Below are 72,089 nucleotides of genomic sequence, written 5' to 3'. Positions count from 1 at the left end.
TATTGTTGGCTTTCCTTTTATTGGGTTGAGATTCAGAGGATACATATCGCCTTTGCGCATGGATTTCAACATAACTTTCTTAGTTTTCTTCTCAATGATCTCTAAACCCTCGTCATCGAACGATACCTTTAATCCAGTTCCCTAGATATACGTCAGCAGGCGTGGGTATAGGAACCGTTTCAAATTCACGCGCCCAATACGAATTCTTATCCCATGAGTCATGTGGAATTCTTATCCAATTACTTTCTCTTCAATTTTGAAAATGCTTCAAAGTCAAGTACAAGCAACTACAAACGAGACTCATCCGTTTTGCTTCATGTTAAGCAACCTTCGCTCCTCCATAAGAAAGTGAACCACCATATCTATTACAACCGAAAGCACAAATATGAAAATTGCTATTAGTACCACAAACAAGAGTTTGGAAAATCATAAAGATCTTCGTGCAAGAGTGTGCCAAAGAAAAAGAAATAAAGCAAGATGTGTATGGGATATAAGTGATGTCTTTAAAGACATGAAACGAGTGATCCCGGGCACAAATCTCTTCCTTTAAAGACAAGAGAGACTAAGAAGTGTCTGTGTGATTTCCCGTTGAAATACGATCAAATGTTTGTTAAGAAACACTGAAAGGCATCTTTTCAAGTATAAGCTTTAGTGGGTCGTTTATCTTCAACCGAACTTCGATACTTAATATAAGACTGAAAGTAGGATGAAATACTTGTGAGACCGATTTGGCATGTTGAACAAGTAGGTTGGATACAATATAAAGTGACTAGGTAATTATGAGAAATCTCAAAAACAAAAATGTTTTCTAGGTAACAAGTAATAGTTTGAACATGTTAGCGTTCACCGTCAATTCACATAAGGTGTTGGATTTTGGGTCTTACTTAGCACGTGGTGAATGTATCTAAGATCATCAACACAGATGTTGTGTGACCATAAATCTCAGTGATAATTGTTGAGAGTCTTAAGGGTTACAATTGTGGAGCGAAACGTGATGGAGAAAAATGAGGTGGTTAAAGAGCTGAAAGTACCTCTGCTAATTAAGAATGACAAAGCAGAAAACTCTTAACTCACTGTGAGAAGAGTAAGGTAGCTCGTGACTTGAGTGAATTTAGCAAGCTGATTGGGAAGAAACAATGGTGTCGATTGAATCATTAAGGCTTCACTTAGAGACTAGGAGGCTTCGGTCTACATACAACAACATGCTTCTAGAGACACTTAACTAGTTCAAAGATAAGAGTGTTATACCTGCCCCAACTCCAATTGGAATTGAGATAACATATGTGATCGTCAAACCAAAAAAAAACGAAACGAAACACAAAAGAAAATATTTTTGAAGTTTTGTATTTTTCTGAAAAAGAATATGAACGGAAAATAAAATATTTTTGGAGTTTTTGGAATTTCTGAAAAAAAAAAAAAAAAAAGAAACTAAAATATATTTGGAGTTTTTGGAATGAAAATAAAAGAGAAATAAAAGGTAAGCGAAAAGTTAGACAATATATACAAAACATACAACCGAAACCAAACTTCATAAAGATGAAGCGAAATGGGCCGAGCGTTCCGTTCATTTCGGTTCCCGAAAATTTCAGAACCAAAATAGACCGAGCGTTCACTCTATTTCGCTTATCCAATTTTTAGTGACATGGAAGGGGTTTCGGTATCGACCCAACTTCCATCATTCCCAAGCCTTTTAGAATTTTACTAAAGCTTGCTTCTGGTAGGGCCTTAGTGAAGATGTCAGCCAGTTGATCTGAGGAACGAATGAAGTAAACTTCAACACTACCATGTTCCACATGGTCCTTTATGAAGTGATTTCTAAGTGCAATATGTTTAGTCTTGGAATGTTGCACTGGATTGTGACAAATTCGAATCGCACTTTAAGAGTCACAGTAGAGGGGAATCTTCTTCATTCTTAAGCTATAGTCTCTAAGTTGGCTTTGTATCCATATAACTTGTGATGTACACAGGATGCTGCAGCGATGTATTCAGCTTCGGCTGTGGAAAGGGATACACAAGTTTGTTTCTTTGATTGCTAGCTGACTATTTTACCATTCAGAAACTGGCACCCACCAGTTGTGCTCTTTCGGTCTAATCCACACCCACCAAGATAAGCCTCAGAAAAGGCTTGAACAAAGAAACCGAATTTAGCAGGATACCAGAGACCAAGAGACGAGGTTCGCTTCAAATACCGGAAGATGTTTTTCACTGCAACATATGAGGTTCTCTTTGGTTAGTTTGAAACCTGGCACAGTAACAGACAAAAAACATTATGTCCGGTCTATTAGTCGTTAGATACATTAGTGACCCTAACATTTGACGATAGAGAGTCATATCTACAGCCGGTTTCTCAAGAGATGGAGTCATCTTTGTTCCAAATGTCATTGGAAACTTTAATTTGGAATCTTTCATCATGCCGAACTTCACCAACAGAGTCTTCGTGTAAGATTCTTGATTAATGAAGACGCCTTCTGGTCCCTGTCTTATATTCAATCCAAGGAAAAAGTTAATCGGACCCATTGCTCTCATCTCAAATTTAGTCTCCATCAACTTCCTAAATTCAGCTGTTAAGCTAGGATTTGTGGAGTCGAAGATGATGTCATCGACAAAAATCTGAACTATCATTAAGTGTTCGTCCTCTTTCTTGCGAAAGAAGGTTAGGTCACCCGAACCTTGTTTGAATTTTGACATTTTGGGAAAACATGTTAGAGTTTCATATTAGGCTCTTGGGGGTTGCTTCAAATCATAAACTGCTTTATCCAGTATGTAGCAGTGATCAGGATACTTCTCGTTCACAAATCCGAGTGGTTGTTCAACATATACCGTTTCTTCTAGTTCTCCATTCAAGAAAGCACATTTTTCATCCATTTGGAAAACTTTGAAGATTTTATGTGCAGCATATGCCAGAAAGATTCTCACTGATTCCAACTTTGCTACAAGAGAGAAGGTCTCTTCATAATCTATTCCTTCTTCCTGACAATATCCTTTCACCACAAGCCTCAGTTTGTTGCGAATTACGTTGCCTTCATTATCTAACTTATTTCTAAAAACCTATTTTAAACCAACTGCAGATGCATCCTTTGGTGTGGGAATCAGCCTCCAAACACGATTTCGTTCAAACTCATGGAGTTGGTCTTGCATAGCTTGCACCCAATCAAAGTGATCAAGAGCAGGGTTTACTGTTTTTGGTTCAATTTTGGAGACAAACAAATTAAACATGCAGAATTCTACTTGAGAGAATAAAGCAGCTTGTTTCGCCTTCAGTTGAGAGCGTGTGAGAACTCCCTCAGACGATTCACCAGTGATTTGAGTTTTAAGATGATCCTTTGTCCATTTTATGAGAGGAGGGTAATTTGGGTTGTAGGCAGGATCCAATTCAGCATTAATTTCATCTTCAAGTTCTGATTGATCGACTTTGTCATTTGTATTTTCATTATCCCCCTCAAATGGCGAAGCATATCCCATATTTTGATCAGAATTATCCCCCTCGGTTGGACTTTCATGGGTTGATATTGGTGATCGATTACCCCATGGAAAGGCAATTCGGTTGTTTTTGGTGCATACGACCCCTCCCCTGGAATGTAGAGCTTTTTGTTAGAGGGTCAGTTGAAGCTGGACTTTCGCTTGATTCGTTAGGTATGCTTGGTGTCTGCTGGTTAACATGAGGTTCGCTTTCCATGTCTTTTGCAGCTTCGTCGATAATCTTCTTCAATTGGTCGCTTTTGTTATTTTCTTCTTTCGCTTCTGAGTGGACCGCGTTCTCTGGTTCATCAAAGAGCAGCATGTATTCTTCAAATAAATTGGAAATAGGAATCGAGACTTGACCTGATTCTTGAAAGATTTCCTTCGATGGACTTTTGCTTGTTTGAATCTTCTTCATGTAATTATCATCAAAAGTTACATAGTAGGTTTCCTCAATTTTCCATGAGCATTTATTCAGAACCCTATATCCCTTTGAAGTAAGCGAGTAACCAAGAAAGATCCCTTCGTCAGCTTTTACGCCGAACTTGTTTCAGTTATCTTTCGAGTTGAAAATAAAGCATCTTGAACCGAACACGTGGAAAAACTTCACATTAGGCTTGCGATTATTCAAAATCTCGTATGGTGTGATGGAAAATTGCTTGTTGAGGAAGGATCGGTTCTGAGTGTAACATGCAGCAGCTATTGCATCCGCCCAGAAGTACAATGGAAGAGAAGCGAAGGTCAGCATGGTTCAGGTTGCTTCACACAATGTATGGTTTCACCTTTCAACGATCCCATTCTTTTTTGGAGTGTAGGGAGTAGAGAAGTTGTGAGTTACTCCCTTTTCAGCCAGAAACTCTTCAAAGTCTTTATTTTTAAACTCTATACCATTATCGCTTATTATGTTTCTTACCACCTTTCGCTGCTGCAATTTCACTTGCTTGATAAAAACCTTCAGCTTGGGAGTCGCCTCTGATTTCTATTTAAGAAAGAAAACCCAGGTGAAGCGTGAAAAATCATCTATAATTACAAGTATAAACTTACTACCACTGATGCTTTCGATAGCCAAAGGGCCACATAGGTCGATGTGCAGTAGTTTAAGAGGTTCGATGATTTTTGTATTGATACGAGAAAGGTGACTCTTTCGGATTTTCTTGCCCATCTCGCTTGCTGCGTACAGATGTTCCTTGTCAGATTTGAGAATAGGAAGTCCACGCACGTGATCGCCAAGCACCAGTTTATTAATATCTTTGAAGTTCAGGTGCGAGAGTCTTCGGTGCCACAACCAACTTTCATCTGAGTTCGCCTTTGTCGGGAGGCATATTATTGGCTTTCCTTTTATTGGGTTGAGATTCAGAGGATACATATCGCCTTTGCGCATGGATTTCAACATAACTTTCTTAGTTTTCTTCTCAATGATCTCTAAACCCTCATCATCGAACGAAACCTTTAATCCAGTTCCCACAACTAGTTTAGAGACGCTAATTAGATTATGCTGTAATCCTTCCACGTAAGCTACTTTACGAATCAAAAATTCGCCGTTTGTAATCATCCCATATCCTTTGATCGTGCCATATGAGTTGTTTCCTTATTTTACACATCCAACATCCCTAAGGGATCGAAACTTAATAAGCTCTTCCTTCCTTCATGTCATGTGACGAGAGCAGCCACTGTTAATATACCATTCGTCGTCAAACTGCTCGTCACTTATAACCTGCAAAAATTAAGCAGATTTAGGAACTCAAAGTCTCTTGGGCCCTGGTGAGTCTTCATTATTAGAGACGAGCTTTCCCTTTCCTTTGATATCCTTCACCGGGTTTAGTTTTGGTTGCGAGTGAGGAGAATGGGATTTAGGACCGAAACATGACTTTCGGTTCTTGGCGCAGTAAGAGTTGGGACCGAAAATTCCTTTTCGGTTTGTCTGACTTCATGTATGGTAATGCTTGCATCAAAGAGATTTGTCCCTTTATTTGTCATTTGCTTTGGGATTGGACGCCTTTTTAGAGTGAACATAATTAGGGTTTTGGGACTGCCAAAACTGTTTTCTCTCTTTAAGATTTTTCTTGTATCTCATGTTCCTCTGCCTTTTCTGTTCAGTGAGTTGCTCTTGATTCTTGTGAATGTTCACTCTAGGTTTCGGTTTTTCTTCTTAAGCTTCGGTTGTAAGAGGATACACTGGATGCTTTCATCGGTTCGTTTGGTATCTCTTTCATGCCACTTGAGCTTGGTTTATCGAAACTTGAAGGATTATTGATAGGTTCAGCCATGTATCTTCCTTTGGCCCTCCATGCAGTTCGCTCCGATATCGACCAACTGTTTCATCTGCATTGTATATTAGAGGAGACCAAAAGAAATTATCGCATCCTTTAGCATTATCTTTATCTACCATGGATACAAATTCTGCCCTTTGTTTCTTTGTTACTCCTTTAACGGCATATACTTGGTTAGGCACTGTTTTCACCTTTTGATAGACAACTGCCTTTTCTTTGAGGATCTTTGATTTGTTCTTAGATAAGCGAGAGAACTCAACAGAATTTTTAGGAATGAGTGGTTTCGCTAACTCAGCTTTGCTCTTAATAAATTCTGAACAATCGACCTCGTCTTCTACTGAGATTTCGCTCATCTCCCTGTCGTCATCAAATTCAGAAGTGGTTTCTAAATTCATTTTATGTTCTGAACTTCATTTGGCATTTGATGAGTCAAACTTTTGTAAGGTCTTGGTCTTGATTTTTAATATTTCATTTTCGTCCAGTAAATTCCTAAGCATGCATTTATGTTCTTTGGACTCAACAAAAGTCTCAATTTTGTCTAGTCCATATTTGTAAGTTTCTGAAACCTCATCTGATGACACAATGGATTCACATTTAGCAATGACTTCATCTTCCTTAAATTCAAGGAAAGGAAAAATCATTTTGTGAATCTTCCTAACAATCTCACAGTCAAAATGCAACTGAGTGATGTTTGCATAAAAACGTTTAGCTATTAAACAAAAAATATTCCTTTGTTTCATAAACTTCAAATTGTCTCTCTGTAAATAAATAAGTTCATCCCTAGCCCTAACTAACTCTGTTTCCTTTTGCTCTATCCACATCCTTCTTTCCTCACTCTTGGAAGTCACCCTGCTGAGTTGATCAGTTAGGTTAGTATTCGCTAGGCGCGTTTGCATTAAACTACCACTTAAGTTAGAAAGCTTGAATTTTAATACGTTTAATTCTATTTTGTAGTTTGTAACAGGTATTTTATGCGATTCAAGGATAGATTGTACTTTTTGATCAACTGATCGCAATCACTGATCTTTCCACTCACAGGCTTGGCAGTGAAACATTTGTCTTCCTTAAGCTTCGGTTCCTCATGCTTACCTTCAGTTGTATATCCTCTCGTATGTGACACTCCAGCTATCACCATTAAGCATCTCCCAGAAGACTCAGTAACTCCTTCTCTCGCCACATAAGCTCTTCCATGCGATGGTCTGCATACCTCTTCATCTTCAGAGTCTGTAGACCAGACTTCTACTCCACCAAACTCATCATAAATAACAAGTTCCTACACAATTAAAGCATTCATAGAAACGTTAGTTGATTTCTTCTTCTTTATCTCCTCCAACTTTCACATGTGATAAGCTTCATCATTTTCATCATCCCTTTTCTCAGACATTTTTCTCAACATGCAATACATAGCAAAGTGGTTCTTGCCATGACAGTAGTTGCAGTCATATCCTGAATCTCCCACAATCTTGCTCTCCTTCTCATCGTAATTCTGAGTAGTGTTCTTGCTCTCCTCTTTCGTATTTTCAGAGCTATAGCTTCCCTGCCAGTTTCGGTTCTTGTTGACAGGGAACTTCTTACGAGCAAACTTCTTTGGGTTTGTAACCATCATTGCATATTCTTCATTAGTCAGATCACACTCTGATATATCAGATTCTTCCTCTTCATCTGCCACACTCTTGCTCTTAGAAACAAGAGCTAGAGAACCCACACTCGAAACTACCTTCGCTTCCTTAGTCACCACGCTTTCATGAGATTTGAGTATACCCATTAGTTTCGCCAGCGAGTAGGACTTAAATTGCTCATGTGCCTTCACATTCGAGACAATTACCATCCATTCGGGTCTTAAGCCATTCATGAATGTGACCTTTTGTTTGATCACCTTCCTTTCAATACCATGTTTCATCATCTTGCTAAGCAGATGGTTGAAACGATCGAATATATGAATTAGTTTCTCTTCATGTTTTTGTTCGAAAGCACCGAACTCAGAGAGCAACAGGGTTGGGAATGAGTGCTCTATATCCTCATCAGTTCATTATAATTCTTTCAACCTATCCCATATTTCTCTAGCAGTAGTGCATGAACTTACTAAACAGAAAGTATCGGCTTGCAAAGCGAATCTGATCATTCTCATGGCTTTAACATTGCATAACACCTTGTCTTTTCGTCTTGAGGGATCTTTTCTACGTCTATCAAGAGTTGATTGTACTTATTTTGAGTCTTGACAGTTCTATTCGTTCCAGAGTGAACAAACAGACCCAATGTTATCACCTCCCAGATAAGATAACCATTATCTTCAGATCCAATGATGTAGTCTTCGAAGTGGTGCGTCCACACTTCATAATCTTGAGTATAGAGAATGGGAATCCTGGTAGTTGATCCAATGTTGTTGGAGATGTTGATGGGATTGGATTGAGATTCATCGTGAGACATGATGAGCGTTTTCTAATATCTGCTAGAATCAGACTTGTAAAGATGAACTTAGGGTTTTATCAAACATAAGAGACACCATCGATTAGAAGATGACGGCTTCTATATATTCGATAAAAGAGGAAACCCTAACAGATTCTTCAAACAGAAGAGATGCGTATTAGCTACACAGTCTCCTGATTTGATACCATCCGATACCAATTGATGAGATTATTGCATTATTATACAGATAGATTCTAAACAGATAAACGAGAATGAAGCAATCAAAGAACACAATAATGGATCAAAAGATGTCGAATGATTAATATCTCACACTCTGTAGATGTGTGCTTAGGGTTACAATGCAAAAGCTATTAATGAGAACGTTTTTTAAGCTATACATGCATGCATAATATATAAGCAAACCCTAATTCTTAAACCACAGTTAGACAGGCCCAAACTGGGTAATCAAAACATTAACATTACGCCCATATGACGCAACACTCTAGTCCCATCAAGGAAGTTTGCTAGGGCTTGAGCTTTGATGCATGTATGCAGTCAGTAATCTATGCCATGCTCTCCTAGCTTGCTTGACCCATTTCTTCAGCCGTCTCGACTTTTCCGATCTTAGAAGGATTTGCTTCACCGGGAAGCTGGTTAGAACCTCAACCTTGTGAGCTTGGAAATAGTGTCGGAGGAATCTGAATGCATAAATTAATGTGAGGACTAATTTCTCTAGGCTTGGGTAATTGAGCTCCAGGCCCAACAATGCTCTGCTCAGTAAGTGTATCGACAGTTATTCTGATCCCTCTCGACTATCAGTACCGACAATATAGCCTTGTCAGATGTTTCCATGTACATTTGCAATGTCTCTCCTTGTAGGAAGCTTGCCATGTCCTGGAGCTATTGTAAGGCTTCTTCCAGGTGTTGTAGGATTCTATCGGCCTCTGCTGTCCATTTGAACTTGGTTTTGTCAACACATCCTTTTAGGGTATGGAAGAGTAGGAGGGCTTTTTCAACTGACTTTGAAGGGAACCTGCCAAGCATCGTTAATCTTCCATTGATCTCTTAGGCCACCTTTAGGTTGATGGGAGCCTTGGAGTCAAATAACTCATGCACCTTGGTTTGGTTTGGTGCGGTTCCTTCTTTGATTATTTGGCAACCTACGAACTGGCCCTCTTTTACTCCAAAGTTACACTTCCCTAGATTGAGTTTCATCTATGCTTGTTATAGGGTCCAGAAGGTTTACTCAGTGTCTCTAAGTAACGTTGCTTCATGACGGCTTTTGATAACTATATCGTCAATGTAAACCTCGGCGTTCCTGTCAGTTTAGTAGGTGAAGACTTTATCCATCATATGCCAATACGTTTCCCCATCAATTTTTTTAGCCCAAATCGCATTTTCTAGTAACAGAACGTGTCATGGTCGATGTGGCATGCTGTCTTTTCCTTGTCTTCCCTGTGCATTTGGACTTGGTGATAACCTTTATAACTGTTAAGGAAGCATTTGAGTTGGAAGCCTTCCAAGGACTCAACCTTCTGGTCTATCTCTGGGAGGGGATAATGATCTTTTGGGCAGGCAATGTTTAGATCAGAGTAATCGATGCAGATTCACCATGACCCTTTATGTTTCTTTACCATTACAAGATTAGCTATCCAGGTGAGAAAAATTGCTTCTCGGAGAATGTTTGCGCCTACCGAATTTGCGACTTCCTCATTGATTGCTTTGTTCCTATCTCCCGCTTGCTCCCTCTTTTATTTTATTAGGACGCTTCCCGGCATAATGTTCAGGCTATGTTTGATGACCTTGCGATCTACCCTTGTCATGCATGCGAGTTGCCAAGCAAATACATTGGAGAATTGCTTTAGGAGTGTGATTAGTCTGGTTTGGTTTCCTTCGATAGATTAGCACCCACCCGTATTGCTTGCTCCCTGTGACCCTGGTGGATCGCATGTTTTTCCATGCGGCAATCCTCCTTTGACTTTTTTAGGACCCAAAGTAACTATGGAGCTACAATGATGTAGTGGCAAACATGTGGGAGTGGGCTACTAGCGATAATTGCGGCTGAACCGGTATGTGTGTTGAACTTGATGGTACCGTGGATGGTTGACGGTACAGCCTGAAACTGGAAAAGCGTTGGTCGTCACAACAATATGTTTTGTTCCCCTGGAAAGCGTATAAGTGAGATCTCAATTGTTCGTGTGATGCTCTCCCTCCCGTCATGGCTAACCAGTATGAGGGGGAGGTGTATGGTGCCCAATAGCCATAGGTTGTATCCTGTGAGGAAGACCAATGGGCTGCCTGTCAGTGGTTTCAATTCCTCCTTCCAAGAACTCGGTAGCTTCCAAATGCAATGCTCGTAGAGGATGTCGGTGTTACTACCATTATCTATGTAAATGCGGTGGATTTGCTTTTGGCGTATACAGGCAATAATTAATAGCGAATCCATGGGGTTCCAGTTGTGTGGCCTCAGGTCCTCTAAAGAGAAGTTGATGCTTAGGAGGTTTCTAGATAGTACCTCTATGTCATCGTCGACCTCACATCGCTCGTACCTCTTGTGCGGTTTCCTTATGGTAAGGATCTCGTTATTGGTATCTTGGTGTTTGCTACCGTCCTTTCGAACCCTAACATTCTCCTTATCTGTATAAAGCTTGGTCCTCAAGTTATTTACGATGTCGAGGGTGTTGCTTGCCGGCTTCCTTCTTTCCATCCCAACAATAGTGTGCGCTTTAGAAAAGCACTTGAAACTGTTAACTAGAAATATAATTACTCACTTTCAAAAAATAAAAGATCGAAGAGGTATATATATATATATATATATATATATATATATATATATATATATATATATATATATATATATATATATATATATTTATTGTATATTACATAGATTTTTTTTTGCTATCTCTTTACTTTGACATTGATTCCATCATGGATTTTTAACTACGAATAAAAAAATTATCATCTTGAAATTGATGATCATATTTTTCCAAATTACGGGAGGAGTTTGCAACCTTTTACATTTGTAACTATTGTTGGACGATCTAGTACACATTTTCTAAAAACGAAAATGGACTATAAAAGAAATTCATAAATAGGATACACGAAAGTTGTGAGAATCTGTTAAATTCATGAATTAATTTATAATATGAGGTTTGTATAATATAAAAAATATCGTGAGCACTTTGCAAAAATCAAAATCATTAAAATAGCAGCTAAAAAGGTTTGACACATTAGATTAGTGAACTTAATAGATTTGGTGAGAGCTTCACAAAATCACTTTTGCGGTAAAATGACATTTTGCGAATTTGCTTTTTGCAAAGCAAATTATGTAGTCATTTGGTAATATAAATAAAAAAAAATGTTATCAACGTAGGATTAACCTATTTGATAGAGCAAATAGAAGTTTTGTCACTTCCAAATTCAATCTTCATTGTATAACAAAGAAACTAACTTGATGATAATTTAAATATACAGAATGTTGGAGTATATAAAAATGGGGTGGTAATCTCGAATCACGAATTGGTCTTGGATTTCTAATATGACTGCGTAAACACTTTTCAAATGTGATATTTAACCCTTATTCCTACGTTATCATAAAATTTAAATTACGATGATAATTTTATTGGGTAACTTTAAGTCTAGGCATAGAAAAGAAGATATAAACTTAGAGAATATTAGTGAATTCGAAATTGTCAGGGCGCTGCTCCAACTTATATAAAATCCAAGTTTGAACTTGGTAATCTTGTAAAATCCATTACATAAAAATGACTCTGTAACATGAAAATCACCAAAATTTAAACAACCTTATCAATTTAGCATCATAATGCTTTATACCAATATCCATTTTTAATACATAAATCTATCATAAACCATCTATATTTATATGACTATCAAAAATAATATGCTATTTATACCAAAACATATTTTACAATATTATACATTGTTAAATCGACAATATACAATACAAATAAAAGATAGTTAGGTTAGATATCTTTAAATACAAAAGCGCGACTATTTAGAGCCAATAATCTTACCCGTGAACGTTGTAAGCTACACCTCCTCATGTTTCACACACGACGTATACATCTTGATGTCATTTTTGTCACAAAAATAATTCAAAATACATAACTTAATATCCTGATAATTGCATGCTCCGTTATTTATTTATTTATTTATTTTTGCATGATGGTAACCCTTTTTCAATTAAAAAAAAAAGGACATTGTATAAGGTTTATTAAATGAAATCATGATTACTAAATACAGCAAATATATATTTTCCATACTGAGATTAATTATTATGTTTATGGTTCTCTTCACTTATTAAAAAAATTGTAAAGATGAATGAAAAACCAATCAGTATTTTGAAAACGCTTACGAGTAAAATGAAGAGAAATAAACAATGGATGGTGGATTAAAATTAAATAATTGGAATTATAAAAATAAACAATGGAGACTTTTTAGAAAATGACAACCATTTAAAGATTTCTTTGGAATTATTTTATGAGAGATTTTCCGTCCACCTCCTATTATTTCAATACATTTTCTAAGATCATTTTCAATCTATTTTTATTCTCCATTATTTCTTCCATTTTTTCCTACAATCATCTTCAACCCTACCTCATTTATTCCCCCGTTTTGGGGGAAATAAATACTATAACATCATATTTTGTGTTATACTATTCATTTCCCTCAAAATAATGATTAACTTTGAGTTGTCGGTTTTAGTCCCTCGTTTTATATATTTATATATTTCTAGTTATTTACTCAATAATTATTATTTAAATATAATATTTAATACTTATAATATCGTGTTATATATTAAATTTATAATGTATTTTATAAAAATTTATAATGACGTATTAAATGAAATCATGACAAAAATAAAAATTAAATAATTGGAATTATAAAAATAAAAATTTATAAAAATTATTATTTAAATATAATATTTAATACTTATAATATCGTTTTATAATGTATTTTATAAAAATTTATAATGACGTATTATAAATATAATATTATTTATTTAATATTATTATAATGAAAAAATATAGATTATATATTTGTTAAAACTAAATTAATAGAAAGATGTATTTGATAATTTATGTAACTTTTTAAATGGGTTGAAGATGGTCTAATACAACATATTAAATACATGTCATTAGACCTTGCAACACAACTTATATCGTTTGGAAAAATTTATTGCAAGATTAATTTTATCATGTCTGGGCCCATTAAAATTTAAACTATTTTTGTCTATATTATTAGTTTATTGGATTTATAAATTACGTCAGTTATCACTTAATTTTTATAAGTATATGGCGGATCGGACATAGAAAATCTAAAGGTTCATAATTTATTTGGAAAACGGTGGTGGCGTTTTAACTCAAATAACCAAGAGCTCTAAAAAAATATTATTAAATGGGAGAATATATAGGAGTGACAGTGGCTTCAGCATTCCATCCAGAGCTAAACGAAAAAGAAGTTGTTGGGGGTAATATTGTAAATTTCTCTATACATTTAGTCAAAGACAACGTGGAGTTACAAAACCTATTCTCACAGCCCTGATTTTGACAACCGTTACAAATGGACCCTTAAACCATATGGTGGTTATACTGTGGCTTCATTGCGAAGTTACAATGATGAAAAAACTCTCCACAAAACACCACGAGGAGCTTGGGAATGGAACAATTTAGTAACCAAGAAAGTTAACATCTTAGCTTGGAGATTGTGCCATAAAAGACTGCCGACTAGAGGAAATTTATCTGAGTTTAGCATCGGTTCCTTTGCAATCTGTCCCTTGTGTAACATTTACATTGAAACAGAAACAGAATCCCATTTGCTAACCAAATGCACAGCTTCAATGGAAGTCCGGTCTAAAATCAAGAACCAGTGGTACTTGCTTCCGTCTTCTTTTGATTCACTAAGGTGCTGTTTGATTTTCTGAAGCAAAAATTCATGAAGTCTGCGGACCACCTCTGCAACCCTCTGCAGTAGAAGAGGTGGACCAAACGGCTGCAGACTATAATTAAAAGCGTGTTTGTTTTTTTAACAGCTGCATACCGCTGCAGATATTAAAAAATTAAAATAAACTAATTTTATAAACCGAAAATAGCTTTTTAATACGTAAAATTTAATAATGTTTAACATTTCGGTAAAAATTAATGATATTTCAGTAAAAAAGAATGATATTTCAACAAAAAATAAATATATTTTCAGTAAAAAAATAATGATATTTCATCAAGAAATTATTATTATTGAATATAAAAAAAATGAAAAATAAATTCAATAAGAATAAATGAAAAAAAAGGAAAAAAAAATATGAAATAAAATTTTAATAACATATAATCAAAATTTCAGCAATAAAATAAGAAGAAGAGGTTGGAAGAGGCAGTACAAGTGCTGCGCCAAACAGAGCACGCGCAGAGGTTTTTGACTCAGAAGGCTTCTAAAAAACAAACAACTGCGAGATTAAAAGTGCTGCGCGTGTGCTGCGCCGCGCAGCAGTAAGAGGTTTGAAGAGGTTTTTTCCAAAAAACAAACAGCACCTAAGGTGATGTTTGTTTTTTTGAAACGAAAATTTATGAAGTTTGTTGATCACATTTGTAACCTTCTGCAGTGGAAGAAGTGGATCAAACGGTTGCAATCTGTAATAAAAAATTTGTTTTTTAACATCTGCTTATTGTTGTAATAAATTAAAATTAAAATATATTGATTCTACAAACTGAAAACAGTTTTCAACACTGAAATTTTAAAATTATAGTATTAAAACGTTAAAAGAATACTAAAAATGAAAACAAAAATATAAAATTTCCAAAAAATATATAAAAGATAATATCATTTTTTTCTAGAAAAAAACTAATTTTAAAGAACATAAAAAAATTAAGAAATTATTGCAAATAATGTTTACAAAATTCGAAACGAATCACACATGTTAAAAAAGATGCAACCGAAACTTGAAAATATAATTAAAAGAAACGTAAAAAGTTTTTTTTTTTTTTAAAGTTATAAAAAATTGTGGAAACTATAAAAAGAAAGAGTAAATTACAGTTTTGGTCTCTATAGTTTGGTCAGATTCGTATTTTCAATCAAATCTTTAAAAATTTGACATGATACATCTATATGGTTTAAAGAAATTAAACTGCATATCCTTAGTTCATTTAAAAATATCATTTTACCCTTACATTTTTATTTTTGTTTTACTTTTGTGTGTGTGTGTGTATATATATATATATATATATATATATATATATATATATATGTGTGTGTGTGTGTGTGTGGGTGTGTGTGTGTTTGTGTGTGTGTATTATTGTTTAATTTTTTTATATATTTTTTCGGTAACATTTTATTTTATTTATTTATATTTTTTATTATTTATATTTTATTTGACATACTTTTGAATATATTGTTTAATGTTTTTTTTTTTTTTTTGCATTTTGTTCGTTTATATTTTGTGTTTTTTTGAATAATATTTTCTAGTTTTTTGACATGTTGTTTGAATACATTTTAATTTTTTTTGACATTTTGTTTGTTTATATATTTTTAAATATTTTTTGTAAAAAAAGTTTGTTAGATGTGAATATTATTAACATAGATTAAGTATAAAAGTATTTTTAATATGATTAATATATAGTTTAACCAAAATTCAAAAATACGTTTCAGGTTATATAATAGCAAATTGGAAACCATAAAACTTGAAAATGAACAAAATTTCTAAAAATAAAAAATGAACTCGAAAACATTGGAACATGTGTTTTAGTTATAAGAATTATGATTAGCATTTGTCATTCATAACAAAACGTTAAAAAAATAATAAAAAAATTCTAAAACCAAAAAAATTGAACTCGAAGTCATTGATACTTGTTTCGAATTTCGGTTAGGCTACACTATAACTCTATTAAAATAAATAATTTTATATCTAATATGTGTTAATTATATTCAAATGGTTTTTTTTATATATTTTTTATAAAAAAATATTTACAAAAAGCTTTACAAAAATATAATTAAAAAAAAAAAAAAAAAAAAAAAAAAACAAACAAAAGATAAGAAAACAGTAAAAAAAATATTAGAATAAAATTTCAAAAAAAATTATAAATAAAGAAAATAAAATATAAACGGAAAAATATAAACAAGTTATATATATATATATATATATATATATATATATATATATATATATATATATATATATATAAGGATAAAAGAAAAATAAAAATATAACATTAAGGGTAAATTTGTCTTTTTAAATGGACTGAAGATATAAACAGTGCATTTTCTTTAAACCACAGGGATGCATCTTGTCCAAATTTCAAATGTTGGACTGAAAGTGCGAATCTAACCAAACCATAGGGACCAAAACCATTAGTTACTTAAAAAGAAATTGTATCAAATCCGTAAATCGAAGTTGAAAAGGAATCAAAGCTTAAAGAAAAATCAAAGTTTTAAAAATATATAAACAAACTTGATAGGATGATTTATAATGAGAGTTGAAATATTATATGGTATAATAATATTATTTGATTAATATAAGTCATAAATTAATTAAGAATTAATTTGGTGACTTAAAGAGATTAATTAAATAGAAGGGCTTAAACTGTCAAGTGTATGATAGATATACTTTAGGCAATAATCCCTTATGGATAATGAGGTGGACGATTTTAGGGCTTAAGATAGACCTAAAATCCGTCCAAGGTTATCATGAAAGGGATTAGGATTGCTTAGGGCTTAAGTTATCCAATTAGGGTTTAAAGGTAAAACCCTAGGAGCCTTACAAGTATAAATAGACCCTTGGGGTCATGGAAATCGGCACCCTTGTGTCTAAGGAAACCCTGGCCGATTTCTAAGTCCCTCCCCACTCTCTCAAATCATCCTCTTGCTAGTTGGTGTTTGTAAGCCATTAGAGGAGTGACAATTGTAACTCTAAATCTCCAAGAACAAGAAGATCAAACAAGTGCTTCAAGGTAAACTTATAACTCTGATTTCTCTTTGTTATTATGCTAGAATAACCATTATAAGTCTTGGATTCATGCATGTTCAATTAGAGAAACCTAGATCCAAGCATTAGGGTTTGTATGTGCACATAGGAATGTTTATATGGCCAAAACCCATCATTACGGTCGTAAACCCTTCGTGTTCATGCTTATTTGGTCGATTTTAAGGTAAGAATCAAGCATTTCTAGTAGATAACAAACATAGGAAGCAGTTACTTACTATTAGGAAGCTTGAAGAGGGGTTTTAGCCACGAAGAACTAGTATGTGTTCTTGGTGTTCTTGGTGAAAGATGAAGATCTAGAAAATGATGAGATTGATCAAATGAAACATGGATTCACCACTAGAATAAGGAATGTAACTACAAATCAAGGTGGGAAAACACTTACATCTTTAAGGATCTTGAATAAAATTCGATGGATGTAGAGAGAGAGAGAGAGAGAGAAAGAGAGAACTCTAGACTTGAAGTGTGTAAAGCGATGAATGAAGGCTAGGTACTCCATATATAGGGGGAGTTTTTGGCCATGAGGGATGGGTGGGGGTGTACGGCTGTAAACTCATGTTTGCGGCTATACACTCCTCTTGAGGGTGTGTTTGGCCCGAATGCTAAGTTATGACTTATAATAACTCATCCCTGAACCTAAACCTTGATTGTACTGAGCTTAGAATACCCAAATAGGCCCTAAACAATGATAAATGATAGCATAAACAATTCTAACTTTATTGATTTGAACGGTTTGTACAAAAAGAAATTTTGGGTTGTCACATTATCTCCCCGATAAAGGGAATTTCGTCCCGAAATTCAACACGGAAAAGAAATCATGGACTCGGAAAGAGATGCGGATATTTCTGTTTCATTGAATCTCCGTGCTCCCAAGTGAATTCAGATCCCCGCTTGGCATTCCAACGAACCTTCACTATTGGTATGCGACTTTGCTTTGTTTGTTTGATCTCTCTATCCATGATTTTGACTGGTTCTTCCACGAAGTTAAGGTTCTCGTTCATTTTAATCTCATCGAGACGGATCATAAGGGTCTCATCGGATAAACATTTTTTAAGATTCGAGATGTGGAAAATAGGATGGATGTTGCTAAGCTCTTGGAGTAAACGAAGTTTGTAAGCTATAGGACCGATCCTAGCAAGGATCTCGAATGGTCCTATGTATCTCGGATTTAGTTTTCCACGCTTTCCAAAGCGTATCATGCCTTTCTAGTGTGAGACTTTCAGATGGACTCATTGAGTTCAAGTCTGGACTCAACGAGTGTGTACTCTATTAAAAAAATGTTTTCTTAAAAATAAATCTACCACACCCCACACTTAAACTTTGTGTGTCCTCAAGCAACCATTTTAAGCTAATATGAAGATTTAGACTGAAAATCCTTGAAAACACACAAAATAAAGAAAATAAAACTAAAAATCAAAATGAAAAGAAAAGGGTAAAAAGAAAGCAAACTCAAACAGTCGGTTGCCTCCCATAAGCGCTTCTTTTATAGGAGCCTTTAGTTAGACTCGTTCTCGCTCTACGTTTTGTTGGCTTTCTAGGATAGGAATTCCTTCTTCACTTTTTTCACATTCCAACTTCTTTTATAAGCCATAACTTTCTTGATATAAACCTTCTTCAGATCTTCCCTTATCTTGTTAGGAATATTTTTGTCATACTTACGTTTTGTCCCTTTACCTCTCTTCACAAGCCTTGTCTCCTCTTCTTCTTTTTGTTGTCCCATCTTTTACACTTCAGCAAATCAAATTAATCCAAACCATAAAATCGAACCATATTCCTAAGTTTATCTATCCTAAATAGAAGTAATGAGTTTTTAGCTCATATCTACAGCAATTAACATCTCAAAAACGAATCTAATGATAAAAACAAAGTTTATGCAAAAGATTAAGAAAAGACTATGTATATTGCCTTTGATCTCCTCCAAATTGATCTTTAGGTTGAATTTCTGAAAACTAGAGCTCCAAGAATACTTCTAATCGCCAATTAGTCACAAAAAATCTCCAGAAAAACTTAGGGTTTTAGGAAATAATGCTCTTTATATATACATTTCTGAAAACAGGGGCAACTCGTCGATTTCCATTGACCGACTCGACGAGTCCGTCACTTAAAACTCGTGTACGGCAAGGCTTTGATTGTTTGTGAGCATTCCAATAAACTTGTTGATTTGATGGCCAACTCGCCGAGTTCTTCACATTTTAAGCTTTATTACTTAGAACTTTAATTCTCGGACTTCTGATTGCTAGTCCCGCTTCCTTTTTTCACTCGAGCACGTCATTTAGGTTGAAAATATAATTTTAACATAATTAAGTACATTTTGTTCAATAATTGAGACAAAATAGACAAAAAGTATTAAGATATTATACGAAATATATGACTAAATATGCACATATCAAAGAGCACACATTTTATTCTGATTCAGGAGATTATCTCTATGGAAAAGTTTTCTAACATATACATCGGGTAGGTTGTGGCACGTGGGGTTCCAGTTTCAGTGGTTTCAGACATAGATGTATGGTTTGATTCTATGTTTTGGAAGAGGTTTCACAAGGAATAGGGTACTCATCTGCATTTCAGCATGACTTTCCACCTGCAAACTGACGGACAAAATGAGTGGATTATCCAGACCTTTGAGGATATGCTTCAGGCATGTGTATTGGATTTTGGTGGGATTTGGGATACGTATCTCCCTTTGGCAGAGTTTTCTTATAACAATAGATATCACGCTAACATCGATCGACCTCCTTTTGATGCTCTATGAGAGGAAATGCAGGACACTGATATGTTGGGGTGAGGTCAGTTAGCAAATCATGGGGAGTACCAAAGTGGTACTCAAGACTACCGAGTTGATTCAACAAGTTCGGAGTAGACTTCAGATAGCACAGAGTCGGCAGAAGAGCTATGCCAATAGGTGTCGATCAGACATAAAGTTACAAGTTGGGGATAAGGTTCTTCTAAAGTTGTCACCTTGTAAAGGTGTCATCCGATTCAGAAAGAGGGGCAAGTTAGGCCCCGGGTTCATCGATCCTTTTAGGGTTTTTGCATGGTTGGGTCAGGTTGCTTATTGCTTTGATATTCTCTAGGATCTTAGTCAGATCCATAGCACATTTCATGTCTCTCAGCTGTAGAAATGTTTGGTTGCTGATTCCACAATGGTTCCATTGAAGGATAATCAAGTGGATGATCACCTGAACCATATCGAGAGACTGATGACAATTCTTGTCCGGAAGACGAAAACCTTGAGGAACAAGGTTGTTGAGTTGGTGAAACGCCAGTGGTAGCATCTCAAGGTTTAGAATGGATATGGGAGCCGGAGGATGGGGTGAGGGAGCATTAACCAGATTTATTTGCAGTAGAGGACTTCGAGGACGAAGTCCTATTCAAGTGGGGGAGAATTGTAACATTGTATTTCAGGTTTTTCACTTTAAGCCCTTCATTTTAGAAATCCTTGCAATTTGGTGCCTAGCCGAGTACACTGTGCGTACTCTATGAGTATGCTGGGTGTATTGACTTAAGGTGTGGACACGGATGCACCCACGTACGTTGGGCGTATGTGGGAGTACGTTGGGCGTACGTTATATAGGTACAAACCCTAATTTTTAGGGTTTGTGACATATTTAAACAACTTATGACACCTTGGACTTCCTTGTGACCAGTCTCCACCTCTCTAAACCCTAAGTACAAAACCTTAATTGCAATTTGTGAGATTTCAGCTTAGAAGTGAGTTTTGGTGATGCTTTTGGTGATTTGATGGAAGAAGAACACTTGGAGGTTGCTTTGGTGTAACTTTAGATTGTAGATCCATAATCATCATCAATTTTGCAAGCTATTTGAGGCATAAAGCTCTCAACTAATGTTTCCATATGCTAGATCCAATTCAGGGCAATATTTGTGCATTTTTGGGTCTTTTAAGCCATATTTGAGAGTATGGTCTACGCCAAAAGCCATGGATGGTATATCTTAGCACCTTTGAGGTCCATTGTCCATAAAACTGCAATCTTTATGAGTTATATTGGTCCATGCATGTGTTAGGATCCTTATGATGGTTCTCTTTGAGTTTTGGGTCCCATTAAGTTATATATGGGAGTAAAGTTGCCAACTTTACGTGTTAAGACATCAATAGGGACCCCATTTAAGACTTGGACGTAAAGGCTTAATCGTTTAAGCACTTAATGGTGAAGGTGGTCAACGACATCATATGTTGGGCATACCCATCTCTTACATTGAGAGTACTGGCCACCGATATAGAACACAGGGCGTAAGCCTGAGTATGTCGGGCCTACTCAGCAACCTTGACTTCGGTTTACTTTCTCGGTTTGGGCTGCTTTTGGGTTAGAAAAGTTTTAGGCCCTATTGGGACATTGGCCTTTTGATTTTTAGGACATTGCTAGGCCTTGCACCTTTTTGGAATTAGGCCCATGATGGGTTCTAGGCCCAATTAGGAAATTGGGTTGTATTGGGCTTTTTGGTGCTATTGGACTAGGCCTCGGATTTTGGACTAAATGAGGAAACGGTAAAATGGACTTTTACCCTGAGTGTTGGAAAATCAGGCTACGATTCCAGCTGTGGGATGTGGACCAGTTATTAATTGGGTATTATTTGATGATGCTAGCATGGGGATTTTTCCGGATCAGCAGTCTGAACTTTATCTGAGATATTTAGCAGCTTGAGGTGAGTTTCCTCACAGTTCTTGGTGAGGCGCAGGTACCAATTCCGGCCCATGGTTTATTATGATTAGGATACTAGATGTCTCTGTGACTCTTGCATGTATGATATTTGATATATACATCGGGTTGGGCCCGATGCCAGGTGGGGCCTGATGAGTATATTGTATGTTATTTAACTTTGTGATTTTTGCATGTGTTTATAGGTATACCGAGTGGGTCTAGATGAATGTGATGAGGCAAGTCCATATCATATTTCTGATAGATCTGTTCCGAGTGGGGCTCGGTGTGATCACATTGCATTCACCACATTGTTTTTCATTTTATTTGACCCTGATGCATTTGGATGTTTTCGGTTATACTTTGATTCTATTATGGTTTTATGAACATATTCTCAAATATGGTTTTATTATTCCAAAAATTAAAATTTTTGTCTTAATTTTTAGGACGTTACAATATATCTAGTAACATATAATCATATCACCACTTAACAGACAAACAGGCACAGATCACTACCGCATAGCAACATCCTATATACCAAGATACAAATGTAACAAATCAATACACTATAACAACATTCTATATACCAAGATACACAATCTAGTGATTTGGCATTGGTGCCTTCGACCCACAAGTACAGTGAGGAAAACTCACTTATCAATTTGAAAATATCACTAAACAGGACACAACTCTGAATATCAGCTCTACCGGTCACCTGTTCATCAAATAGTGACCAATCTCAAATACAACTCAAAATACCCAAATTACCCTTAGGTCAAACTGGTCAAATCCTGGTCAAATTCAAAAAGTTAAAAAGTCAAACATGATTAACAAAGCTAAGTATGTTGGGCGTACTCATCCTGTACGCAGGGTGTACTCGATCTTGACCAAAAAACGGGAGATTTTACCTTGTATGCGCAGCTTACCTGGGTTACGCCCAGTGTACCCAGTTGGCCCCTTTTCCTTCTAATTAAGAGCTTAATCCTTCAGCTCTTTTGTCCAAATTTTATATCTAGTCCTCAACTAACGTCCTTAACGATAAATTTTCCAGCTTTATGGTCTTGCATGGCAAATAAGTGCCTAAAAGCAAAAACCCTAACTTCTTAAAGCATTAAGACATTATAACCCATGCATGGAAGAAAACGAATAATCAAGATTGCATTTTTATGACCTTAGATACTCCAAAAAGTCTAGAAGGACAATCCATTTGGGTCTAGAGCAAGCCACACTCAAGAACATCATTGGTTGGGGACAAAGGTACATAATAAAATCATACAAGCTAGATTTAACCAAATAAGCCTCAAGGTATGAACTTTATACCTTCCAGAGATGTAGGAGGATGCAAAACTTCCATATCCAAGGTTTTTCCAAGCTTCCAATTGGTACTGTTTTCCTTCGTCTTCCTCAATGAACATTAAAACGCAAACCAATGGCTCAAGAATGCTCAAATCAAATTAGGGTTTGCAAAGAGGTCGAAAGAGGGCTAGAGGTTGACGAAAGGAAGAAGACTTAGGAGTTAAGGATGTTTTAAATTGGGTGAAAACCCTTAAAATTAGGGTTTAAAACTTGTCCACTTACGCCCAATGTACCTGGGGTTACGCCCCAACATACGCATGCCATATAAAAAATTACAAAAATGCCACTAAGGGCCAAAATGCAGTTAATTCTCATGTCAAGGGTTAAAAGTGGAAATGCCTCAACATCAATATTTTACACAAAAAGTATTATTAGTGGAAAATATTATGATCCTTAATATTCTTCATATTCAAATTTTTATAATTGTTAAACATTAAATACTCAAACCGATAAGTAGTTTAAAAAATCAAAAAAAATATCATAAAATTGAAATAAAAATAAAGAAAAAAACTAGTATATTCAAGTATGTATATATTAAAAAAACAAAAAAAAAAACGAATATATATATATATATATATATATATATATATATATATATATATATATATATATATATATATATATATAAGGAGCTACAGAAGGAGATAAACTCAAGTATGATAAGCAATCCCTAAGTAAAACTTGAAAATTCTAAAAGCATAAGAAAAAAATCATGATAAAACATCAGTCAATTGCAATAGAACCCTAGAAAATGATATTATAATGTGATTCTACCATAACCATTCTTATGTGATTATATCGAAAATACAATTCTGGCAGAATCATTGTTATGTGATTCTCCAATATTATAATAGAAGAATACATTAGATACATAATATTCTTAAAGAATGAAACAATTATTCTTAGAGAATGAAACAACTCATTGTTATGTGATTCTCCAATATTATAATAGAAGAATACATTAGATACATAATATTCTTAAAGAATGAAACAATTATTCTTAGAGAATGAAACAACTGAAGATGAAAATAACACCCAATGATGAGGAAAGAAAGTCATTCTCTTATAATTAGCTTAATTAGCTTAAAGGGAATACACTATAGAATGCATTCAAATTTCAAAAAAATAAACCCATGTTTAAACCCTTTTTAATATACAAATTAATACCATTAATAAGGAAAGAAAAGGCCAAAGTAGGGCCTGAATGTTCTCCAGAAACTATACCCACAAGAATGTAAATCCTAACTCTGGTCGTCGAAGCAACACCTGATAAATTTCATAATTGAAAAATGATTGCAGGTCTTTCAATAATGAATGAATATGAGAGGAATTCATAATTTGAACTATGATAGAATAACATAATTCACTTTTTGATTTTGTTTACCTTTGGAGATGAGACGCACAAGCGATAAACATTCCATCACTAACCATGAATATAATCTGAAACTGCCATGACATGTTGAACAATCAATACCCATCTAACCATATTTATCTTTGGCATTTCTCAAACACTTTTAGGGCACTCCCTGAATCATCACATTTTCTATGAATCGTGAATGAAAAAAAATTCCAATTCAGAACCATCAACATTAAATTCATATGAACAACAAGATACACCAACACCATTACAAGAATCTAAAAATAAAAGTTAAAATTGTAGCAATTAGCTAGTGAGGAAGAAAGGAAGAAAAAAACTAGTTTGTATGGAATGGAATTACAAGCTTGGTAAATTGAACTCGGAGAACGTGGCTATTTTGTTATGGAATCGAGTTGATTGGAGATAGAGGCCAGATTCGATAGGAGATGGAGACAATGTCTCCAAAAATCACTAGGGAGAGAGATGTGTGGGTTCTAAAAGAGTAATTGTGGTTGTTTAAGACAAAGAATTTTTAACTGATTTGCTATGTCGACGTTCACCTAGAATATTCCGCTACCGAAAATAACATCTTCATCTTGTCTGGTCAGCACCATGTGTACAAATCAATGGGAGCAATGGATATTGAATATTATAGATTTATTAATCGGAGATAAATGTCACAGGAAGAAAGAGAATGGGAAAACAGATTTGTGTGTTTTAGAAAATGATAATGGAGGAGTGGTGAAACTCAATTTAAAGGTCATCTTCATATGTAGCCATGATAGTGGTGCAGTGGAGGGTAGAAGCCATCGGAGGAGAAAGCTTATGTGAATGTGAATGGGTTTTTCATTCAACTGTACATGGATTAACGACAGTCATTTGCCCGATCTCATATAGAGCTTAGAGGTAGAGGCAGAGGTGGACCAATAATTTTAGAGAAAGAAAAGGAAAAAGATAAATAAGGTTAGTAAGGAAATTAAGGTCATAGCCATAACTGGGATTAATAATTGATTTAATTAATTAACATTATTAATTAAAATATAAAATTACAAACTTATCCATATCTAAAATGATTGGTCAACAATCATCCTTACATTCATACAATAAATAGTTAGAACACATGAACCTACTTATGTGTGTGTGTGTGTGTGTGTGTGTGTGTATATATATATATATATATATATATATATATAAGAAAAAGAAATTTAAAAATGTTTGAGTGGTGGATCGCACCAAGCCCACGGAAAAAAAAAAAAAATAGGTCTCTTGCAAACGCACCACGCCCAAGTAGGCAAGTATTGAATAATAAAACTCACTTAAATGACTTTTCATAGATGATTGTCTCACGTTATTAAATCCTTGAGTTCCCATTAGTTACCATGGACGTGGGTCGCATGCGAACGAATGACATCCATGTATTTGGGTTTAACGTTTGTGTCATGGACGAAATGGGTGATGGAGAATTGTCCTCGCAACCTTTATCATTTTTGAGTCCTCACCTGACCCCATATATAAGGGACCCACATTTTTTATTTTTGTAGGTGTGGTGTGTTCGCATGCGTTCTACCACTCAAACATCTTTACTACACACTTGAAGATACTAGTGTTTTTTTATAAACTAAATATTGGCTTGAGTTTTTTATGTTTAACAATTATAAAATTTTAAATAAGAAGAATATTAAAGATCACAATATTTTCCATTCATACTTTTTTTAAATCATATTATTTTTGGATCATAAAAGTTTGAATCAAATTATTTTGAATCATAGTAATTTGAATCAAATCATTTTTGAATCATATGATTTTGAGTTAATAATATATTCAATTAAATAAAGTTTTCGTTCAAAAAAAAACTACGTATCATTATATATTTTAAATCATAAAAGATATAATTAAGGATTATAAAATACTTGAGTCTAAATATTTTAGATCGTAACAAATTAAGGATTATAAACAAATTGAATCAAAAGTTTTTTTTTAAATCATAAATATTTTGAATTATCACATTTTTTATCATATTATGTGAAAAAAATTTAAAAAACTGAAACTTTTTAATTAAAAATAAATACTTAAAAAACTTATTTTTGAAAATTTCTTTTTACAAAGTCACTAGTATATTAAGTAGAAGTATCCCTTAAATTTTTATAATTTTTAGAGAACTTTTTTCTGAGATTTTTAATAAAAAATAAATTTTTTTTTCAAAATTTCATGATTATGCGTATTTTGTAGAGAATTAAATTTTAAGAACTTTGTTTTTTTCAGATCTTTTTTTCAAAGAAAAAAAAATTATGACCAAAAAACGAAGTGGTAGAAAAAAAACTCTCAAATGAGGGTTTGACATGTGGCAGAGAGAGAATAGAGCAGGGTGTGGGGGCGAAAATTGACCCAACGTATAGGGGCCATTATTTTTTTTGGGAAATTGAGTAATCTAAGCCTTGTAAGCAACATTTTTTTACGAAAATGAGCAAATTGTTTTTTTTTTGTAAAGTAACCACATTCTGCGGAACACACTGTTCCGGAGAGGTCTCCAGAATTCCAGAGTACAACTCCGGACCATGGTTTCGGAATACATTTGACTTTTTTTATAAAATGTAATACATAGTTCCGGAATACATTTGTAATACATGGTTTCAGAGTATAATTTATAAGTTTTGCTTTCATAAAATGTATAACTTTTGATTTTATAAAATATAAAATGCAATTAAAATGAACAAACAAATAATAAATACATAAACTAAATAAACGATGTGTGTAGGTCAAACTACAAATACTATATTCAAATCATTTTTGTCCTTGTATCCTAAAATATTTCCGCTAGTCGTTTTCTATAACCCAACGCCCATGGATCGGTAGTTTACCCTCTATAGAAATCTATTTTCCGGTGATCAAGGCCTCTAGGAACCAACACAAAAATACCTGACAATCCCCTCTGTTGCTAATCTATTGTGGTATGTCTTGGGCCTTTTCGAGGGTCATCTTGAAGTTCTCGAGTGGGTGGTTCAATACCCTAGTAGTTGACTCCTACAAACAGTTTGTGGATGCGGGCTCTCATACCTATAAACCAATCCTCATTTTCCGAACAATATCTGCCCTTCCAATGACTATCGTATATAGTCATTTCAAATGTTTTCAAATCCTAAGCATCCAAAAACCAATGAGCATGTGGTATATTAAATGGAATGTAATGCTACAAAAAAATGTTATCAATAATTAGTTAGTATATAAATACTCATGTAATGTAATCCAATAAAAATTATACTGTATCACACTCTATTCAAGTTGGATAAACGGATCCATCAGACATGTCACTCAAGTCAAATGTATTAGTGTTGAAATCCGACGACACAATCGTCCACCGAGCATCATCCGCTCTACGCTCTACCAATAATGAGATCCACATCATGATGTGCTGCCAATTAATTTTTTTGTAGTAAGGTAAGTATTGTTATTAGAAGAGTATTATGTAATAAGAAAATAATTATATTACTTACATCACGTGATAACAATCCTCGATGACTATCCGCATATAACCGTGTCCAAAAACCAAGCGTAGCAAAACCGGTAAAATAATTGTGACCAAACAACAGTGAGTCATTTCGTTCCTTATAAATAGTATGTATGTTAGGATCTAAAAGATCTTCCAACGGTGTTGGTTGTTACCGTGTAACAACTTTCCTCCTTATTTGTATCCATGGCGACTTATATTATATGGACATAACTTTTTGGACGCTTAGAACGCCTAAGAGGTGTTGGCGACAATGTTTTGTATTCATCCCGCCAAATCTCTTTTACATCCAAAGAGTGAATAACAGGAGACAGACTGCTTAGGGCCGACATTCTGCGGCTGTTCAAGGCTATCATTAAGCGGCTTTTCAGGGCTGCTTAAGACTTAATCATGCTCCCATAACTCATTGTCATTATAGTATCCTTGTACGGTTCAATAATGTATACAATGCAAAAACATAACGACCATAAACGATGAAATAATTAAAAATGTATATTCATCCCCTTCGAGGTACCAAAATCATCTCCAAGAGTCTTATTGATAAGTTTTAGAACCATTTCTAAAGTAGTATCATGCTTTGCTAAATGCTCCTACTGAGACTGCAACGACTCATGACATTCACAGACCTTATTTTTCAATTGACCGACCTCATTCTGCAAGTCACTAATAATTCGATACTTGTTAGTTGACGGGTCAGCGGCCGACGGTGGTGGTGGTGGTGGCGGGTGAGATGGATCACTATTTGTTCCTTCTTTTCTCGAGGTTCATGGGTAGGGGAGTTTTTGGGTGATGGTGTTAAGGAAGGTGCCCTGTCATCTTCCGTCGGCTCCAACTTCTGTACGATTCTATTACCCTGCTAACAAAATTATAAAATTATAAATAAACATAAATTATAAAATAAATAAATATTTAAATAACAAAGTAACCGTACGTCGTTTATTTGTAAAAATGTAGTGAGTCTTTTGTAACGACCTTGGTTTTGACCATGGAACAGCCCAAGCGATCACATTCTATTGTCAGATACCAAACAAAATGCTCACTGGAAAAGTCTCAAGGATCAATTTCTAAATGTTAGCAAACAAGTAAATAAAAAATAGTTAGAATGTTAGCAAGCAAAAATAAATAATAAATTTGTCATCATTTACTTACCTTAAAAGGGTATAAAAACCCATGTATCGTGTTGGTCAATTTTTGAGGTTCGTTCTCTCACGGTTCTTCTGGATATATAGATTTGTCAACCTTATTGAATACAACACAAATCTATTTGTACAACTGATCCTAAATTATCTTCCCTCGTGGATATTTACCACATAAAAAATTAGTTAACAATTAAATTTATAAAAAATATTAGTAACAATAAGTAATTATAATTAATAATTATAAATTAGATGACATTATACCTGTTGAATTCATCAAGGTTTGATAGCAAAACAAAATACTCTTCGGTAACAGGTTGTTTAACCAACGATCCATTGAAAGCCTTATCTTATAGGTATGAAAGACATACACGGACTACATCATCGTCCGATAACTCATTAAGTGAATTTTGGAACACCTTCGTATAACTCATTAAGTGAATTCTGGAACACCTTCGTAACATGGTCTAATTTAACCGAGACATTCGTTAGGACCATGGGAAAGGAAGGCGATGTCGGATGCAGAAACATTAAAATAGTCTCCAAACCAGAAGTCGAGGATGAGACAAAATAGTCTCCGAAAAGGTTCGGTATTGGTGCCTTCGACCCTGTTAGTGTAGTGAGGACAACTCACCTCACGGGTAGCTAGGGATGATAAATGTCAAACTCTCCGAGTATAGCTCCATACTCAATCACCTACATCCACCAATAATCCACTTTCATAAATTCCCAAATTACTAAAATACCCCAAGAAATCAAACTGGTCAACCCTTGGTCAAAGTCAAAGTCGATGTTCAAGGTCAACAGTCCATGTTGACCCAACGCGTCGAGTGTAGATCATTGACTCGTCAAGTCCTTCCAAAACTCGAGGAATCGTGAAAACCCTAGTTGAATCATCGAGTTCCCAGACAACTCGTCGAGTCCATGTCATGTCCAAATGTCGGGAAAACCCTAACTGCCTCATCAATTCATCTCACTGACTCGCCGACTCCATGCAGAAACCAATAACGGCCAATCTTCATCTGACTCGTCGAGTTGACCATGCAACTTGTAGAGTCCCTTCAGTCCTTTTCTTATTCAGACGCTTTTAAGCAAGACCAAGGTTCCAAATTGCAAATCTAGTCTCGTAGGGCATGGTTTCCACGTAAAGTTGCAAAGTTTATGTACACGCAAGGTCCTAAATGCCAAAACTAAGCTAAGGGAGAGGTTTAAGACAAAGAGAAGGGCCCAAGCTTGATGGATTCAATAACTTTATGGCTATACGGACTTAGGGGAGTCCAGATCTGAAGTTACAACTTCAGATCATGCCCAATACCCGAAATGGTCCACAAACATGCTAAAATGGCTTTAAAACCAAGAATAATGAGATCTAACTCTAGAATGATCAAGTTAATAGCTTGTTACCTTCAAATGGTAGCCAAAACATTGTAGATGTTGGATCTACAAGCTCCTTCTCATTCTAAGCTTCTCACTCTTCAAGTTTCCCTTCCAAAAGCAACAAATACACCTTTTCAAGCTCTCAACACACACAATGGGGATTTAGGACATGATCTAGGGTTTCCTCTGGCTGTAATGACGATGAGGGAGGCCAGACACGGCCCATAAGTTCTTTAAATAGGGTGCAAAACCATAAAATTTAAGGTTTACATGCACAGCCTCTACTCGTCGAGTCGGGGTCCTCTGACTGGTCGAGAGAAGTCATAAATCACGCAAGTCTGACTAGGTTCAACATGACGAGTTGGGGTCTCCAACTCGTCGAGTTCCTTCAATAAAATGAATATAAAGCTTCTAAAACTATACCTGGGAGTCGGGGTGTAATGCCCCGACTCTCAGGTATGGACTTTACAGCTTTATTTTCATATTTGAAAGGCATACTCGACGAGCTGGATGCCCTGACTCGTCAAGTAGGAACGTTTTTGGCCACATGTTTAAGTGACCAACTCGACAAGTCGGAGGACACGACTCGACGAGTTGGAGTTGAAGGAGAAAATCCTAATTTCTGGGGTTTTGCACCCTATTTAAAGGATCCTTTGCCTCCTTAGCCTCCCCTTACAGCCCCTTGTTAGTCCAGAAACCCTAATTCATGTGTGTGCTCCATTTTGTGTGATTTTCAAGCTTGGAAGGTGATTTGGAAGAAGAAGACTTGAAGTATAATAGGATTTGTGCATAAAGGAGTCTGATGAAGATTGTCGTGCAAGGATTTCTACATGAACTCAACGAGTCATTAGGACGACTCGGCGAGTCATCCAGTGTTTTCCCGATGTTTGGACATGTATGGACTCGGCGAGTTGCAGGGAAACTTGATGAGTCAACTGAGGGATTCATAACTTCTCGAGTTTTGGAAGGACTCGACGAGTCAGTGAGCTGCACTCAATGAGTTTGGTCAACATAGACTGTTGACCTTGACCGTTGACTTTGACTTTGACCAAGGACTAACTAGTTGACTTCTGGGGTATTTTGGTAATTTGGAAATTCATGGAAGTGGTTTTATGGTAAATATAGGTGATGAAGTTCGTGGCACTAGTTCGAGAGTTTGAATTTATCACTTCAATTCGACTGTTGAGATGTGAGTTATCCTCATTATACTAAGGGGTCGAAGGCACCAATATTGGCCCAATGGATATGTTATCCTAGTAGTTGGTATCATGTTGAGTATGAGTTAGGTCTCGTTTGATACACATCTTTCCAGGTCCAAACAGATCTTTCTGGCTGAATGGACCGGAAAGACTGTTTGATTTTCACAAAAGAAGGGGTATTTCCCGATAAGATATGTCTTTCCCAGAAAGCCCCAAAATCATATCTTTTTGGTTGAATGGGCTGGAAAGACAATTATACACCAAACCCTGCCTCTTTCTTTCTTTATTGGATTATTAATTTTTTTAAATAACTTTTTTTAAATTTATTTTTTATTGAATTGTTACTTTTTTTCATCATTCAACACAATCAATCAGATGTACAATCAAACAACATGGTTTCTTTCCCAGTCATAAAACTCTCCCAGACATCACTTTCCCAGACAGGAACTATCAAGCGGGACCTTAGTTTTGCATGCTAGTTGCTATGCCAGTTTGGTAGATCTGTAGGACTACCTGTGTTATTATCTGATTATCTGTATGTGCATTAGTTGTGTTATATGTCGACATATTATGTGGGTTTGGTTGAGGTTATACTGCTCTGTACGGTAGCCAACAAAACCTAGAGCAATCCAGATATGAGCTGAGGGCCAGGCGGGGCATGCCAGACTCATACTGAGGACTCAAGAGCATTCTAGATACAAGTTGAGGGCCGGGTAGGGCATGCTAGACTCGTATTGTGGGCTTTTTGGAGCATTCCAAATACAAGCTGAGGGTCGGGTAGGGCATACCAGACTCGTACTGTGGGCTCGGAGGCAATCTAAATTGCAAATCTAGTCTTGTAGGGGATGGTTTCCACATAAAGTTGCAACGTTTATGTACACGCAAGGTCCTAAATGCCAAAACTAAGCTAAGGGAGAGGTTTAAGACAAAGAGAAGGGACCAAGCTTGATGGATTCAATAACTTTATGGCTATACGGACTTTGGGAGTCCAGATCAGAAGTTACAACTTCAGATCATGCCCAATATCCGAAATGGTCCACAAACATGCTAAAATGGCTTTAAAACCAAGAATAATGAGATCTAACTTTAGAATGATCAAGGTAACAGCTTGTTACCTCAAATGGTAGCCAAAACATCATAGATGTTGGATCTACAAGCTCCTTCTCGTTCTAAGCTTCTCACTTTTCAAGTTTCCCTTCCAAAAGCAACAAATACACCTTTTCAAGCTCTCAACACACACAATGGGGATTTAGGACATGATCTAGGGTTTCCTCTGGCTGTAATAATGATGAGGGAGTCCAGACACGGCCCATAAGTTCTTTAAATAGGGTGCAAAACCATAAAATTTAGGGTTTACATGCACAACATCCACTCGTCGAGTTTGGGTCCTCCAACTCGTCGAATAGAAGTCATAAATCACGCGGGTCGAACTAGGTTCGACACAACGAGTTGGGGCCTCCAACTCGTCGAGTTCCTTCAATAAAATGAATATAAAGCTTCTAAAAACATACATGGGATTCGGGGTGTTACGGTGTAATTGATACATCAAAAACCATATCATGTTGCACAAATAAAAAATGTGTTATCTCTTCATTCTAAAATGAAAATGATCAATATTTTGGATTAGTTCCGGACGATTTCATCGTGTTCCAGAACAGTTCTTCGCGTTCCGGAGGCTTTCGGAATAAAATTTTAAGATCTGGAACACGACATTTTGATTTAAATCAACAATACCTTAACCTTTAAACTACTTTTCAGTTGGCCCTACAACAATGAAATCTTTAATTTAAACTCTGGAACGTTTTCAGCTCATTCTGCAGGTGGTATAAGAATTCCAGAACAATAACAGTAGAAAAATAGGAACCTTTAACAAACAAAGAAAAACAACGGAGAATGTACTCGTGAAATAACGGGGTCCTAGGGTTCGTCGTCCATGTCGATGATGGGTGTCGATGCGCGTCACAGATGAGAGTTGTGTTGCGTGTCGGAACGTCGGAATCGAGTCGGAATCGGAATGCACCTTTTCGGAATGAAATCCTTGCCTCAAATTATATTCCATATTTTGAAATTCAAAAACCCCGATCTGGGACATATACAGTTGATCCGGAATAGGCATTCCTGATCCAATGCAATGGGTCGGGCCAGCTAAAAAATGATCCGAAATTCATTCCGGAATGACCCATTTCTGGATATGTGGTTATTTTGCTAAAAGAAAGAGATTATATTATTAAAAAGAAGAAACAAACGCAAAAAATTGGTTAAACTACTCACTTTTTGTTTTTCCTTTTTTCTTTTACCCATTTAACCTCCACACAATTAAATTTTGCTCAGAAAATTCAAAATCTCGCACATAATTACAAAAATCTCGCGAGATATTGACGATAATTAAAATCAAATCTCTACCATATATATATATATATATATATATATATATATATATATATATATATATATATATATATATTATAACATAGTTAATGTATAGATGTAAAAAATAAATATACACGTACATCATAAATAAAAGGTTTAATAATTATATTGATATTGATGTATTAAAATTAAGTAAAATATATTAATATAATTATAATTCGAAATTTATTATTTAAATGTTGTTAAATCATTTACATGACAGTGGTAGATAGGAAGAAAAAAAATCTAAAAGAACTACCCATAATTACTTAATCATGTTTTTTGTATTAGTTGGGTGTTAGAATAACTTATATATTGAAATTATAAACCTATTTATGGGTATTGAAGCTATAGGGGAAATGTAGCACCTGGTTCCTGGTACGTAAAATTTATCTAAGTATTTGTCATTTTTAGCCTTGGACTCAGCGAGTTGTAGGTCCGACTCGCCGAGTAGAGACGTGATCCGGAATACGTTTAAGTTGGAGACTCGGCGAGTCCATATTCTGGACTCGGCGAGTCCCCGATGTCTGATGAAACCCTAAATTTCAAGGGTTTGCACCCTATTTAAGCCTTCTTATCCGCCCCAAGCTCGCCCCCTTCACCCCCCCAGAGCCTTATCCTTCGTTTAAGCTTGTTCCTTATGAGATTGAAGCATTTTGGTGTGTTTTCTTGAAGATTTAGAGAGGGAAGGAGAGTAGATCAAGAAGAGAAGAAGGTGGCCAGGCTATTGGTGTTATATCAGTGATTTCCTTGAGGTATAACTTGTTTTCCCTCTGTTTTCACGCTTGTCCTTAATGTGTCCAGCATAACACCTTCTTAAAGCCACTCGTGGCATACTGAAAGCAGGCAACTACCCGAGTTCAGGGTCTGTTGGTTTAGAAGTTCTATATTGAAGGTAGTTATTAGCTACATGAAAGTCCTTCTTGAGCCATTCCCCAAGCTTGTTTGTCCATTGTGGGTTGTATTAAGTTGTTAGCCTCTAGATCTAGGCATGATTGAGTCCCTGGAGCTTGGATCTACTGCCTTTATGGAGTCATATTGCATGAAAGCCCTAGATCTACTCTTTTGGTGCATTTTGAGCCCTAAAACCTTCATTGGTGATTATTTACACGTAAAGTTGGAAACTTTACGTGTAATTCATGCCCTAGAAACCCAGATCTGTGAATAGCATGAGCTGGATTCAAGAAAAATCGAGTGTATAGTAATTGCATGTGGCCGACTCGGCGAGTCGAGTCGCGAGTCCCCGAGTTTTCCCCCTTTCCGTGTTTGCGGGTTGGAGTAGTGAATCATAGGGTGTGACTCAGTGGGTTGGAAGCCAGACTCACTCATGTAGTAACTCGGCGAGTCAATGCCATGACTCGGTGAGTTCAGGGCAATCTTCTTGCCTCAAGAACAAACTCAGCGAGTTGTTCATACAGCTCGGCAAGTAGGATGAAGGACTATTGGCCTTTAGCTTAGAAGGAAAACTCATCGAGTCAATGCCAAACTCGATGAGTAGAGATGGGATAGTGGTCAGACAAAGGGATAGGGACTCGGCGAGTTGACAAGCCAACTCGGCGAGTCGGGTCAACTGGAAGTTGACTTTGACTTTGACTCATGGTTTGGTTAAGGGTAAATGGTCAGTTTACCCTGAGGTTGGTTAGCAGTATTTGACTAAGTGTTTGGTGGGAATTGCAACCGGAGGATTTCCGGAGCAGCAGCAGCAGACAGACCGTTCCCACACAGATCAGCAGCTACGAGGTGAGTTACCTTCCAATAGCGGTGGGTCTACGGCCACAATACCGGCCCACCAGTAGGAATTGTATGATAGATGTTTGTCTCTGTGATATTCATCTAGGGTTGCTACTACCTGTGATATGTTATTGTGCTAGTATGATATGATGCTATCTGCTAGTGACAGTATGGGGAGATAGTCCCCCAGAATACCGGTCGATAGGGCCGAAGGGCCGGTCATGCCCAGCCATGCTAGATAGATTATGTGATATATGTGTTCTGTGGTAGTAGTATGGGGTGAAATAGTCCCCAGTATCCGGTCGAGAGGACCGAAGGGGAGGCCAGCTCCCAGATATGCTAGTCAGTATCTGGTCGCGAGGACCGAAGGGGAGACCAGCACCCAGATATGCTAGTCAGTACCCGGTCGAGAGGACCGAAGAGGAGGCCAGCTCCCAGATAGACTAGTCTGTATCCGGTCGAGAGGACCGAAGGGGTAGGTCGGGCATCCAGATACGCCTGACAATATATGTATGTTATGTGGTATGTTGGGGGAACTCACTAAGCTTCGTGCTTACAGTTTTCAGTTTTGGTTTCAGGTACCTCTTTTTCGAAGAGGAAAGAGCTGGCGTGGTAGCGGTCCATCACACACATGCTCCGTATTCCGTACCATGAGATCTTCCTGGAGATTTGTACTCTGACATTATTATGTTTTATGAAAATGTTTTTCCAGACATGCGATATCTTTATAAAATGTTATGATCGGTAAACGTTTTATTTCGAATGTTTTGCTAAGTATATGTTTTCAAAAATGAAATTTTTGGCTCGTATTTTTGGGTTGTTACAGGAAAACTTATATAGATTTACATTTTTATTATTTATGAAATATATTTATTAATTTGTGTATTTCGTTAGCTATGAAAAGACTAAGTATTTACCCAAAATTACGAGTTAATTATAGCCAATAGTTGCTTTAATAAAATTGACTGCTCACCGAACTTTATTTATCAAATTTATTTAGAATATTATGTCTCTTAAAAAGTGATTTAAGAGTTTAACCAATGATTTATTCTTATTTTACTTTTTGGTAAAGTTAAAGTGGGTATAATAATTATTGCAAGATTTTGCATAGATATACAGTAATATATCACTTATCATTACATGTTTTTCTCAAACTTTCAATAGAAAACTTTCTATTCTATCCTAAATTTCAAATAGCTAATTGTGTCTACGTCTCTCGTAGAACTAGTTTTAGAATTTTGAACGGCTTAAACCACTTAACTACTAAATATATGAATGATCCCTAACTATCACCGGGATCATCTTTAAGGCCATCGGATATGAGGGGTTTTAGGTGCGTAAAGATCTACGTGAAAGGGATGTTCAGACATGAACACCGCCCGCAATGGGTGTAATGGTGGTGTGGAGTAGCTGTTTTCGGGGATTGTGATTGGCTAGCTCCAAACTCTCGTTGGCTTCTCTCTTTTGTTCATTAGTGAACACCATCTCCAAACAATAGTGAATGTGTTGTGAAAAAGACGTGATGTGAAATTATTTTCACTTGTGACTACAATGTAAATATACACGATGGCCTAAATGCATCACCAACCAAACTAATAAATAAATAGTCCAAACTGTAATTCTTTATCACTTAACAAGACCACACATTGATTGAATTTAGTGTAATGGTTTTAAAGTGGAAGGGCACAAGATTCATAAGAATTATAACCTCTAAATGCAAAAGAAAACAAGAAAATCAGACACGGGGACCAAAATCAACTTATACAACTAATGTAATTATAAAGTTTATGATTTTCAAGATGTCAAAATATTGAAATATAAAAGTGTTGGATTACTGTCTAAGCTCGTAACTAGATTTGGTATGTACTTGACCCGGTTGTGCATGGTCCTTTTGGGTTGCTTTCACCAAAGCAACTTGACAAGGTAATTTATGAAGAGAGAGGATATTATTATTTATTAATATAGTATATGATTAATATATTAAAGGGAAAATCATATTATTTAATTTAATATTAATCGTAAATTAATTAGGAATTAATTTGGTGGCTAAAAGAGATTAATTAAATATAGGGGCTCAAACTGTCAAATGTGTGATAGTTGGTTTTAGGGCTGGAAAACCTAATGGATTAAAGGGGGAACGAAATTATGATGAAAGTACATCATAATTTCGTTCATAGTCCTTATTCCAGAAGGTTTCGTGGGCTGCTTGGTGATTATGATGTCCATTATGGTTTTGACTGAAACCCTAGCAGCCTACAGTATAAATAGAGACACCTACATGCAATTTTCGGCCACTTGATCAAAAGGAAACCTTGAGGCCGATTTTAGCATCTCTTCCCTCTCTCATATTGTCTTCTTGCTTATGAGTGTTTGTAAGTCATTAGAGGAGTTACAATTGTGACTCTAAGGTAGTGTTTGTTTATTGTCTGCAGATCTGTGTGGCCTCTTCTCTCTACGCCGCACAGACCATGCGCAGACATTAGCATTCGCATAGTGTTTGTTTTTTTTAAGACTGCAGACCTAAAAATGTCTACGCGCCCTCTTCTTGGCGCAGATGTGGACCACATTCTTCTAACATCTTCAGACATCTTCTTGCCTAAAAAAACATATATATCTTTATTTTTTAAGTTTTTTTAATTTATAATTTTTCTAACTTTATTAATGATAAACAATTTGAAAAAAAAAATTACAAAACTTTAAAAAATAAAATAAAAAATAAAAAAAACGTACGACGATACAAATATGATATTTTTGACAAATTTATAAATAAAGATGTATTACAATAATAGTCGTTGAAGTTGTTTATATAAAATCGAAGTTTATTTACATCCAGGTATGTATCAAATTCTTTGATCACTAATTATAATGTTTAGTTATAATTTTACAACCAAAGTTGTTGGTTTTTATCAAATATAAGCGTTAATTAATACCATTTTTATTTTTATTTTTTACACAATAATACATAAAAGTTCATCTAGATTCGTTAATTGTCTATAACAAAGTCATAAAAATATTTAAAAATCACTGTAGTAGCTCGCAGATGTTTATTTTAGTATTTTAAAAAATCAGTTTATTTATATTTCAGTTTATTTTAGTAGCTCGCAGATGTTTAAAAAACAAACAATCTTCTTTTTTCAGACAACAGACGTTTGGTCCACCTCTTCTACTGCAGAGGTCTACAGATGTGGTCCGCAGACTGCATATATTTTGCCTCAGAAAAAACAAACAACACCTAAGCTCCAAGAAGAAAAAGATCCAAGATTGTTGAAGAGATAACATCTAGATCTGGTATATCTTGATATTTTTGAAATATGTATGTTAGATTAGGGTTTGTAAGTCTTGGATACAATGCATGTACAATAGAGAAACCTAGATCCAAGCATTAGAGTTTGCATGAGCACATAGGAAGGTTCTTGTGTGTAAAACCCATCAAAAAGATGTTTGTGATTTTAATGTCATCAAGTTGTTTAGTATGACGAGAAATTAAGACTAGTGGAGCTCAGTTTTAAATACATCTTGTGTTTGGAAGACGTTGAGTATACACTCACATAAGCTTATTTGATCTCAAGCGTATGCGGATCCTGAGGCAACATCACTGTGTGGTTCTAAGGGGCAGAGCCTCTTCGGTCAATTTCAATCAATATTAATTGTCGAATCAATATGCATATAAGATTTTGGTATTGCACGTCATTTTCCCATTATCGTTTTCTTGTGAACTCGTTGTCTTGTAAAACGTAGAACGAACTTGTATCGTGTTTTTGCCTGTTTGGGTGTCAAACCAACAAATAAAAAGTGATATAAATAACATAAAAATCACTGCTACAATATACGAAGAAATAGTATAAAGTAAAGAGGGTGATTATTTGACCATACTTTCACAGCACGATTAATTGTTAAAATGGGGATTTTGTAAACCTGTTTTTCCCATTTCAAACAAGTCTTGGTAACATTCCTAAACCAAAAGCAAGTGTTTTCCACCACTATAATTAATGGTTCCACTAATTAAGATACAATTATGTGTTTATTTATCATTAGGTAGTCGTTAATATCGCGTACTACAACTCGAGGGTCATCATTCTGATTTTGTTGTCAAGCACGTGCACATAATCAATTGTGAGTTCATACCCCTACGCTTTTACTGTTTTTAACGTTTTCAGGGGAAATAAAAGCCACATACAAAGAAATTGTGTGTTCTTATACAAAGGATTTCATAAGAATTGAAACTTATGCAATTGATACAATCAAGAGATCACTACATTTTAAAGAATATTTAGATATTTTATCCCTTTTGTAACATGCTGAGCATAAAGGAAGTTTTCAACTTACAACCATAATTGCAAAGTCTTTCAGAACAACACATGAACCGAGTACATAACATACATGCAAACTATAATAGGTATAGTTTGGGATTTCATTACACAGTTTTACTAATTCACAGTTTATACATTAACAAACATATAAACTATGGTAGATATAGTTTATGGTATACATTACTACTCTCTGAACACAAGAGTACAACACTAAATAATTATTTAAGTATAATTATTTTTAATCCACAAGTATACATACGGTTTCAAGTACCAGAGAACAATACAACACTACACGTAAACTAGTTAATACAGGGTTGTGAGGCACTACTTCAATTGTACCATTCGGGGTGCGGGCTAAATCCTACCATAGTATAACTAGAGTCTCCTGGAGGGAGAGCGTTAGATTTGTGAACATATCTATTCGGGATTGAAAATCCCACACCTAAACTGCTAGCTACAGTTAGGCAGGCATGTCTGGGGTGACAAATATCATACCATTCTGATGCCTGAAGAACGTCACAGAGGTCACTAGTCATATCAAGCATGGTTATATCAAACTCACAATAGTATAACTAACCTCTGTTTACGGGATTTCATTCGTCATTAGTTTTATTTTTATTAATAGAACTACTATACACTACACTGGAGGATTCCAGAGGATACAATACATGGTTTTATTTTAAGTAATAAGACTGCTATACATACTCGTGGTAGCCATGGTTTTCATACAATGGTTATTAATACAAACTAACATTATACAATACAGTTGGTGGTAACCAGGCATACAAACAATTATTTTCATATACTATTATAGAACATAGTAACGAACATGCATTTTGGACATAGGGTTAAGACTACTTTTCATTACTAAAGAAAATATTAGATTTTCTTGAGAAACATACAAACATTTTTACGGAATTCAATACAGGTTTTCATTACAAAAACATTCTTATGAACTCACCAACTTAAATGTTGATACACTTTCCAAATTGCTTGTATTCTCAGGGAATCAGTAGACAGGTACTCTCGCGAGCTTTTGAGAAGATGGAGCATATAGAGTCACGTCTTTACCCTTTTGTTGTATTTTGTTGTATACAAACTATGTATCAAACATATGTAAATACTTTATCTATATTCAATGTAATGGTTGTGTTTTCTTTGACTACTATGATGCAATTGTTGTGATACTATACATGACGTCCTCCACCCCCAAACGTTTCCGTCGTTTCGGTTTGGGGGTGTAACACCATGATGCAAGCAACTTTTGTTGCATCCTTGTAGTGTTTCTCGTAGGTAGCTAATTTTTCAGAAGTGTCCTTTGTTTCATCAATCTCATTGAGTGGTTTCTCGAGGACATACTCTGTATCCTCAAAACGAAGCGCCATTTTGATGTTGCACATCCAGTCGTTGTAGCTGGTGCCATCCAATTGCATATTTGCGCAGATGTTCAATAGAGAGAAGTTGTTGTTATTGTTGGGGGAGGAGGAACCAGAAGCATTAGAAGGAGTAGACATTTGAAAGAGTAGAAAAAAGATTATTTAGATAAGAACAATCATCAATATAACACCCAAATGAAATATCATGGATAGGATCCAACAAAACAATTTACAACTTAGAAAATGGATGTCGTAATCTAATTGCAAATTATAATGACGATTTACCAATTTCATCGTCAACAAACAAAATTTTAACGAATTAGGTTTTGAATGAAATTCCTAGATCTTTTGAGAATAATCGAACTTTTCAATGATATGCTTAATCTCGATTATACTCTTCCATTTGTGACTGGGATACCGAGGATCACAAACAAGATGAGAATAACCATGCGAATTAGCTTGGTACTCTCGATGTCATTTATCATCTCATTTTAATGTGTCGATTAGCCACACGCGCTCCATTAATCAATGATAATTTACGAGACACCCATTTCCACTATTTATTAATCCCTATTAGTGTTTCAGTTAACCACACATGCTCCACTAACGATCAATAAAATGAATGTGCAATTTCATGGATTCACAACAATTTCACATTTTTCCTAAAGTAACTAAGATTGAGAATTTTATAAAAAAATGTATTTAGTTACTTTATAGATCATTATACTTATTAATGACGATTAAGTATCCTATCAAACCTGTTCGGCTAACGACCCTCCACTAATCAAGTGGGCGGTGGGTGAGAGTGGACACCCATTCAATCGTCATGTTATAGACAATTTCCTTATATCCCTTATAGATCGGCTTCGTGAATGAGACGTATTAGCGGTTCGATTGACTTGTCTTATATATATACATATATATATATATATATATATATATATATATATATATATATATATATATATAGTATTATTAGACCTTTAATGTTACATATAATATAATGATGTATTTTTTAAAACTTTTTCAAAAATGCTAGGTTTTATTTTAAAATTTCAAAATTAATATTCAATTAATTAAACTAAAATAAAACCAATCATGAAGTCAAGATAAGGATATCAAATTACATTTTAAAATATTTTTTATTTTTATCCGATTAGAACAATATTAAGGTGATTATCCTAATCAATCCATGAGATAATAAATAAAATCGAATTTTTAGGATCTGACAACTCAACACGTCGTGGTGAGCAATCACCACGCCGTGTCGGAAGAACATCACGGTGTGTTTGATGAACAAAAAGACGATTTTGTTTTCTCCTCCTTGTTCAAGTTCACATTAATATCAATTCAATAGAAAACTAAACCTACGATCTGATACCACTGATGGGTTTTGAGCATAACAAACAATCATATGTGTGCATGCAACCCTAAATTTGATCTACATTTTCTCTAATTGAACATACAATGTGAACAACAATGTTGAAACCCTAGAACACTTGTATATAATCAAAATTACATAATTAGGGTTACAAAACATACCTTTGATTGTTATATAGCAATAACAATCCAAATGTTTAGTGTTGTTGAGACTTTGAAAACAAGCGTCACAATTGTCACGCCTCTAATGGCTCACACCCAACACTAGCAATAGAAGAATGATTGAGAAGGAGGAGGGAAGTTGCAATTTTTGATTGGTACTCTTCAAGAACAAGTCGCCAAAAATCATAGGGTATCAGCCATATTTTTAGTGCACTCAGGAAACCCTAGATAAGCTCAAATCTAATATTATCTTAAACCGGGTAATTATCCACTTTCTTGATTATCCATTAAAGACTATTCTAGAAACCCTAAGGCACTAGAAAAACCGTAGTTCAAGATTGCCTCTTTCTTAACTATTAAACAAGTACAATTCAGTCCCTGCACTTTCAATTAATGCTTTTAATCCCAAAATTAATTCTAATTAATTTTTGATTAAATATTACTATTTCTAATTAATATATTATTCTCATAATATATTAACAGTTTATTTATTTCAATTTATTAATCAAAAAATAAATAAACCTCTTTCTCCTAAATCATCATGTTTAGTTGCTAGTCTTGAGGGCAACCCAAAAGGATTGTGCTGCTATCAATTTAAGTATATACTAATTGTAATTTTGGGCTTAGACACCTCATACAATAGGCACGAGGTTGCACTTCAGCATTGTTTATCATCTGCATACCGATGGCCAGAGTGAGCAGACGATACCGGCCTTGGAGGATATGTTGTGGGCCTGTGTTATCGAGTTTGGTGGGAGCTGGGATTCCTACCTACCTTTTGCGAAGTTCTCCTACAACAACAGTTATCACTCTAGGATTGGTGTTCTGCCTGTATGGGAGAAGATGTCGTACCCCGGTTTGTTGATGCGAGTTTGGTCACAGGGTTATGGGACGGACTGAAGTTGTCCTTCAGACCACGGAGCTCATTCAGCAGATCAGGAAAATACTACAAACCACTAAGAGTCAGCAAAAGAGCTATGTCGACCGGCGCTGATTCGAGTTGGAGTTTCAGGTCAGTGATATGTTATTATTGAAGGTCTCACCTTGGAAAGGTGTGATATGCTTCAGGAAGAGGTGAAAGTTGGGTTGCCGATATATTGGTCCTTTTTGGGTGATTATCAGGGTTGGTAAGGTTGCTTATTGGTTGGAGCTACTTGAGGAGCTCAGTCAGATTCACAACACTTTCCATGTTTCGCAGCTGTGAAGGAGCGTATTGGATGAGAATGTAATGGTTTCCTTGGATGATATTCAAGTCGATGAGTGCCTGAACTATGTTGAGAAACCGGTAGCTATTCTAGAAATGAAGATGAAGGTTTTGTACAACAAGGAGATACCTCTGTTAAAGGTATCGTGGCAGCATCAGAGAGGCTCCAACTGGACCTGGGAGTCAGAGGTTGAGATGTGAGAGCATTATCATGAGTTGTTTGCGGAAGCAGACTTCGAGGATGAAGTCTAGTTCAATTGGGGGAGAATTGTAAAATCCCGATGTAAAGGTACTTCTAAATTCATCCCTATAATTCTGTTTTATGACATTTTGGTCTCTAAGTCCCAAGAGAAAATGCCTTGAAGCCCTAGTGGCATTTTTGTAATTTTGACAGAAGAAGTATGCCATGTGTACATGTGTGTACGTTGAGCATACTAGGGCGTGCCTTAGTAAGTTGGGTGTACACTTATGTACGCGAGGCTTACTAACTAAAGAAGGAAACCCTAATTTTTAGGGTTTGGGTGGTATTTAAGAAACATTAAGCCTCATTTCTCTTCTCATTTTCAGCCTCCATCAGTATACTCGTGTTCTTTTGCAAACCCTAGCCCCATTTGAGCTCTTGGAAGGTTTAGTATGAGTTTTTGTGTGTTCTAAAGGTGGAGGAAGGTGGTGGTGGAGATTGAAAGCTTAAAGCAAGCTTGGATCTGGTAGTATTGCATCCTTCTCCATCATTAGAAGGTATAAATTTCATACCTTGATGACTTGTTTAGATCTCATTTATGGGTATTTTTATGTTACTTTTTGGTTCCAAAGATATCATTTTATGCATGGTTTGTTCTTGTCGATTTAAGCTGTCCTTTCAAACCCTAAGAGGGGTCCTAAGCCATAAAAATGAGGTCCCATTTGTTAGATTTTCTTAATTCATCTTGTAGAAGGTCTTAATGGATTAATACCTTGTGTTATGCACTTTTTGGACTTGTAAAGTCATAAAGTTGGAAACTTTATGACTCTAGAGTGTATTTTGGACCTTAGATCTAAAATATAGACTTAAGTGCTTTAGCCATTAAGGATTTAATAGAGTTTGGATGCTGCGAGGGTATGCCCTGCGTACATAGGAGTACGCCCCGTGTACTCAGTCAACCACACCGATGGAGGTCAACTGCAAGGCTTCTCGTACCCCGTGCATACCTCCAGAGTATGCCTCGCATACTTGCACTGGGTCAGCCTTGTTGAGTTTACTCTGTTGATTTGACTCGGATGGGTTGACTCAATTGACCCATTGGGTTTGACCAGTTGACTTTGACTTTGACCAAGTTTGACCTTGAGGGTATTTTGGGTATTATGGGATTTTGATGGAACTGGCCACTTGGTGGAAATAGGTATATGTTAGAGAGTTGAGATTTAGAGTCAGACCTCATCAGTTTTGTTCAGTTTGCAAGGTGAGTTTTCCTCGTTGTATTTTTGGGTCGAAGGCACCAAGGTCGGCCCCTTTGGATTGTTATCCTGGTTTATCACATGATTGTATGATGTAGTGATCTGTTAGATCTGTATCCTTGTAGATAGGATGATTCTATGCTTAGTGATTTGTAGATTTGTATAACTGTATGTATATATGCTAGCTAGGGTTTGATATGGTATATGTTGATATATGATGGTATGTTAGGTTGATGCAGTCCTGCTATGTGCTGAAGGCCGAGAGACCTAGGGCGTCTCGGATAGACTGCAGGCCCGAGAGGCGTACCAGTCAATCCAAAGGCTCAGAGAACATTCCAGATAGGTTGAAGGCCTGGTGAGGTGTACCAATCATGCTAAAGGTTCTGTGAGCATACCAGATAGATTGTAAGGTGGTGGGCGTTCCAGTCAGACTGAAGGCTCCGTATGCATGTCGTTTTTTGTTATTATTATGATTATAAGTTGTGTTGGTACTTTGGGGGAAACTCGCTAAGCGTTGGCTTACAGTTTTAGGTTATGTTTCAGATACTTTAGAGGATCGCGGGAAGGCGAAGGCATGACCATACACATCCTCATGTTTTGAACTTATGATTTTGGGAAAACTCTAATATAGAACATGTTTTGAAAACTACATTGTAAACAATTTGTGATTTTGGTTTGTTTTTTAAAAGTTTAAATCTCTTATCAATTTTATGAATGTTACATAGGGTCCGTTTAGTATACAGAGTATACTGTATAGAAATCTCACCTTAAACACCTCACTGAATCCAACCTAGATATCATCCCCATAAGTAGATTGATCCATAATATGACATTGGATTTACTAACAAATCTTATTTATAAATTCATAACAATGACTACAAATTACACTAAATAATATAGAGTGTAATGTAACTTACCTAAATTCCATAGAAAAAAGTCTGGAAATTGCATTAACAGAGCTTCTTCTCGAAGGATACTACTTTTCGGGCACTCAGGGTCACAAGGCTTCGCTGGAATACTAAGAACTAAGGTAAAATGGCTAAAGACGAAGAATATCGAGAGAGAAAGATTGTAGGGGTAAGATATGAGAAGCTTATACAAAGGCATGTATTTATAGCCGAAAAAAGATATGCGCGTCGCGCACTCTGTCAAGGTGCATCGCGAAAATGGTTGAGGAGTTTATGTGTCATTCTCTGAGTGGTGCCATGTGTCAAGCATCTGGTGGAGTGTTAGTGCGCGCCACATATCTTTTCATTGCGTATGGTTGTGCGTGAATTTTTATGTTTTCTTAAATACTTCACAACTTCTTCATACGAGCTCCGCCATGAGATCTATAACTTTCATTTATACTTTTCCGAATAATTGTGACTTTATTTTTCAAGTTATATTTTTAACATGTTTAGACCATTAAATTCTGTTAAAAATTCATTACTCTCTCGTCCGACATCCGTTCTTGACTTTCTTTAAATTGACATATAGTTATTGAAGAGATTTTCAACTCTCGTTTATATTGTTTTTCCTAACAATTTACGATTTCAATTTCGGTTTCTGAGTCATATATTGCTACGCTGAAATATTATAAAAAATCATAACTTCCTCTCACGAAGTAAGATTTAGGCATTCTTTATATATATGCTCTCGGTTTCATGGCTTCTATGAATTTCATTTAGATCACTTGGGCTAATAAGTAATCATTTAAAAATTCACTTTTTACGATACATAGAGTCGTGCTGGTTTAATTGCAAAACTTTAAAGAATCATAACTTCCTCATACGAAGTCGGATTTCAACATTCTTTATATGTACGAAATCCTTGTCACACATACTATAACTTTGGTTAAGATTATTTATCCTAAATATTATTTTATTAAAAAATTCATTTTTAACGCTTATAATATCTTAATTAACTAGCCCAAATCTGCGGGTGTTACATTTGAGAGTCTAATTTCTTGATTTAGAGCTTATTCTTTGGATTTTAGTGAAGCTTGAGGAAGAAGAAAGTTCACATTGGTGAAAGGAAGCAAGGAGTTGGTTTGGATTGAGCTATTTGAGGTATAAAGTTCATACCTTAACATTTCATCCTCTAGATTCAAGTTTGGGATCATTTTGGGTTGTTTTGGTCCCCTTCATGGATGATCTTGGAGTTTGAGGAACTCCAAATCTTATTATGGTCCTCTTATAACCTCTAAGTTTCTGATTCTTGAGAAAAGAGCCATGTTTGGAGTCATCTTGTGTCCATGCACAAGTTTTGGTCACATTAAGGACTTATTGGACTTAGAATCGTAGATTTCACCTTGTGATGAATTCCTAATGGATAAAGTTGGAAACTTTATCCATTAAGTCATTGACATGGACCAGATATGAAGTTATGGGTTTAGATCGGCTAGGATTAAGCACTTAATGAAGAGTATGGCATTCTTCCAGGAACCATGACATGGAGAAAGGATTTCCACGAAGTGGCAGGGTCCTGCATGTTTGTAACATCCATGATTTTTCCAGGTATTATGATTATTTACCTTAATTATATGATGGAATTGTTGGTTGGACTTTTACCTTGGTCCCTTAAGAGTGGGCTTAGGAACATCGTATGCGAGGCATACATTGCCATGTAAGCTCAGCGTACTCATGAGGAGGAATGCAGAAGCCATGCACGTACGCCCAGCATACGTGTGCAGATCCCTAAACCCTAATATTTAGAGTTTGCTCCCTATATAATGAACATAACCTCTGTTGGTTCAGCCTCCCTTCACTCTTAGCTAGCCACCACGAAAACTCTAGTTCACCTTGTGTTCCTTTGTGTTATAAAAGCCATTTGAGAGTGTTTGCGTGTTGTTTTAGTGAGAAAAGAATAAAGGAGCTTGAAGAAGAAGCAAGGATCCACCAAGAGCTTGTAGATCCAGAGGATTAACACCATTTCTGACTCTTTTGAGGTATCAAGTCCCTTTCTTTGCCATTGTATGCTTAGATTAGTTTATTTTAGGGTTTTATGTCTCCTTTAGACCCCATTGTTGAGAGTGCTTAGGTATTGACAGTTTCAGAGAATAAGAGTTGTCCTTTTGGACTTTTAGAAGCACCTAGGGTTATAAAAATTGGATCTTGGTGGTTAAGCCAAAACCATGCAAGTGTTAGATGGTCTTAAAGCTTGTGTTTTAGACCAAAATCATGTTTTGACCCCAACCATACATGCAAGCACATAAAGTTCGTAATTTCATGGCTTAGGAGGTCTTAAAGGACCTGGATCTACATTTTGGATGTGAAGACTTAATGGATTAAGTCAGAAGTAAAGTCCCAAGGAAGCTGGGTTGTACGCTAAACGTACACCCTGGTACGCTGCGCGTACTAGGGCAGTTCCCGTTTACGGCCTGTTACCGTTTATGGTCAATCTTCGTTTGCGGCCAGGAGTACGTTGGGCATACTTGCCATGTACGTCGCACGTACGTGTGCAGAGTGGCAACCATGGGCTTTTGGGCCTCAAGGATCTGGACATGGGCTTTGGCTCTATAGCCCATTGAGAAGCATAACTTTGGACTTAGAAATTTGGGACTAAAGCATTGGGCATGTTGGGCCAAGATTGGACGCTTTGGAATTATTATATTTGGACTTGGAACCTTTGGGCCCATTTAGAGGGGGATAAGGCCCAGTTCAGAAATTAGGCAATTAGTGGGCTCTTAGGAAATCTTTGATGGGACATATGAGAGTCGGGACTAATAAGCTAGAATTGGGACTCATGTATGTCCCAATTTGACCAAGGGGTAAAATGGTTATTTTACCCTGAATAATGTTATAGACTCTAATTCAGTGCTAATGTGACTACGATAGCCAGGAGTCATCGGAGTAGCTGTTAGACATTTCTTCCTCGAGATTCGACATGCAGTTTTACGAGGTGAGTTAGTTTCCAGTAAAAGTGGGTCTAAGGCACCAAGGTCGATCCACTAGTAGTTGATTATAGTTGAGATGATTGTCTTTGTGATAATTGTCTGGTTTGCTATTACTTGATGTGTTCTATGTGCCAGTATGATATGTTCAATGTGATAGTGGTAGTAAGAGGGGAATAATCCCCCGATTCGGTCGTTAGGACCAAAAGGGTAGGTCGGACACCTCAGATATGTCTGACAGCATGATTATGATATGTTATTATGTAATAGTAGTAGGGGTGAAATAATCCCCGTGACCGGGTGAGATAGATCGGTGGTAGGGAGGCACCCCAGAATTGTATAACACGGGTAAGTCATCACCCCAGAATGGCTTGATATGGGTAGGTCAGCACCCCAGTATGGCTTGACACAGGCAGGTCGGGCACCCCAGAATTGCCCGACAGTATGTATGTTGTATGGTATGTGGTATGATAGGGGAACTCACTAAGCCTCGTGCTTACAGTTTTTAGTTTTCATTTCAGGTACCTCTTCAGCTAAGGGGAAGGAGCCGGAAGGGTAGCACCGCATCGCACACACATGATTTTTCCGCTTTGAGAACCCTGGGATTGTACCCTGATATTTTACTATTTGATATTATGGTTTCCGAGACTTGTGATCTGTGACTTGATGTTTGAAATGATTTTAATGATGTTTTTCCGTGAACTATTTCTGAAGTAATATAATTAAAACAAAAAATGTTGGGTCTCGATTTTGGGATGTTACAATGTTGACTGTTTTGTCCTGACATGCCCAAGACGTGGCCAAGAAGTCTCCACGTTGTGCTGAGCATTGACCCGGTTGACCATTGGTCGTTGACTTTTGACCAATTTAAATTTGGGTCAAACTTAAAGGACTTGGGTTATTGATTAAGGATCTATCTTTGTTTGGTGCTAGTTGGTTCCCGAGAGTAATCGGTGCAAGGAGTATGGGCGTTGTTGTGTTTTCTTGGGTCTTCGATTCAGGTGAGTTTCCTTACTATTCTATGTGTTGTAGTGTATATCCTTGTATGATAGGATATATGAGTAGTGGTATGTTGGTTAGAGTACCAGAAGGTCAATAATCGTCTAGTTGAGTGCTCTAGGGGTTGTATGTAGTCATGTAGGATACCCTGAGAACTCGTGATCTAGTCTTTCTTCCATGTTACTTGTTTGTGTGTGGCTCTAGAGTGAGATCACATGTTCGACTGTCTATCTTACCTCTTATTATATAGTTATACATTCATTGGCGATTTGCCAGTTATAGCATATTGTGTTGTTTAAGGCCATGTATGAGGCAGTGAGTCTTCTTACTATATTACATATGTCATAGTAGTGTGCATGCTAGACTAATTGAGTCTTATTTGTTGATTGTTGTTATGTATATTTATTAAGTTGTTGATAACTTCATGACCACTGATAGTCCACAAGGTTGCTAATAACCTATAAGGCTGATGTGAGCCTATATGACTGTTGATAGTCCCAAGGTTGCTGATAAACCATAGTTGTTTATATAGTTGTGTTGTATGTGATATTATGACTACTAATAGTCTCAGGGTTGTTGATAACCCATACTTGATTATTATATTGTGTTGTATGTGATTTTTTTTTTTTTTTTTTTTTTGGGGGGGGGGTGTTCACTAAGTTTTGGCTTAAAGTTGTGGACTAAATATTTTTCAGGTACCATTGGTGATCATGGGAAGACGAAGATATGACTGTACACACTCATCGGCAACATTGGAGATTCCACATTTATTATATTACTCTGATTTTCAATGGTTGTATTTGGAACAACTGTGTTTTCTTAACTTGGTTTTTTTTTATGAAAATGGTGTTTTACCTTAACTAAAAATGAAATTTTTGTTTGTGAAAATGAGATGTTACAAAATATCATGCAATACTTGAAATAAACATGAAAGGAGTCAGGGGCGGTTTTAGGGGAGTCCTAGTATGGCACCAGCAACCCCTACTTTTTCTGTCCGCAATGGAAAAAATTTTGATTTTTCAATTTTTTTTTTACCTATTTTTCATGTATCGGCAACACCTATTTCATCCCGACAACACCCACTATGTATTCTTGCGTCCGTCCCTGAAAGGAGTATATGCAAAAAAGTGTATTTTATGCACCTAATATTGTCTCTTTTGTTATATGAAGATGAATAATTTTAGGTAATCCATGTTTATAGGGTCGAAAATATATATTTCGGAAAGTCTGTATCACTCTATGCACATACCATACCTAATATAGCCCATAAAAAAATAGTTTAGTGTATGATCATACAACACCTAATATAAAGGAACTCTTTGATGGCAAGCGTTAATAATAGAAAAAGAACATATAAGTAGAGTAATATTGATAATAAAGGTTAAGGGTGCGACTTTAGAACTAGATTTCCAAAGTTGTTTGGTAGCATTAGCCGATGATTTCTTTTAGGGTGATCGTCTTTATATCTTAACATATTTCACTGTCCCCTATATATTCAATTAAAAGACTACAAAACCTCATCTATCTTTATAGGAGAAAACTTTGTAATCATCACTTCTATACAAGAAGTAAATGTAGTTTAGAACAATGTTTTGTAAATAGACCTACGAAGTTTATACTCCATCAACCAACATAAATCTCATGATACACATGAATTGTTTTGATGCTATCGTACACATAATATTGAAGAAGATATGAACCACGAATTGAAATGATGTTTCGAGAAAAAAGGGTATGGAAAATATGATAAAAGTTATGTATGGAATGGTCGTATGGTCAATGTACTCAACCTTAATTGGCCCAAACCTTTTGGTGTGGTACGATTACAATGAATGATGAAATTTCATATATTGAAAAAGTCAAGAATACGTTGGTGGTACAAATTTGGTACTATTTTGATAGTGGCCCCAACTCCATTGAAATCACCCATGAACTGGTAGTAGTGTAGTACTACTACTACTACTTACTAGAAAGAAAGAAAAAAAGAAATTGGAAATTGGAAAATTTGAAAATGGCAAATACAAAAAGAAAGGAAATAAAGCAAGAATGGTTGAGTAGTCGATCTTTACGTAAAATTGGTCCACAAAAAAAAATTGTACGGGATGAATGGGCCACCACCAATAATAAAAGATGGAAATGTGATGTATTTGGAATCAAAATAATGCTACTTGACATGGTGCTTTGTAGTTATAGTTGTAGTGGGTTTCTTTCTTTACTTACTTATGGTTTGGTTTGGTTTGGTTTTGTTGCTATTCTATTCCAAGCCATCCAGCTAATATTGTCTCCTCCTTTGATGGTCTATTTTCATGCTTTTAGGAATGGTTTTCTTTTGGTAATATTTTTTCCTCTTCTTATAAATTTGGAATCCTTCAACTCCTAAATAAATATCATGTTACAATACGTCAATACGTCATGTGAAAAACCTTGCATTAATTTCTAACCTTTTAGATTACAGGTATAAGGCACTACAGGAAAAATATTTTCAAGGTATATGTATGCACACTTACACCACATATCTTCTTCCTTGAGTGGGCTTCATGTTGACTTTTATAAGCTTGTATATATTGACTAAAAAATTTCAATAAACTTCCAACCAAACCTTTTAAATCCCACACAATATTTAGCCAAATCAATACTTTACAGGTTAACGACTTATGAAGATAACAGACTTCGTATTTTTTATATATTTAGTTACCATTTTTTTTTTTGTATGTCTTACCATTAATTTTTTCACTTTGTTCAAAGTATATAATTATATAATCATTGTAGGTTTCCTTGTACATATTTAGTCACTAATTTCTTTTACCCATTTAATCACTAATTTTGTTCTCGTAACATATTTAATGACTAATCTTTTTTCTTTTGTACATATTTTATCACTAATCTCATATAATATAAATGTGTTATTACATATGCATAAATATTCATATAAAACACGTATCTACATATAAATAAAACATATTTATAAATAAATATTTGGTTTTTTGAATAAATACATATTTTGATGTAAACATACATATTTTTACATTAAGAACATATTCTTTTTTATTTAACCCTATATATATATATATATATATATATATATATATATATATATATATATATATATATATATATGGGTAAAGTGAATATACCTAACAACCTTATATAAGCTTAGGTACCTAACCACAATACTACATTGTTTTGCATTATATTTCCATTATAATCATCTAAGGTTCTTAAACTTCAACCCTTAACTTGATTTACTTCCAAGATTTTCAGATATTCATCATTATATTCTTCCTACACCATTTGATTTGTAACGGTAGTATATGAAGCCCACCAGGGGGTCTCCGATAGAATGACATCATTTGAAGGAAGATAATGGTGAAAGTCCAAAGATTTTGGAAACAATCAAGTTATGAGGTTGAATTTAAGAACTTTGGGTGATTACAATGCAAATATGATACAAAATTACGTAGTATGATGTGGTTAGGTAGCTAAGTTTATATAAGGTTGTTAGGTATATTCACTTTACCCATATATATATATATATATATATATATATATATATATATATATATATATATATATATATATATATATATATAACAAAAAAACCCTAAAAATCATAAAAATACATAAAAAAAAAAGTATTTATAGATCACAAATCTTTTTTTTACTTTATATAAAATTGCAAATCGCTGAAAAAAATTGAAAAAGAAAAACCAAAATTAAAAATTAAAAATAAATAAATAAATAAATAATTGTTTAATTTTATTTTCAGCGAATTTAAAAAAAAAAAAAAAAAAAAAAAAAAAAAAAAAAAAAAAAAAAAAGTTGCGATTATTAAGAATATAAAGTCAAAAAAAGATTTATAATCTCTAAGTATTTTTTTATGATTTTTAGGGTTTTTTTGTTTTGCATATATATATATATATATATATATATATATATATATATATATATATATATATATATATATATATATATATATATATATATATATATATATATATAGAGAGAGAGAGAGAGAATAATTTTATTTCATACTATATCATAAAATTGAATTGTATTGTTTACTAGGGCCGAAGAAAACTTATTTCTTCCATTATCAACATCTAATTGTCTTCACGATTGCCCTCTTATTGTAAATGTATCCGAGATCTCACATTTTATCGTAGTCTTTGCTCCTATACATTTTCTTAGGATTGTTGTCTCAACCTTCATTTTATGTTTTCTTTATATCCCAAATACCTTTGCGTGAAATCCGTACTAGAGATGCACGTAAAATCCGGATCCTCGAAATGAAACCGATCCGATCCGAAATCCGGTTTCGGTCAAAACCGGTTTTGACCAAACCGAATCGGATTAAACCGGTGATCGGATTCAAACTAGTTTGGCTTTTCGAACTCAAAATCGGATTGACCCCATATCACAAACCGGATTCTACAAAAACCGGTTCTTAAACCTTCGAAAAATCTGGCAAAAGCTAACAAAATCCGAATCAAACCGGTTTCAAATCGGATTCGGATTGTCGACCAGATTCAGATCAAATTTTGACCGGATTCGGATCGGATTGGACCAGATCGGATTGTTGGCCGGATCGGATCGGATCCTGGGTTTGTGCATCTCTAATCCGTACACATGCCCCCACGATGGGAGTCTACCGGTCGATGACAAATTCCATAAAGGAGGTTCAAGATAGCCTAAGCCATTGGTCAACCTCTGGTGATTGTGCAATTTTTGGTGGTAACCTTGTCTCTTGGTTATCTAAAAGGTATCATGGTGTAACCTTCCGATTAGGCTACAAGAAGTGGTGTTGGCATTGCTTAGCACCTCCTCCTCCCAAACCCCAATTCACATCGGTCAAAGCTTGCCAAGAGGAGAAAAACTTGGTGATTTTCTGCCGAGTTCCTCAGAAAACTTCGGCATGCCAAGGTGAGGGATCGGTGTTCCCCTCATTGTCAAGTTCCATATCACCTCTACCTCACCATTGTCGATTGCTTCTTCTTGTCACTCCGTACTGGCTTACTGAAACCAAATACTTGGAAACTACTAATTTTATTACTAAGGTTGTCTGGATTGTAACATCCTTCTTCCTTATCCCGTCTTCTTGTGTTACTTTGTTCTTTGATTAAAAAAAAGTATTTTAATGGTTTCTAGTTTATTTGACATTTCAATTATTGGAGACATTGTTTAGTTTGTTTGTTTTGACATTTTCATTTAATTTTTTATATTCACATTAATGAACTAAAGATATGAGATGATGGAATGAAATCAGGAGGGAACGAAATAAACAACATAATAGAATGATTGAGATAACCAAACAGATTATTACATTTCATTTTTGTGTTTGATTGGATCAACGAAATGAATTAATCATCCAAACATGTTTGTTATGTGTAAATAAGATATTTAATAAAACTAAATTGTTGAATAAGTGAAAATATTATTATATGAAAAGTAAACTTTAACTAAATAAAGGTATGTAATCAAATAAAATGCATTTAGACATATTTTATATCTATTAATGTATGTTAAACATATTACACATATTTCAAATAGTTAAACGAATTATATATCACAAAAAAAAAAATTACAAAAATTTAAAAAGTTAGATATCATGAATTATTGAATACAAGTTATAATAATAAATATTTTAGTTGTTTTTTTTGTTTAAGTTAATTGAAGTTTTAAATTTTTTAAAAACTGTAACAATTATTGAAAATTACTTGAATATAAATAAATTATAATTATAATATATATCATTTAGTTCTTTTAAATTATAAAAATAAATAAATAAAATAAGACTCCTATACGGAATTTTGAAATAATAATAATAATAATAATAATAATAATAATAATAATAATACTCCCATAGGGAATCAAAATTAGTTCAGGTGGAAGAATAACATTTCATAAAAAATGCTCCAAACGAATGACTTATTTTTCTCGTTATGTTATAATGTTATAATATGTTGTTTCACTTCATTCCTTCTTCGGTTACTAACACTACATACCAATCATTACCTAAGTATATTAGGTTGTCACATTTAAGTTTAATGAGTTAAATATATAAAATGGAAGCACCATTAAAGTTAAAATAGTGAAAAAAAAAAAAAAAAAAAGGTATGATTGAAGTTTAAGCAAATGATGTGGTTGAAGAAAATACTTATCTTGAACCAACCACTAATAGCAGCCTTAGAGTCAGATAGATACGTGGACAAATCCAATTATGTCCATGATTCACATCTCATGCAATAGACTAATGGCTATGATACGTGGACAAATCCAATAATGTCCATGATTCACATCTCATGCAATAGGCTGATAGCTATGATGAGTGATGAGATGGACATTGGATGGGTAACAACTAACAAGTGCAAGATGTTTTGGGCTACAACAATCCATATAAATAAATAAAAAGGCATAGGGTAAAAGGTTGGAAAGTATAGAAAAGAAAAGTTAGTTTGTAGTTTGTAAAGTAAAATTACATCATCATAGGTCATAACTCATAAGTTGGAAGCCACAATGAAATGAGAGGAGCCTATCCGATTCTTACAGGAAAAAGGAACGGATAATGTTAATGTGATATATTAATTTTAGATGTGGTTACTTATTATAACGAAAATCCTAAATTAATTTCAACCAATGAAGCTAAAAAGCAATACCAGGTATCGTGTAAACTCGGGCAAGGCAAATACAGAGATACTAGGTGGTCTTTTTTGCCACTTCTTCAGAATACAGTGAAAAAAAAAAGTTCCAAGTACATAAAAGTTTGTGGTCATCCATATATTAATGCATGTTAAGCATGTTTTACAAACAAGATTAAAAGTTGAAGCCAGTAAATGTGTTGAACTGATGAACAAAGCATTGAATTGGTCCAAATATTTGCGTTTTCACATTCTAAGAGAATCAATCCATTCATTTTTGCGTAAATCAATCCAATACCATTCACTCCCATAATTTGGGAAGACAGCAGTAAAAAGTAAAGGATATATTATATATATACCAGTTGACTTACCTGACTGAAAGCATCATCTTTTAAACTGTATAAAAACACGCCATGAGCATGAGCAATTTTAGTTAAGAGAAACATCAAAAGTTGACATACACACACACACAGACACAGACACAGACACAGACACATACAAGGTGTTGGTGGGTAGTACTGTACAGTAGTACTACTTTTCTTTTGAAATAATGGAAGAGTGAGTGAAGAAAAGCATATCCCTAGGCCTAAATTTCAAGATCATCCAAAGAGAGGTCGTCATTTGCAGTCAGCAACTTCAGTTTCTGCAAATTCATATTAAATTAAGTATTAACCAACCACATATCACAACAAAACCAACCTTTTAAATTACTTATATATCTCATCTCATGTTTCTAATATATATATATATATATATATATATATATATATATATATATATATATATATATATATATATATATATATATATATATATAGAGAGAGAGAGAGAGAGAGAGAGAGAGAGATTGTTCATTTGACAAATACACAGATTTGGATGTCTGTCGTTAGGATGGACAGGCCAGGCCAAGCCAAGTAGCATAACAAGTCAGTGATGGAACAACATAAAACAAACTACCTCTAACAACTTCAGGAGGAATCTGATCTGCTTTTGACCTTATTGCCGTTACTAAGACTTTGCAATATAATATTACGACTTAACCTGTAAGAGTTCAAAGGCTTCCACAAATTGCGTCTTCAACCCATATATATTCACAAGGGAATTACAGAAGGCAGATTCCGAATTTCACCAAGGGGATCCATCAGAGGCCTCTAGTCTACAGCATTCTAATGAGTAATGACAACTGAGATTCCCGTTGGCTTGGCTTGTTTGTTAAATTAGGCCCATTTTCTCCCTACGTTATATTTATCTCGATGCTACTTGTAGTTGAAATATTCCAAAATCAATAGAAATCTCTCTGGTTCCCATGTAGACATAGCACATTTCCCCGATCGTGTGTTCTTTGTATCTTATATTTGCCTATTTTGTCATTTACATCACTAATACTCTATGGCATATATATATAAAAAATAAAAAATAAAAACTCAATAACATTAGCACCAATATAATATTGCACAGAGAATGTTTTTTTTTTTTTTTTAAAAAAAAGATCATGGTGGTTTGGTCATATTGAAAGGAGGCAACTAACAATTGCGGTTAGGAGGGAGGGTAGAGATGTTGAAGATCAATGATATCGAGAGAATGAAATAGGAAGGTTAGATTTGAAGAAGTTGGCCTTTACCAAATACCAAGGATAGGAGGCTTGAATCTTTACTTTCAGTTGTATTGCTTGTATCTAACCTGTTTCTTTATTCAGAAAGCCCCCAAGTTTATTCTCTATTCCATGTTGATGCTTCATATGTTATATATGTAGAGGTCATGATTATCAATACAGGCCTTGACCTTTGGCAGAGGCTTGGGTGTCTACATCTTACCTCCCTTTACCCTATGCATAGCATATGGAACTTGGATACTTCAAATATGATGAAAGCTATTCGTAACCCACAATTCATAATCATATGTTATAAACTCCCCTGCTTGCTTTGATTTTATCCATATGGGTTGAGTTGCTACAGACTAGCCCAGTCATTTTTTGATTCATAACAATGATGGAACTTATTGGTAGCCCAACTTAGTGGTAAAACTTCTCCATGTGGGATGATTTATTATAACTCCCCCACATAAACTCTTTCACTCTTGTATCCATGTGGGATTACATGATTCATGCAACAAACTAAAAACCCAAGTAGTATCATGCTCTAAATTGTCAAAAAGACAAAAACAACCAGCTAATTAGACTTGTTTGCAATCATAAACTTTTACCTTCATTTCTTGTTTTTACCTTTTCTTCAACTTTGGCAATCATACGTTTTCCTCTTGTGTATCCCCTCAAAACCTTCCTTCAGGGTTCAACCCAACTTTGAAAATCCTCTGCAATTGATTTATTTCCCACTCCCTAATAATCCGATTTCTCCTTTTTCATACTCTTCATTGTTTATCATTAAGTATAGAGCGGAGAAAATGGAGTGTTGCGAATGAAAAGGAAAAAAGAAAACATGGATCATGGAAATGGAATACCAAGCAGCAGAATCTGTATTAGGGGCAGGCATGACTGATATTTCAGATTGTTTACTAATTCATGTACTTAGACATAACAAGTACTTAGTCCATGTATGGGCTATGGAATCCCTAAACAGAGTGTGGAGTGTTTTACTGGATCTCAAATTTCAGATTGAAAGTTTGCCTTGAAGAAAAAGAGAGAGGTTACTGACCGTGATAAATTGTGGAGGATCATCCAGACTAGATGAGCCTAGAACGACTTCTCTCTTCAATTTAGTAGTCAACTTGTGGCAAACCCGCAGCTGAGAGAGTAATCATCAGATAGATGTAAGAATCTGTGTGTTATATCATCATAAAAGTAAAAACAACTGATTACAAACTGTTTACCTCTGATCTAGTTGCTCCACCAACGATAAACACAAAAATACGTCTCCCCATCTTCTTGAAGTCACTAGATGCATGCCTCAAAATGGAATCACTGCAACAAAGGTAAAAACAAATAAATAAAATGTATTTTAATAATAAAAAATGACAAGAGTACCTTGAATAGCCATCTTCAGAATCTCGAGGTCTGGCCCATGTTGCTGTTCGTCTGGATCTCATTGAATGAGCAGCAGCATGAGGTTCAACCGCTTTTGCTGACTCAGACTGTGTCCTCCCATGAAAAGTGGGACTTGGATCATTCATACACGGGTAATCACTTTTTGGTAGTTCATTTTTGCTAAGTTTTTCAATAAGCTCCTGAAAAACATGATAATCATCAATTCATGTACTTCCTTCATGAAAAACACTACTTACTATCATAACCATACCTCGATCATAGGATAAAACCGTGATAACTGCCAAGCTGCTTCTTCATCCGTACGGTCTTTTCTTAACCCATGTTTCTTCTGAAAAAAAAAAAGATGACATTTTAGAAATATAAGTTACAATAAAAGTTGTAACACTTCAGACGTAATTAATTATACCTTGTGAACATCAAATTTTAAAGAAAAGGCAGCGAGTGAGTTCTTTTTGGAATCTGATGATCCCTCGAGAAATCTCATGTTGTATACAGCACTCATATCATCTTGGGGAAGTCTTGCTAACTGGAAAACATATAGGAAAAAAGAAATTATAAGTTCAAACAGATGCCAAAACGGTAACTAAATATCCATATTTCATGAATTTTAAAGGCTTGCCTCCATTAACTTTGCAAGTTTGTCACTCTCAAACTTCTCTGGGTGAGTTGCTGCATATATCATTAATAACCGCAGTTTATTTTCACGAGCAGCATCCTGCATGAAGAGGGATAAAATTTTGTGGATACAGAAATGAATTTTTGTAGATAGATAAGGTTTTAGCTTACTCACTGGATGTGTTCTCAGGAAGTTGATGACCTCTTTAGTTCCTGCATCTCCAAATACAAGGTCCTGTTCTAGTTGTCCCACTTCTTTAAGCCCCAAATCCCTAATTATTTTGTTAATCTTATCAGCAATCTGCATCAATCAAATCCATACACAGTTACAACATCATCATTACAGATCTTCCTTTTTTTTTCTTTTATGCCAACTTACATCAACATGGAGGGATAGTTTGTCGATCTGTTCACTATATTGTGGCAATGCTTGAACCATCTTTTGCAAGTCTCGAGTAGATAGCTCACCACCACCTCTACGCACAAAAACAAAATATTTCAAATCAGGTATTAAGTTTTTTTTTTAATTTACACCAATAAATCATATGTAAACAGACCTTGAGCCATGCATCTGTGCAGCTTTATTCTTGGACACAAAGCTTGTCATCTTGTCATGCAACCGTACACTAGCCTGACAATGCATGATTTATCAAAAATAAAAAATATATATATAAATCCGAATGCATCTGGTAAGAACTAAAAGAAAGAAGCCCATGAGTCATACATCTGCTATATGTGAATGGCGGAGCTCTAGCCATACAGGATCATGATCTTCTAGAAGGACCTCTTTCTTTTCTGGAAGGCCACCTGTTTTGCTTGCAACCTAAGTAGTATACTTACTTGATTTATAATAGCAAAATAAATGTAAAAACAAAAAATCCATGCCTAGAAACAGAGACTAACCTCATGAACATATTTATTCCCATCCATGTTAAGTAAATCATGGCACATGGCATCATATGTCCATTCGTGAATAACAGGAGCAATCTAGAAAAAAATAAATAAATAAGAAAAATTAAAAACAAGAGATTGCAATAAGAATATAAGAATGTAGAAAGTATGAACCTGATCGATTGATCTATCTAGAATGAGCAGCTCGCAGGTTTCTGTTTGAGGAAAATTGAAGTTTTTGAGAGCTTTATACTTGATAAGACAATTCCAAACAGCTGCAGCAAGCTTTGTAGGTATCAAATCACGAATTGTTGTCATTGTCGTAGGGTCAAGGGATTTGGCAGCACGATAACGTACAAATGGGAACTCCTGAAAAGAGTTTATATAGCTTGATAAAAAAAAAACTAATATATATATATATTTTTTTATTAAAAAAAATAAAAGAAGCAAAATTGCATACCAATAATGAAGCAAATACAGTTGCAATTCGGTTGGCCATCACATTCAAACATTCATCTCCTTTTCGGGTCATTACCTCATTCCCATAAAGCTCTTCCAAAACCATTGTGTTATCAGTGATAAAACACTGTAGAGTAATAGAAATTGACTGGTCAACACCAAAAAAGATAGCATATATATATATATATATATATATATATATATATATATATATATATTTCAAAGAAAATAAAATATTACTTTAATTGACTAAAAAGCAATTTAGTTTAACATGTACCTGGCTATCAATGGCAAAGTACTCCAAGTTCATCTGCAAATCCGTCTCGAAAGTAAATACAAGTACAAAATCTAATTATATTACAAAAAGAAAAAAGATCCAAGATGAGCTTAAACCTCTTTCATAGCACGTAAACGAGATTTTATACTTTGCTCTTTTTTTATGTAGTTAACCAATTCCTTTGGAACTGATGAACTGAAGAACACGTAGGCACTGGAAGGAAAAGGAAGCAAATATTAAGGAACCATAAGAAAATCTGAATACTGTGTTTTTTATGAGATGAAAAAGAGGGAATATGATCTTTTCACATACTCTCTATAAAGAGGTGTTTTTCCAGACATGTCAGATAGGAGCATAACGACACTGCATTTTAAGATAAGCAAGTTAGGCATTGTAAATGTAAGAGTTAAAATCATATATTTGTTGTATAAGAGTAAGAAAAGAAAAGGATTTTGATATACTTCTCTTTTGTTGGCTGGATGTAGTACACTGCATCCATAGTGGGTAGTGGTTGTCTTCTCTTGTTTATGTCTTCCACCACTGCAGAAAGAAGGAAGATTTAAACAGTGTCACGTGATTGATGTGATGATAATCAACATCATTTCTTGTTTTTAAGATAGACAAAATATAGTGAAGATCAAGAATGAAGAATTCAAACTTTCTGAGGCAGGCCTTTTACGTCTTACATGAAACTCCTTCATCTGTGATGTCTGCCATCTTGCATGAGCATGACATTATTTTAACAGTCACTTTATCCATGATCAGTACCTAACCAAACAAGTGCCAGAGACCAATAGCTATCAATAACCCATAAATTTTCAGACCATTGTCAATCATGTGACTACAAGCTTGTAAATAATACCTTCCAATTTGATTTTGAATCTGGGCTTCTTGCTGTTCTCAGCATTTCATACAATAATCCTGCACATAATAATGATTGAATCAAATGTTTGTCTTCAAAACAGATTTACAAATCAGTAACTTTCATAACATGAACTTCTAAGCATCTAAAAGCTAAAGTCTCGGTTGCTACCATAAATATGTTAAAATGAGGAGGTCAGGTTTCAATCCTTGTTCGATTCAACTTCACTAAAACTTGCTGTTTGATTAGACAAATTATAAAACAAGATCAAAGGAAATACATAACCAATTGTTTCAGATATTAGGATCATTAAAACAAGCTTCCTTCTACCTAATTAAGACAACTTTTCTATTTTGTTAATTAAACAAAAATTGAGGGAACTGAACTTTACCTTTCCATACAGCTTATTACGGTTCTCTTCTGTAACTTATTCATTATGCTTCCAAAAACTCAACTACACTTATATCCTCTTGTTGCATTCCTTCTCATAATTATCCTAACCAATTGTTGCTTAAAAGGTGCTTTGTAAAAATGCATGCAATAAATATCATCTTCTTCCAATATTGTCACTCAGAAGTTGATATCTCCACTCCAGTGAAATATAAATTCTATTACTTATTAGAATATATTAACTTGATTTAAAAATTGATTCAAGTGTTGAAATTCTAAATAATCTCCTTTGTTTTGTTTTGATTTGATGCTTTAGTAAAATACCCTTATATATAGTGGTGGAATGAATTTGTGAATTGGCACTCTCCTGATGTGAATTTGTGGCCTTAAAAGCATCTTATATCACCACAATAAACCAACAATTACTATGTTACTAAGCCTCATGCACCAATCAAAACAAAGATAATATACTAGAGATGCAGTAGTAGACTTTGTTAACCTGATGAAGACTACTGAACTTAAGATACACACATGCTATTAGTATTAGCCCATTAAGTTAGTGTCCATTTGCAAAGGCACAAGGTTGTAACAATTTTGTTAGCCTAGTAAAATTACCAGAATTGTTATGTAGAGTTAGAAGTGCAAATAAGGGTAACACCACAATCTTGATTCTTGATGTCAGTTGGCACCACTAATACCCCAAAATGGGATTGTCAGGTTTTCAAGCCTCATCTGGTTAAAATCTAAAAGAGTTTCTGACTGATTAAATGAAACGAAAGAGGGAAATAAACGATGAACCATAATTTCATATAATGGTGTTCTGTAAAAACTCACACAAGCAGTACTTTTTCCAATTCCCATTATAACCATCTGAACTCGGCATCTATAAGTCTAGTGATATTGTGAATTCAATTAATTGTAAAACACATCAGATTTACAAACGATTTCCTTAATTTTCAAGTCTCGACAGGAAACATTGTGGAGGAATTATAAGCATGAACGTTTTCCTCTATGTGAACCTACATCCCTACAGATTTTTTTACCATTCATGAATTGAAAGAAAACTCAAACCACAACTTCGTAAGTTACCTATATGATCAATTCAAACAAAAAGCATACACTGCAGCTTTTGCACGACTTATTCAACTTGATCACAACCACAACTAAACTTGAAAAACACAAATGCACAATTAAAAGCGAATATATCGTACATATAGGGAAAGAAACTCACGATCACGAGTAATTTGTCTGAAGTTTTTATATTCGCTGCCTCCTTGAGACGAAGTATCCGAATCCGACATCGACATATTTGATTCAAGAAGCTAATTACTACAAAAATCAGTGCGTGAATCGATCGAAGAAAACCTCAAAGTTCAACAGGAAACACAGATCACAGCAATCAGTTCTATGGTGGTTTGAAGATGGGGGAGAGAGAAAGAGAGAGACCTGAAATGTAAATAAAAGGGGTGTAAGAGTGAATATGGGTTGACTTGGTGGTAACCCGCGTTGAAATGGCCCGTACCCGAATATATAATGATGTATTTATCCGACTTGGAATATGTGGATCGGGTCGGGCGATGGCTTAGAAGGGTAACTTGAGGACGTAATTGATTTGTTATAGAATAAGTCGCAAACCAATATTGAATATTCCCGTTCTCTTTTCTGCAATTAGAAACGGAAACCCTACCCAACACTATCTATTTATTAGGAATAAGATTTGTTAAGGTAATTAACTTTTTGGGTTTTTCACATATAGGTAGTTATTTTATTTTTGTATACATCTAGGTAATAAATTTTTTGGAACTGTTCACATATGATCATTATGACCTGCTGTAGTAGGTTACATCCAGCTACAGTAGGTCATAATGGTTATACGTGAACAGTTTCATCAAGTTCGTTACCTAGATGTGTACAAAAAAAATAATTACCTAAATATGAACAAAACCAAAAGTAAGAGTAAATTACATGAATTGTCCCTATGGTACAGGAGAATTTGTGCATTTGATCCCTAACTTATTCTTTTTAACTCGGATGGTCTTTACTATTTATTTTTGTTGCGCGCTTAGTCCCTATCTTACCTAAAAAGACTATTATGCCCTTATTAATTTATTTTTTTAATTAATTTTCTTATTTGTGCTTTTTTATATGTTTAAAAAAATTAATAGATCTCACATATCTGTATCTCCTCACCGTAAATCTGAAACCATATTTGAGAAATTTAATTTGGGTCCCACCGGTCACCATCTCATCTCACATCCTCTTCAACCTCTATTTTCTTTCAATCTTTAGTGACATGAAAGTCTTCACCATCCTTTTTTTTTGTCCTTCAACTCTGACGAACAAAGACCATAACCCACGGTCTCTTCACTTTATTGGGTTGTGGTGTTGGTTCGCTGAAGTTGAAGGACCGAAAAAGAATAGATGGTGAAGACTTCGTTGTTATTAAATATGGAAAAGAAATAAAAGTTTAGGATGATGAAAGATATGATGGTGAGAAGATACAGATATGTGAGGTCTATTAGTTTTTTTAAACATATAAAAAAATACATAAATAAGAAAATTAATTAAAAAAAATAAATTAGTAAGGACACACTAGTCTTTTTAGGTAATACATGGACCAAACGCAACAAAACAAAACAGTAGGGACCATCCGAATTAAAAAAATAAGTTAGGGACCAAACGCATATATTCCCCCAACCCGCAGGGACCATTCGTGTAATTTACTCTTACTTTTGGTTTTGTTCATATTTGGGTAACTATTTTTCTTTTGTACACATCTAGGTAACGAACTTGTTGAAAGTGTTCACATGTAACCATTATGACCTACTGTAGCTGGAGGTAACCTGCTACAGTAGGTCATAATGGTCATATGTGAACAGTTTCAAAAAGTTTGTTACCTAGATGTGTACAAAAAAAGATAGTTACCTACATGTGAACAAACTGAAAAGTCAATTACCTTAATTAGTCTTATTCCCCAATTTATTATCCTCGGATACTTAGAAAAAATATTATATTATTTTTATATATATTAAAAGATAAACAGTATTACATTAACTTCAACAATCAGGCTCATTGATTGTTTCTTTAATAATTTTTCACCCTTAGATCAATTTGATAACATCATCTTGACGAAATAAAAAGAACATCGTTTCTTTAACAACAATTATGTGTCTCCTAAATGATATTCAAAGTTTCCAAACTTAAATTACATTCGAAACCTAAAATCACAAAAACCTTAACCCTAATTCGTCTTCCCATTGCAACATGACACCAACATGCCTTCTCTATCGAGGAACTCTCTATTGATCGATTCAATTCAAAGATTTTACAAGTAACATATTTGCAAAAAACTAGCGACAGATAATGAAGAAGAATGTTTCAAATTTGATTTCATCTTCTCATCATACATATAAATTAAAATACGGTCACTCATCTTACAGGTAACATATTTGAAATTTGATTCCATCTTCTCCACCTTTTTCTTTCAAAGTTTGGGGCAAAGCCCTAAAATATCGTCAATGAAGAAGATTAATGGAGACTTAAGGCACTTGAATAAGATGAACTCTAATGTGTGATGAAGCCTGTAACGACTAGCATCAATGTTGTTATTTCTATTGCAAGTTTTGTTTAATCGATTTTAAGTTATAACAAACAATCGACTCTTAGTCCACGTAACAAACTCAATTGGGTTTTCAGTTTTAGAGCTTTACTTTTGTCTAATCGATTCAAATCACATAGTCGATCACCTGCTTTCATCTCTCATTTTGCCTCCGTTTGATTTCCTACAATTTGATCGATGCCCAGGTTTATTGATTTTGATATATTTCTTATTTCAAATGAATTATAGTTTATAGAGTTTACTGATATCATTTTATTTTTACAGAAACGCTTCCAGTGGCTGTTGGGATTTTGAGTTCATTGAACCTAGCAAGGTTGCAAGTTGCATCATACCATTTGTTAACATTGTTTTGAATTATTTTTCTCTTGAAAAGAGACTTCGATAGAGCTCTAACAAAATTCCTTCTGCTAGATTTTCAATCAATTATGATGGTTGATGACATGTTAAAATTTATAATTACTTGATTTAATCAATTTTATGTTTTTCATTTTTCATATGATGGCGTGTGCAGGGTGAAGGAACATGGAGTTTGTGTTAAGAGGAGGAACAAAAGACGAAGTAACACACCTTCATTCACGAAGGTGCAAAATTCTGATAAGAAAATGAAAAAAGTTTCAAGGAAAAGAAAAAAAAAAGACAAAGAACCGTCGGAATTGGTTATTTCCACTAGTCATGTTAATGAGGGTAAAAACATTGTTGTAATGAGTGACAAAAAGAACAAATTGAAGAAAAGGAAAATAAATAAAGAAAATAGTGAGGGAGGTGATCATGAAGGCGTTCCACATGATAATGTAAGTGAAGATATGCCAACCAACAAAATGGTATGCACTCGCAAGCTTTGACTAATTTAATAAGGTATTGTTTCTTTTTCTCCCAATAAGGCATTGTTTCATTTGTATGGCTACATTACATAATATAATATGTCTTTAAGTCTTAGCAGATAATCTAGAATGTGCAAATTCTCCAAAGAAGATGAAAAAAGCTGCAAGAAAAAAAAAAGCAAAGGCATGGAGACGAAAAGAAGATGGTGTCGTTGAACATCTTTTGCACTCTAATGAAGTTGGAGCCAATTCTAACCAACAAATTGGTATGATATGAACTCTCATACATGGTTCTATAATGTTGTTTCTTTCATTTTTTTATCTTGAATAGTTTATTGCAGAAAAATACAATGTCCTTTTTTTATCTTTTAGTATATGCAATGTGCTTTATCTTTCACCTATAATAGTGGCACAGTAACACTCATGTTTTTTTACCGATCATAGCATAATAGCAACATATTTAGATTTTCTTTACATACTATAGAATAGCAGTAGCAATATGTAACAAACTAAACTGATCAGCAAATTGTAGATCTCAAAAGTTGTTGTCGAACTATGGCCCAGCCAGTTACGTGTCTTAAGAATAGTAATCATATAATCCTTCGTTATGCAAGATATCATTTGGACATAAAACATGGAACAAAATCAATCTCATTGTCCAAGACTTTGTTTCCCGATTTCTGATTTGTAATGACAAAGAACTAATTGAACACATCACTTTAGTCATGGCCGGGCCCGACACTATAAGTCAACACTAAATCACCGGGGGGCCAAAAATATCACTTTTCTCGATAAGGCAAAATGAACATATAAACTTTGACTTATATCGTTGCACCATTTACTCATTAAATCATGCACAACAATACGTTTTATAACTTCAAGTTACCGATGCGTTTACATATCATCAATGCACAACCAATTTGCAAACTACAACTCATATATCTCAGTTTAAAGATTGTAAGATACTATCATCTAAGAATTACTCGTGTTAAATTCCATGAAGTAATTCTCTAGGTGTGGGTTAATTAAATACTCAAATCTCCATTTCAAAGTACTCATGAATATTGCAGCAACACAATTACCATGTCTAAAACTCTTTAGACAATATAAAATTCAATTCATGACAGTCTTGATTCACCACCATCGGGGTGGTTGACTTTGTACGCAGGGCGTACAAAGGCTTACATAGGGCGTACGCTCGTTAAGTCCAAAATCATGATAGGTGCTTAATGGCTTAAATACTTAAGCCCATATTCTAGATCCATTGACTAAATGTACCTCAGAACCATAAAGTCTCAAACTTTAATACTTTGGACGTCCAAAAAGCCCTTAATACATGGTCTTAATCCATTAAGACCTTTCTACTACTTGCATAGGACACATTTAGCCATCGGGACTTTACTTTTATCATTTAGAACCCTTCCTAGGGTCTGAAAGGGCAGCTTAACACGTCCAAATCATAACATGCACAATATTGGGACTTTTTGGGACAAGAATGGTGTCATAAAGCTATTAAGGCAATATCTACATCATACAAGCATAAAGGCAGAATCTTTTAACCTCTTGGAGCTTCTAGAGGACAAGATAATCTCAGATCTTCAAGTTTGCTTCACTTCTCCAACACCTTCATGCAATTCCTTCTTCTTCTTCTACTCAAAACACACACTTTTAGCTCATACACTCAAGAGAAAGGTTAGGGTTTGGGGAAAACGACTCAAAGCTATGGAGGCTAAAATGATAGAGGGTTATGAGCTCATAAGGACACTTATATAACACCAAACCCTAAATATTAGGGTTGTCTCCTGACGTGAGTACGCCTAGCGTACTAGGGCACGCCTAGTACTCTCAGCATACCCTTATGTACACGTAGCGTACTCCTAATCCAAAATTGTGTTATTAGCCATTAGGGCATCTCATGGCTATATCCTCCCAACCCCAAGGACTAAAAATGACAATGATAATAATGAGGGAAAGATTCGAAAATACCTGCAAAATCTTGGGATGTTACAAAAATAAGAATTGAGAGAGGAGATGGGAGAGGGGGCTCAAAATTTTGGCTATTTCTTTAAAGGAATGAGTGGGACGAAATCCTTAGGGGTGAGGTCCCTTTTATAGTGCAACAAGGATGCTCTGGATAACCCTAATCCAAATATAATAACAATATTTTAAATTCGATAATTATCCAACTTCATATTTATCCACATGAGATATTCTAGAAACCCTAGAATTGATGGGATTTACACACAAGAACTTTATTATGTGCCCATGCAAACCCTAATGCTTGGATCTAGGTTTCTCTATTGTACATGCATTGTATCCAAGACTTACAAACCCTAATCTAGCATACATATTTCGAACATATCAAGATATACCAGATCTAGATGTTTACCTCTTGAACAATATTGGATCTTTTTCTTCTTGGAGCTTAAAGTCACAAGTATAACTCCTCTAATGACTTACAAACACCACACAATCAAGAAGTCAATTATGAGAGAGGGGAGAGATGCTAAAAATTGGCCCTAGGGTTTCCTTGGAATCAAGTGGCCGAAAATTGCATGTATGGGTCTCTATTTATACTCTAGGCTGCTAGGGTTTCAGTCAAAACCCTAATGGACAGCTTAATCACCAAGCAGCCCATAGAACCTTCTGGAATAAGGCCTATGGACGAAATTATGATGGACTTTCATCATAATTTCGTTCACCCTTTAATCCATTAGGTTTTCCAACCCAAAAAACCAACTATCACGCATTTGACAGTTCAAGCCCCTATATTTAATTAATCTATTTTAGTCATAAAATTAATTCCTAATTAATTTATGACTAATATTAATTAAATAATACGATTTCCCTTTTAATATATTAATCATATAATATATTAATAAATCATAATATCCTTTCTCTCCATAAATTACCGTGTCAAGTTGCTTTGGTGAAGGCAACCCAAAAGGACCATGCACAACCGGGTCAAGTTCATACCAAATATAGTTTCAGGCTTAGACACTCATACAACGGTCTCCCACTTCGATAAGTCTAATAACTATATCTCACATATGACTTCAGGTTTCGGTTAGCAATCGTAGCTCTTATACGTTGTTATCAACTCTGATCAAAATTTTGTCCTTTAGATAAGGGATCGTATAATCCTCAGTTCTAGATATCATGTTGATAATCACATGGACACATGGTCACTCTTATTGTTCAGCACATTGTTCCTCGATCTCCGATTTGTTTGACATAGAACTTAGTTGAACACATCAACTTTTTCCTAACCGAGCTCAGCGCATAAGTCAAACCAAATCATCAAGTGGCCAAATATCGCTTTTATCCTCTTGGAATAAAAGGAATAGATAAATTTCGACTCATATGCTCTTATTATTCACTGGCTAAATCATACACAACAATACGTTTTATAACATCAAGTTACTGATGCGTTTATGCGTTATCAATGCACAACCAACCAACAAATAATAACCATATCTTTAGGTTTAAAGATTATATGATATTATCATCTTGCGATCACTCGTGAAAAATTCCATGAAGTGATACCAGCAAGCATGGGTTTATTCCAATGCTCAAATCACAATTCATAACCACTCATGAACTTTGTAACAAACCTTTTCCATGCCTAAAACCTTTTAGACAATCTACAACCAAATTCATAACAGTCTTCTTTCAAATCTACTTCCAACATATGAGCGACTGTGGACTATTTGAATAATCTTATTATTCAGGAAGTCAAAAGATGCAAAATTAAAACAATAGATAAATAATCAACACAAGATAGTATCTTTACTCATAAATAATACACTTTTATTTATTCATCAAATGTCAGGTACAAATTATCTATTACACGTTTCCTATTTATCTAATCTAAACCTATATCATCCTTCAGCCCTATGCTCCTCGCATGCCGCAAGTGCTTAAC

The 72,089-nt window shown here is 35.0% G+C and overlaps 1 protein-coding gene across 2 annotated transcripts; it reads right to left on the bottom strand.

Annotated features, from left to right (window-relative positions):
* Positions 1 to 57,558: 57,558 nt before the first annotated feature.
* Positions 57,559 to 65,185, bottom strand: LOC145034267 (SNARE-interacting protein KEULE-like). Of its 2 annotated transcripts, none has more exons than XM_078982641.1 (21): positions 64,956 to 65,185; positions 63,335 to 63,393; positions 63,159 to 63,240; positions 62,934 to 63,012; positions 62,785 to 62,835; positions 62,589 to 62,685; positions 62,473 to 62,505; positions 62,197 to 62,322; positions 61,911 to 62,105; positions 61,749 to 61,832; positions 61,570 to 61,668; positions 61,403 to 61,476; positions 61,225 to 61,321; positions 61,021 to 61,146; positions 60,850 to 60,945; positions 60,637 to 60,756; positions 60,481 to 60,558; positions 60,210 to 60,409; positions 60,056 to 60,146; positions 59,881 to 59,970; positions 57,559 to 57,872 (listed from the first exon to the last, which is right to left on the bottom strand). In XM_078982641.1, the coding sequence occupies exons 1-21, from the start codon at positions 65,029 to 65,031 to the stop codon at positions 57,816 to 57,818; spliced, it is 2,010 nt and encodes a 669-aa protein (XP_078838767.1). In that variant the 5' UTR covers positions 65,032 to 65,185; the 3' UTR covers positions 57,559 to 57,815. The 2 variants fall into 2 exon arrangements, with proteins under 2 accessions (XP_078838767.1, XP_078838768.1); XM_078982642.1 differs by having other exon boundaries at positions 63,131 to 63,240; positions 64,956 to 65,034.
* Positions 65,186 to 72,089: the final 6,904 nt, after the last annotated feature.

Source organism: Lactuca saligna, chromosome 3, assembly GCF_052625555.1.
Source record: "Lactuca saligna cultivar CGN05327 chromosome 3, ASM5262555v1, whole genome shotgun sequence".
Classification (NCBI taxonomy): Eukaryota; Viridiplantae; Streptophyta; class Magnoliopsida; order Asterales; family Asteraceae; genus Lactuca; species Lactuca saligna.
This window is presented reverse-complemented; position numbering and strand designations above follow the sequence as displayed.

Bases quoted from the DNA above. Each gene is read 5' to 3' on its own strand.
- LOC145034267 (XM_078982641.1), bottom strand. From the start codon at position 65,031: ATGTCGATGTCGGATTCGGATACTTCGTCTCAAGGAGGCAGCGAATAT. The intron at 63,241-63,334 runs GTATTATTTACA...TTGTTTGGTTAG, and splicing joins ATTCAAAATCAAATTGGAAG to GTACTGATCATGGATAAAGT. The intron at 61,322-61,402 runs GTCTGTTTACAT...TTTTGTGCGTAG, and splicing joins GCACAGATGCATGGCTCAAG to AGGTGGTGGTGAGCTATCTA.